Here is a 70971-nt window from a genome sequence, read left to right as displayed (position 1 = left end):
CTGTCTGCAGGAGCAAAACTAAATTCAGCTTGCAAGCAAAAGCTGCTCTTAACTTTTCTTTAGAGATAAAATGTAAACACATTGTGTCTCTAAAGAGTTATGAAGTTTAAACACATTTCTCAGCCCGTGCCCAAGATAAGGATTGTCATGTCAATATTATGAGAGGAGAAAGGATGTAGCAGAGGAAAAACACCCCGCACACCTCTAAACCAAATTCCAGTGAAAAAAAAAGGAACTTTTGACAAACAATAGTTGGGTAGTAGAAGTTCGCAAAGGAAGTAGGTTAAATAGGAGAGTTAAAAGTGCTCATTAGCTCTGTTTTGTTATCATTTGATAAATTGAGCCTTAGCTCAGTTGTATAAAGGGAAACCCTTTGTGAAAGGAAAAGGTTGGAAGGAAAATCTTCTCCTTAGGTTCTTAGCAATTCAATAAAAACTTTTAAAGAATTCTTTCTTATTTTCTTTCGCTGTTTTGTTTGTCCTTCAATGAGTTTCCTAACAAATAACTATTAAAGGATTTCATGAAGGGGTGACAAGATGTAACAGAGAAGAAAAGTGCTCTGTACTCCTCTAAGCAAACTCCAAAGAAAATATTCACTTCTTAAATTTTGAAAGCAAACATTATCCTCAGTCATAACTAATTGTGGAGGAGTACTACCTTTGGTGGGATCCACCTCCCCGCCCCCATCTAAAAGTTAATTATACATTACAAAATGTTTCTTTTTTGGTGAACTACACCATGCCACTTTATCTAATATAGGTGTCATTTTATTTTCCTATCAAGTGGATGAGTAGTAGTACAAGTATGTCATTATTATTATAAACTTCAAATATAACATGCATCAATATTATTTTCTTCAAGATTACACAAAATTCCAGATTGAAAATATTCATCGTGGAATGAAGATAAAATATAAGTTTAAGTTTTAGATGATAAGCATTGTCACAAGGCCAACAATACTTTATGGTATAGAATGCCAGGTGACTAAGTGCCAGTAAGTTAAGGTTGCAATTACAATAATTTTGTAGTGGATTAGTAGATATTACATGGAAACATTAGAAATGAATGATTGAGAACAAGATTGTAGAATCCCACTTCTTGGTTTGGTCATGTAAGAAGAATAATAGAGTCTGTAATAAGAAGAGTCAGTCATAGAGAAAACCTGATAGGAGGTAGATAGACCAAGGAAAAGTTTATGAAAACCTATTAAACATAAATAAAGACTTTCGTCTAAATGCTGTCATTTGATGTACCAGCCCACCCACTGGTAAAAAGGATTTTGACGTTGTTAGTAGAAGATGTTAATATAACCAGAATTCTATGGCTCCTCACTTCAAAGAAAGGTAGACGCAATGAGAGAACATTTAGCAACTTAAAACGAAGTCCATATGGATTGACAGGTGGAAGAGAAAAAGAGAATTTAACAATCTTTATGTTTAGTTAATGATATCGATGATAAAATATTCCTAAATAATTGAAAAAAAAAATACGTGCAAATGAATAAAATATTTCAAATTTGAAAACATCAAAAAAATGGTAGACGAAGAATACTTCTTTCAATAATTTATAAATCATAATAGAAAGAGAGTCAGTCCTACCTTTAGCCTGTTGACCAGGAATAAAGCAATGTGCGCACTTGTTATCTTACGATCTCCAACAGATGACTCCATGTTGAAATCAATGTCTGGCATTGATGAGAAACCATACCACAATTGATCAGAGGGAGGTGGCTTTATATGCAAGCGCAATGTCCCTCTAAGGGAAGCCACTCTTATTGCCAAGGACAGAGGAACCTTTTGACAAGAAATAATCAGTTACATGAGAACAAAACAATTTTTTGTTTATGAACTGGTGACTAGTTGATTACATAGATATTTGAATCTGACTGTGTGAATACGAAAATACTCAAAGACAACATTTGTTTAAACACTACACATGCAAACACTACGAAAATCCTGGACTTTTCCAGTGGCTTAGTAAATTGTCAAAAATCCAAAAAAGAGTTTAAACGCTACTCATGCAAACAGAAAAAATGAAAGCAAAGAAAACATTCAGAATCAGAGTTAAGAACATTGATCAGTGCATGAATCACATTAATCCTCAAGAAATTGAAAGACAAATCTAACAAAACTCATTATAAGCAAAAGTTAAATTTACTCAACCAAATTTCCTTCTGCATAAGATTGGTGTTTGCTGTTATCTCTCGGTATAAAGTGCCAATTGAAAATGAAAATAGAAAATGTTTTCACACATCTAACGCCCCTAGAGGTTCTACTTTGGTTTTCATTCCTTGTTTTTACTTTTTAATTACAAAACCATCACCTTGTTTTCGATCTTATTCACAAATCTTTCTAAAGGAAATACTGAAAATTAACTTTTTTAGTTTTCTCTATTTCTTGAGCAAATCTTGAAAACAAGCTGACAATTTTATAATTAAAAAGTGCAAAATGAAATGAACACAAAAGTAAACAGGCCCTTAGTGGAAAGGTACATTGGTTTCAGTTGTAACAAAGCCTTTGAAATTCTAAAATATCAAAGAACTATTAATCACATTCTTACGTTATTATAGAAGTTTAATTCTACATTTTATTACCTAAGTTTTTCCAAGCAAATTTTACCATTATGTTTTCAATTTTCGTGCATTTTACCAATCTGTTAAATATATAACAATATATTGATGTGTCCCTAAAACAACGACCTTTTGGAAAACAAAGTCAACTTGTTACCAACAAGATAGAAAATATATAAAAGTTGAAAAACCTGACCGTAAAATGTACGCGGAAAAATCTTATGTGGCAAAATATACAAAAATTGAAAAGTTGATGATAAATTGCACAAAAACAACTTGGATGGCAAAACTTGCAAAATAACAATAGTTGAATGATAAAATTTACAATTAAACAATTAAACAATATCTATAGGAGGCTATGGTCTTCAAACAAATTAGAACCATACTAGAAGATTGCTCACCAAAACATATGATAGCAAGAAATGTAACTTGGTTTAATCATTATTAAGTTAGATATGTGTATAAATCTAATTATTGGCTTGTAAAGTAAAAACTGTCAGAGCTATAAGCATATTTAGGTCATATAACCCTTGAAGTTGCAACTAAGGTCAGGCGAGGGTTGAACACAATTAACGTGGCTCTTCAACAACTAGCCAATCATACTACAAAACCAAGGAGAAGGGAAAGAGAATGCCATTTTACACATCCACACAACATTATCAAAAGAGTAAAACTTCAATAATGAAGATATAGACTGCAAAGCAGTGGAAGAAGCAATTGATGGAATAAATGAAGGAATAAGGGTACCTGTGAAACCTGCTTGGCCACGGACTTTAATATAGATTTCCATCTTGATCCATGATTCAACGAAGGCATAGTGCTCTTAAAGCTCTTAGAAACATCTGCTTAGATAAGAAAAACAAGATACACATCACAATATCAATCTAAATACTCTATAAAACACTACATAGAGATGACAATATTCTCTCCTCCACATTTTGGAAGTTTACTATTTATTATTAAGGAGACAAGCAAAAGTGGATAAATCATTAAGGTAGATCCTTACATAAAGGGAGGGGGGGAGACCTTATGAAAAGCATACAACTTCTATGCATTATTTTAATTTGAAAATCCTTAAACTCATAAAAAGCACCACAGGTGGTGAGGCATAAGATTTGGAAGCCCCAGCCCATAATCTTGATAAGTGTACCTAGTTTATAATCTGTGGAAATTACAGTAAATGAGTAAAACATGGATGTGCTAACAACCTTAGAAAGTTGATATGAACCTAAGTGGCAAATACATTGGACATCCTCTGAGGCAACCAATTAAGTTCGAGATAGATTTCAGGAAATGAGAAAATGAGGTAAATAATTACGCTTGATATGACTCAAAAGAAAAAGTTCATATATAATTGGATTATAGAAGACTCATCATATACTAACCCGAGTTCCAATCACCTTCTTCTTTGTGCTCTTGTAAATCATTCGTTCTTTCCTCAAAATTCAATTGCTCTTCAAAATATTTAAAATCTTCAAGAAGATCTGAAGGGACAGCTCCAGCATTGTTTGGCTGTGGATTTGAGTTTTCTGTCCCTGCATCAAGCTCTAGTTCACGAGGCTCAAGCCTTGTTTCAATCTCTAATAGTGCACCTCCAGAATATTCAATGTCAACTTCTACGGCCCATACTTCACTCATTTCCATAGGAAGAACCCGCATTCCTACAATGCAAGGTGGAACATTCCCAGTATTGATATTGGTACAGATGACTTCACCAATATAACCCGGAGTTCTCATGTTGGACAATGTTTTCTGCAAAAAGGAGAGAAAAAAGGCTCATTTATCTCAGAAGTTTTCAGTTTACAAACAGAAGTAATCAATATTTATCTCATACCAAAACAACTATAAAGGAATGAAGTCCCAATCATAAATATGGAGCAGAGGGGTAAATTATGTTTATAAGAATAACCCTTCCCTCTCTCTATAATACAAAAAATGTTGAAATCAACTAATACTTTCTTCCATTAATTATGTTAAGAAAAAAAACTGTGATAATGGGATAGCTTCCTTTTGAACTGCTTGATAGTTTCATATTTATTTTATGACCTTGGTACTAGAACGGAGTATTCATGACTGAAAGGAATGACAAATATGGTAAAGGACCTTGAGCACACACAATGTGGGTATTTCTCTTTCAACATGATTTATTCATTATCAAAAGTGGTATCATCAAGATTTGAGCCTTAAACCACTTGGTTAAGAGGCACAATTCGCTACTACTTGTGACAACCAATGCTGATTGATAATCTGATATTAAATCAACCATATCAGTTAAAGTGTCAAAATTACTATTTAAGTGACTTAGAAAGTACAGAATCTTATATATTCATCAACCTTTTTAAGCTTCAATTAGTCATGCTTGTACAGGTAAACTTGAGGTTTATGAAATACAAATAATGGAAAGGATTTCATTCAACAAGATAAAAATATCATCTTTCCAACACGAATAAGCCAATATTATCGATTAAAGAAATTAAAATTAATATAGATAGGTCGCTAAAAATTGATACCTAGTCAAAATGATACATTTTTTTTTGCATAACAAACTTACTTCAAACATGTCAAATGTCAAATGGGAAAAGGTTAAACCTGAATCCTTGCTTGCATGGATCTCTTTAATTTCTCATTTCCTTTGGCATCGAAAAAGAGCCGAGAAATCAACAAATTCCAACATAATGTTCCTTCATCAATACCAAACTTCTCATTGTCTACTATGGAATCATTTAGAAGCTTTGATGTTGAAGCAGTCTTAAACAAACCAGTAGCCAAAATTGCATCTTGGCAAGCCCGAAGCTTCTCAGTGGTCTTTTTCCCTTCATTACCTAATTGTGAAGATCGAGTTGATATATTTTCCATACCAACTCGGGAAGTTCTTTTAGAAACCTTTCTCCAAAATTGCTTAACCTTTGAGGAAGAACCATCAGGCTTACTAGCCCTTTCTATCACTTCAACACCTGATCCAACCGATGGTTTCATAAAAGAATGGTATACAGAGTTCAAGGATGTCAGATAACTATGAAACTCATCATCCAACTGGGTAAACCATTTGATTTTTTCTTTTTGATCACATGAAGCCAGATAGAGGGCCTTACACCATGCTTCTTTCTCCCACGAAGTGTCAAGATATATATAAATAGTTTTGTTTCCATTGTATATGACAGAGATTTTGCTTTCCACTTTGATAGGGAACTTCTTTGCCCTGCAAGATTAATCACCGATCAAATTAGAACTTTAAACATCTAGCTTCCTCCATATGTGACCAATATTTATAATAAAAAAATCTTCTTTCCAATACTATTTATTTGTCTTACTAGTTATGATATTCATAATCCAAACTATCATAATCACAAGTTACTTTTTTTATTTTAAGCAGTATGCTTGGCATAAAGGAAATGATATTTCACTATGTCAAAGCAAATACCAGGAAAGCCCTAAAAATAAACCCATCTTTAACATTGTCTAAGCTGTGAATCGTATATAAGTGGAACTGTGACTCTAGCATAATCAATTTATGATCATATTTTCTGCAACTTGTAACACTGCTAAAGAATGACAGAAGTGATTTCCATTGAAAGAAATTTTACATTAGCTTGTACCTAGGCAGTAAGTGAAGTTTAGAAATATATTCACTGTAGTCATTCTTGCCACCTGTTACAAAACTTTGGAACCGGTGATTTTCACTTTCCTACTGTTTAAGTTCATTCATACATACATGCGCAGCTAAGTAAAAAAGTAGTGGTAATAGAAATGGAAAGCACAAGGGAAGTGGTGAGAGACAAAAAAGGAAGGACAAGATGCGCACTAAATTCACCTAACAACAAAGAGCATCTTAGAAAGAGTATGATGCCAGTAGCACTTGCCACAGGGCATAATAAAAATTAGATACTCCTGCCATTTCTTGGGGACTCATGGAACGGCCTTGATAATCATAAGCATAAAAGTCAAAAGCCGGCCACTGGTTACAGCAATGATTACTGTCAATCCATACCAAATAATGCCCCCAATAGAAGATTCCTCCACACCACATTACCATTTTCTTGAAGAAAGTATTGATGCGGACACGGCTTGAACTGAACAGCCCTTGAGTTCAATCGTTGTGTGCAAACCATCAGGTTTTCTAAGAATAAGCGATTGGCCCTTGATTTGTCCATACATCTTAACAGGGGAAACCTCCAAGAGATCACTTTTCTTTTTTTGCTCCCTTGATTGTTTTGTAATTTTTCCAGATTCTAAAACCCAAACCACACCCTGAAAAAAAACTAACAAATTTAAAGTAACAGACGTAATCAATTATCAAATACATAGTTTCCCAGAAACCAATCCTTATCCATACATATAAGCACAGTTGTTCAAACAAAAGGTCATAAATGAGAAACTCCTAAACATTAGAATATAACACAAAACCATACAGATACCCTCGAAATTTCCCACACTTGGTACCAAACTTCCTTTTCCAAAGATTTCAACCATTTTCCTCAGTAATATAATTGCAAAACTAAAGCTTTTTCATTATACACAATTTTAAACATGACACTCTCCCTATGAAATAAGCTAACCTTAAAGGCATTACCATTTCCATTCTGGATTTCACGGTAATAATAAAACCAAGTGAGCGATCGCATTCATTATACTCAGGTTGGCCATTTTCCCCCTGAAGCGAGAATCAATTAATGCTAACCTGCTTTCTAAACGCAAAATCCAGAGACTGTTGGGGATCAAGCAGCTCAGTAGTTAGGGTCTTGGAGGAGAAGTAGGCTTCGTCGTTATTGCTCTTGTGGCGCAACCTTTTCATGATCCATAACAACCCCAGAGCTTCCGCAGCAACAACGGCCAACACCCCGAGACCAAACCCCACCAGAACCAAACCCAAAACAGTAGCCATTTCAGATGACTGAGAAGCAAAGAGAAAATAGGAACTTGTACGCAGAACAGTCTCTTGCAAGCGCGTTGATGTGACAGATACACGTTTACTTATTCACCAGCTATCTATTTTCAAATCTAAGTTACTTTACCTTTTTCAAAAACAAAAATTACATTACAAGAAGAAGACACGTTCCTCGTAAAGTAAAGAAATATCAGCAATTTTAGATTAGATTTAAAGTCAAATTTATACATTATTATTTATTATATTAAAATATTTGAAAATCTAATTTAGGTTACTATAAACAGAAGGTGACCATTTTTAATAATACATTGATTTGGTGGATAGAGTTTATTTATTTTTGTGGTCCTGGTGACCAACTTTAGCAAAGGCTGATTTCAAGTCAATTATTTTAGCTTTATGTCTCCAGAATTCATGGCAATTGATCCTCAATCTTCCAATGTTGGAATGAATGTAGAAGGACAAGTATTTAAAGAAAAAATTATTAAATATGTTTTTTTTTCTTTATTATAATTTGAATTAGTTTTTTTTTTTAAATGAAACTTTGGATTTTTTTAAACTTTACAACTATATTTTGATTTTGTTTTGCAGAATGTGCAAGAACATATGTAGAAATTGACACAGGGAATAAAACAAATTTTTCACGTCGGTGGCGAAGAATTATAGGAGAAAAATGTAAGAATATGGTGGTTGTATATCTCTCTTTCCATTTAAACTAGCCACTTATAAAATGCAGAAAAAAAAATTTGGTCAATCACCTCTACTAAACTTAAACCCTAAACTATTAAATAAAATTTTAATATAAAATAATAAAATATAAATATAAAACATTTTAACATTCTAATCATTTAAAATTCACTTACCATGTAAAAGAACTAACAAAAATTGACTATAATAATTTTTTACTAAAAATATGGAAAAAATTTAAAATTTAGATTTAAAAACAAAATTAAATTTTACTAAAAGTACGAGACTTAAATCCAAGAAAGAAGACTCTCCTATAAAATCCAAGAAAAAAGACTCTACTAAAAGAGATAAGAATGACTCTTTCTTCCTACACCTCAATACATAAATTTTTGTATTTCTAAAAATATTCCTATGTAATATTTGGATTACGTAATTCGAAAGTTTTTTTAAAAATTTGTAATTAATTTTCTAATTAGTTTCTGGATTATATAATCCAAAAGTCATTTTCAACTTTGAGATTATATAATTTGGAAGTCTTTTTTCAAATGTATTTTCGGATTACATAATTTAAAAGTTATTCTATAAAAATATCACACAAAAAAATAAAAATAAAAATATTTTCACGGCAAAAAAAAAAACCTATGAAGATCCAGGAAGAAACAGTTTATAAGAATTAGTTTGCCTAAAATTTGACAATCATATATGAAAGTAACCAACCAAAAAAAAAGTGGCTAAAGAAGAAAAATGACTTCACAAGAAGACCCACTAAACAAAATGTACATTTTATCATGTCTATGTGCATTTGAAACAACATTGAACACACATGAACCAATGTACTAGGTAGTAGTGGGTTGGCATGTGAAGAAGTTGAAGTCATGGTGATCAGCCTTGAGAAGCTTCAACCGCAAGTTTGCAACATTATATAGATCGGACACCAGTTTATTAGAGATGTTTGACCAAATTTTTTTCTGCATTTTATAAGTGGCTAGTCCATATGGAAAGAGAGATATACAACCACCCTCTTCTTTCTTATATTTTTCTCCTATAATTTTTCGCCAACCACCTGAAATATTAGTTTTAATCCCTCTGTCAATTTCTTCATATGTTCTTGCACATTCTGCAAAACAAAATCAATAATATAGTTGTAAAGTTGAAACTAAACACTGCTTCAGCAAAATGGGAAAAGATAATCATCAGGAATGATATCAGGGTCACCCCTTAGACATGATAAATGCATTTCATGCATATATGACACTGGTAGTGTATTGAAGATGAATAAATGTCATGTGAAGCATGTAGAAGAGTGTCATGCATATGTCACACAGATCAATCAATGTGCCAAAAGAAACATATCTAACATATTCATACATACAGAAATTTGAAAAAGATACTTTGAAAATTTATGGAGTTATATACCATTTTTATATGTAATATTCAGAGTGCAGTTGTATGAAAAATATGAATTGTTAATGTACCATCAATCAATAAATTTACTATACTAGTGAATTCAAAAGCACAAATAATATTTTTTTCTTGTGTGAAATACACAGAAAAGTGTAGAAATTAAATCAAAATTAGTTATCTGAACACGTGACAGATGCTAGACATATCTCCAAGGCTCCGTTTGTTTCTAGAAAAGAAAAGAAAATAATTACTGTGAGAAAAGGTGGGGAAATCAAAGCAAAAAATTTTAAAGAACACAGAAATTAAAACATTTTTTTGCATTCAAAACTTTTTGTTTCTAGGAAAGAAAAAGAAAATAAGTACTGTAAGGAAAAGTGGGAAAATCAAACTAACTTTTTTTAAAAACACAGAAATTAAAACATTTTTTGCATTCAAAACTTTCTTCATAGAAAGTTGTATATATATTTATTTAATTAATTAATTTTAATTTATTTTTTTATCTTTTTTATTTTAAATTTAAATTATTATTGTTTTTTATTTAAAATAGAAGTATAATTTAAATATAATCAAAATTATAAAAAAATATATATTATTAAATAACATAATTAATCATATTATATATAATAAATTATAAATATAAATAATAAAAATAAATATATTTTTTAATAATAAAAAAAATAAATTTATATAATAATTATATTAATTATAAAAGAGTAAAGATAAAAATAATAATGTGTAAGTTTTTAATTAATATACCTTGGAAAGACGACAGTGTATGAAAAGTGAGGAAGCTTGACAGGTCCTTTTTACTTTTCTGACATGGTACGGAATAAAGTGGGTACCTATTCATGACGAAACTATGTGAGATTTTCTATCATGGAATCAAATAGAAACTAGAGATTTAACTATAAGTAAATATAAACATCACAAAAAGGTTGAATAAACAAATTGAATATGAACTTTTTAGACACGTGATTATGAAAAATACAGAAGCAAATTTAAGATTTGCTTCACATTTTCCTCATTAATTCTTATTACAGTTAAAAGCAAGGCCAGTTTATCACCAGATGCCCTCCCTTTCAAGTTGTAGAGTTCATCTTCAAGAACAAGAAAAATTTCAAGACAACAAAAACAACGAAGTCTGCTCACCAAGCAACAGCCATCCAACTGATTGGAGAAATATCCGTACTCTTCAATGTCATCAATGCTGGATGGCTTCTAGCTAACTCACCTATCTGAAACAAGAAACATCATCAACAGACATGCAGCATGTTACAGAACATAAAAACACGCCCGTTTGTAGTTTATAAGAAGTTCTTAATACCATACCATACCACTTGAAGTTAGAGGATACCTTTTCAGTAAATGAAACCCTCTGCCAATATGGAGAGGTCTCATTGTACTGTAAGTAAAGTTCACTATCCGCTTGCTCAGAGTTTGAATCCAAAGAAGCAACATCCCATGCTTTGCTAGAATTGTTACTCAGTGTTCTAGATAAATTATCACTTCCACTGTCCTCACTCCAGGAATCATATTCAGCTCCTTCACTATCCTCTCTCCCAAACCTATAAAAGAATAAGATGGCTCACACCATTTTGTTAACATATTTAGTACATAAGCATAACTGTGTTGTTTCTGCATACCTGCTAGAAGCTGCTGCAACAGCTTTACTACTGTAGATTTGGATGGCAGATAAATATGGAACATGATATTGCATCTGAGTGTCGCCACCTTCAAACATCATAGGAGTACCAACACCATATGCACTCCATTCATAATAGCAGTCCCAAAGATCTTTTAGATTGAAGTATTTAACTGTGCCTTTGCCAGGAGGTAGACATTGGCCATTTGGATCACTACAACAGCCCTGAAAAATACACAATAAATGCAATGAAAATTAAGAAAACAAACTAATCAAATAATTGCAATTTCTATGTTTTACTGCAAGATTTCAAGAAATGACATTTTCACCATTTCAGTCAACATTACTAATAAAAACCATTTATACCTGAAACCACCCACCCTTACTTCTAAACAACAACACCACGATCACCACAGCTCGTTGGAGTTATCCCCTCCCTCTCCACCACCCACCTTCAACCAGCACCACCAACCCACTCTTCTATGGAGGTCTTGGTTTTGAAATAAATCTCGCAAGGACAAACTTGGTATTTCATAATTTGTAGGGGTGTATAAATTGAGGTGATCCTTTTTTTCATTGTTGGACGATCCACTTGAAGTCACATGTTCGAAAATTATTTAATGAGGAGGAGACACGTATACAAAAATATTCTAACTTTTGTTTCCTGCATCAATCAATTCTAACTTGCACATGAATTTTTAAAATTCTAGAATATCAGGATTAGAAATCCGAAATTGAAAAATATATTATGAAAAAGGGAATCCGAAATAAATTTTTGTATTCCTTAAATAAAATTCCAGAATAAAATTGGAAAATCAAAATCTGATTCCAAAAAGCAAATCTAAAATAAAATAACACATTATAAAAAAAATTCCAAGAAAAATAATAATCTAGAAACATATTTAAAAAAAAAAACAGAAAACAAAGTAGATAAACATATTCTAAACACTGTTTCAAAAATCCTATTACAAAAGGTTATTCTGAAAAACCTAATTCAAAAAAAATGTTTTGAAAATTTAAATCCATAAATATTTACAAAAATACCAAATCCAAAATATATTTTCAGGTACACCTCACTCTTATTTAAAAACTGGACATTTTTGTCATTTTGTTGGGGTTATTTTTGTCATTTAACTAACTACAATAAAAAAAATTATGTATAATGAAATTCTAAAAATTACATATTTTATAAATATATTTTTAACATATTTAATAATGTAATATTTTTAAAGAAATAGCATAAAGACATTACTCGTAGTGGTTTGGCCCACACTTGATCATGGCTATTTGTATTTTCAGATAAAATTGACCTTGACTCTGAGGGAGACATAAAATCGTTTATGGATAATTAATTTAAACATAAAATAGAATCTCAAACTGAAATTCTCAGTTACTATGATTCAGCATATCTGCATAGATTCAAACAACAACAAAAACTTGAAAAAAAATAAATCATTATCCACTCTTCAACTTTTGACCCGACCAAGAAAGAAGACATAACCAGTGGTTTGCATCCAGAATCAATCACACACACGAGAGAGTAGAGAGAGAAACAGCGTTGAATTGTAAAACTGGGTTAAAAGAATTAAAAGAAATACCTGAAGAGTGAATGAAGGAACATCTGGAGTGACGCATACCAGAAAGCGTTCAAGATTGGTCAGAGCTTTTCCAGAAAAAACCAAAGAAGATGCGGAGGACATAATTTTCCCGAGAAAATTACACGAAATTCTCAGAAACCCTTCGTGAACGAATAGCAGAAACAGAGACGAGTCAGTGGCGAAAAAATTATGAATAAAAACAAAAAGAAAGCTCATAAATTCTCAACTTTGAGTGAGTGCATTACAATGTGAGAGGTGGCATCGACGTCAATAAATGCAATAGAGAAAAAGAAACAAGAAAAGAGGGATAAAGAGACAAACTCACCTATTTTGTGAGGGCGCAAAAGAAACAGAGTGGGGGTTACAAAGAGAGAAAGAAAACAGGTTTTGAGTTTCTTTCCAACTCTTCTTATTATGAGAATCCATTTTTTTTATTCTTTCATGCTATAACTGATATTTGAATGTGGATTTATGCAAAAAGAAATAGATTTTTTTTAAAAAGTTATTAACGATATATTTGAATTTTGAATTTTGAATTTTAAAAATGAAAAAAATAGAATTTTTTTTTAAGTGTGAGTTAGAAATGAATTTTTTTTGAAAGATTATAAACTAATATATTTAATTATGTATTTCTTACTAAAGTATTTTTTTTTCTTAAATGTTAAAAAAAATGGAAGTAGTTTGTGATGAGATTGTGCGATGTCGCTTTGCCGCGTGTGATCAAGAACAGTGTCAGTATTCAGTCTACCTGTTTATAAACCTCACGCTCAATTTGTTTTTTTCAAACTTTTTTTTATTTCGAATTTTATTATTAGTTTTAATTTTGTCTTTCTACTTGGTCACGTGCTTATCACCAGTCTCCCTGTGAACAGAGGGAAAGAAAATAAATAATATATAAGGTGAGAGAACACAGTTGATAAGAAATAAAATTAAATATTTAGTGCTTTGTAATGTAAAATACATGAAAAATAAAACGTAAATATGTTAGATATTTTTTTAATTTGATTCACGTGATAAAAAGTAAGAAAGATAATGAATCATTCAATTTATGATGTTTGTGGTGGAAAGATAATGAAGATATGTTTAATAAAAAGATTATGTAGTTACAAATTTGTGTAATGTCAAATATTGAAATCTGTTTCACTTAATAAAGAATAAAAATGTTTAAATAGAAAAATGACACAACAACAGTTATTAAAAAAGCAAAATTAGTTAATGATCAAATTGTAAAAAAATGTGAATACCAAAATCATTATAAAAATTAATATTTGTTTTATGTATTAATTAATTAATACTAGTATCTCAAACACAGGCACCGCGCGTCCAATTTTTTAAATACTGTCTTCTCTTTGTCATAATATCACATTATAAATATATAATAGTTATAATTTTATTTAATTAATATATAACATAAATTTATAAATGTCATTATAATGTTTATTATATATAGTACAGAAAGACACTTTTGCGCTGTGTATTCGTATTTTTTTTTACTCAACTTTCACATGATAAAAATGAGTCAAAATAAAAAATAAAGTGCAGAAAGTGGTTGAAAAACTATAAACTAAAATAAAAATGTTATAAATAATAAAAACAAAAACAGTTACTACAAAATTAGTCCCTATAACACGAAACACGCCATAATAAGAAAAAGTAATTAATACAACAGTTACTATAATAAAAATATATAAAGATGCGTACACTATTATAATTGTAAAAAATAGTGTCATTTTCATATTTTTTATCAACAAGGGGAAACATATGTTTTATCGTGTTTATATGAGAAAAATACTGCATAAGAAATTAAAAAAGGTTATTTAATAGCTGTTTACATCTTAAATTTATGTTAGTTTTTTTTTTATAAAGTTTTTTGTATTAGATATTATTATGCAAGTTGAGATTAACTGATATTTCAAATAAAAATAATTATATATAATCATATTAATATTTATTTTATATATTAATTAATATTTATTTTTTAAATAATATACATAATGCAGTTCTTATGCAGTAAAGTTTAATGATAAAGACATTGAAGAAAATGTGTACATATAGATAGTGTACGTGATATAAAAGAAGAGTGAAAATATTTTTAATACATACCTATGGAAGAATATTATTATTCAAGTCAATTTAAATTTAAATTTGTCTAAAACTTATAATATTAATTTAAGTTAGTAATTCGGTACAAAATAAAACTTTAGTTTATTATTTTATTTGCATAACAAATACTGTTAATTGTCATATTTTCTATAGGAATCATTTTAATTAAAAAAATTGATTTAATGTTTTAGAGCAAAGTAAGTCACAGTAAGTATAAACGGATGTTTTTATTAGTTAAGTTTAAAAGCTTATAATAATAAAAAAATCACTATTCAAGTTTATTTCATAAAAGCAGTGATCGCTTTTAGTTATTTTATTTTACTTTTTAATGAAATTATGAGTTATTTGTTCATATTTTTAATGTTTGAGTAAGTTTTAGGGATGTTAGCAGAGAGAAGGTAACTAAGGATCAAAATTTTATTTAATGTGAGTTTTTTTTGTTTTTTTTTATTGAAATAATTGTTTGTTGGGTTGTTTGCAAGTCTAGAGTAAGTACTTGCATATAAAATTTAATAGACAAAAATATTATTGTAAAAATATTCTTAAACAATAGCTTTTTTAAAATTTTTAAGCACAATTTTATAATTATATTAACTTGTTTATAGTTTTAACTTATAAACGACGACTATAAACAATAATATAGAAACTAGTTATTTTAGTGATTAACACTTATTTCTTACCTAAAATAATATCATAATATTTTAAAAAAAATATAAGCGATGATTATTATAAGAATCAACCTCTATATTTTTTTGGATTTATATATTTTTTTTAATGATCTCTCTTATATACTAACCGTAGTTAAAATTGTAATTTAGGATCACTATAAACGCTAATTTATAGATAAAATTGGCATCTATAGTGATTCATAATTTCAAAAAGATTTTAAATAAAGATAAAGATTATTTTTAGAAGATATGAACTAGCTTTATAAATTTATATATTGAGATATATAAATATATATTCTATGAAATATTATTGTTGTTTCTATAAAAAGGATCCAAGAAAATCCAACACAAATTTGGAGAGCATCAACACCAAAAACGCTAGAAACTTGCAAGAAAGAACCAGTGAACCACGGAATTGTTATCCAAGAACAATTCTACATAAATCTTGACAAATCTTGACTTAGAAATAAACAAATCAAGTCTAGGTTTTTGTTTTGGATTTTTGACTTTTTTTTTTATTTTTATTAAATTGGGGTCTGTTTAAAAAAAATTACAAATTTAGGCAAGTCGTGCCAAATTGGCACGACTTCATATGCACAAATCGTTCCAATTTGAGACGACTCTTCCATGTCATACTAAAGTCGTGCCAACTTGACACGACTTCTACCATGTCATACTGAAGTCGTGCCAACTTGACACGACTTCTGTCACGTCAAAAATTTTTTTAAAAATTTTATTATTAATATATTGGGTAAAAAGTTATGTAATGTTAAAAATTAATTTGATACATAATTTGAGTGTTAATTTTAAGGAAAAAAAATTGGATATATAATTATTTTTAAATTATTTAATTATTTCAAAATAATTACAAATTATTTGACTTATTTAAAATTTATATAATTATTTTTAAATTATTTAATTATTTCAAAATAATTACAGTAGTTATACCTTTTTATATTTTAATATAAATGACATTAAAAAATAAATAAACAGTTTTAAAAAATGTATTATTTGAATGGTGATAAAAAAAATTATTACTTCAGAAGAAAAAAAAATGAATAACTGCGATACACGATTATCCAATTTTTTGTTCCTTAAAACTAACACTCTTGAAAAATTATGTATCAAATTAATTTTGGCAAATGCTCCCTACACCCGATCATTTTTAACCTGCACCCAACATATTTTTTTAATTTCCAAAAATGCCCTTAATTTTGGAAATAAAAATCTGGAATTGAAAATAATATATTTCGGAAAAATAAATCCAAAAGTGGTTATTGAGTTTTGGAAATAAAAATCCAGAAATAAAAATTAAAATTCTATTTCGGACAAAAGAATCTGGAATTAAAAATAATACATTCCAGAAAAAAATCCAGAAAAGAGATTATTTTGTTTCGGAAATAAAAATCCAGAAACAAAAATGAAAAACCCATTCCAGATAAAAAAATCCATAATATAAAATTTCGTTCTGGAAAAAAAAAATCCAGAACACATTTTGGAAAAAAATTTTAAGGACAGTTTCGTCTTTTCCGCTAGAATCGGGTGCAGTGATATGGTGCAGGAAGCAATTGCCTTAATTTTTAACATTACATAACTTACTACCCAATATATAAACAATAAAATTTATATAAAAAATTATGACATGGCAGAAGTCGTGCCAAGTTGACACGACTTCAGTATGACAGAACAGAAGTCGTGCCAAGTTGGCACGACTTCATTATGACATTGCGGAGTCGTGTCAAATTGGAATGATTTATGCATATGAAGTCGTGCCAAATTGGCACGACTTGTCTAAATTTGTATTTTTTTTAAACGGACCCCATTTTGATAAAAAAAAAATAATAATCTCTTGAAAAAAAATAATTGTGGTTGATCATGGTGCACATTTCTTGCGTTTATGATAGTGATATCTTTCTCAAGAGTAAATAATGGGTGACAAGAAGAAGAAGGCTTAAATGTTTGTAAAATTATTGTCTGATGCCGACATTGGATTCTTCTATGTTAAGAGGAAGCCCAAGCAATTTACAGATAAGTTTGAGTTTTAAAAATTTGAGTAGTGCCTAAAACTAAAACATCTACAGAACCTCGTATCTCATATAATAACATTTAAAAAGATAAATTGAGTAAATAGAAAATATTTTCATAATAAAATATGTTCTTGTTTAAATTGATGAATCTTAAAAAAGTTATTAAATAAAAAGTTTTAATTTTGTTTTGGTATACGCCCAATAGTCCTACATCGTTTAAGAGTCAATATTAATGGTAATTTAAATATATTTTTCTCCTTTTTAACCCTCCAAGACTTCCATTTAAGGACAAAATCATAATGAAGCTCTGAACTCAAAAGCAGACAATACTTAAGATGCAATGATTGACCATGGTGAGGTTACCTCAACAGACTTGTGATCGAAATATTAATGACACTGTTTGTGGAAATTGAACCCACGACCATGTGACATTGAGGAGACTCTTGCAATTTATAGGCCTTGGTAGTGACTTGATGACACAACACCTGGAAGGCTTTCAAAAAGGCCTAACTGTAAGGAGGAGGCTTTACGAAGACTCGATTGGAGGAAGAACAAGGCTTGGCTGAGACAAAGTCGATTAAGGAGTTAAAACATATGTGGAAGGAGGAGATGAACTTTCCATCTTTGCCTTATAAGTAAACACTAAGACATAATTATTTACTTCACCGAGTACCTGATGACTCTTTAATTTGGCAAGTGTACCGAGTAAGAAGTAAAAAATTGTTCCTAAGGACGGATATCGAACCCACAAGGAATAATTTTAAAATCTCAAGTATAATATTCATTAAATATAAAAAGATGTGTCAAAGTTTGCTTGAAAGGTTGTTGGTATCATGAATTTATGTAAAAAAAATTAAATAAAAACAAAGTAAATGATTTAGATGATTCAATTGAGAAAATTGGGATTGGGGTTAATCCTTCTCACTTGTCTATATTTTCAATGAATAAAAACATATAACATCCCAACTTGATTGACATTGATGCACATATAAAAGTCATTCATATCAATTGCTCGCATATAAAATTATTAAGATAGTTTCCTAAATATCGATTCCTTGCATATTTATAAAAATTTTCTTATCACTATGAACAAATGTTATAAAACAATTAACATTTCAAATCTATTCCTAACATTCAAATTTGTTAAGCATTATCATTTAAGTCAAATACTTAGAGATACTTTCCATTCAAATCTAAGGATCAAAATCATGAATAAAGATTAAAACTCTAAGAATAAAATGATAATACCAATCTCAATTAAAAACATAATATTGTAAATAAATATAACCTCAATATATAGAGATTACTTCTAATCCCAAAGGGAAGACTTAGTGATACAAACCAAGACAACAAGAAGATGACCAAGGATGCACACTATGAAAGGTCATCTCAACATTCAAGTGATGACCTCACCAGTGGGAGAAATGGACAAAGACCAGAGCATCTCAAGTTCTTCCTGATGGTCTTCTTAAGAATAAAACAAGTTGTAAATAATTTGGGCTCACTTTGGGCATTCAAATAACAAATATAGGCTAGAATAAAGTACCTTTAGCATAATAGGGGGTGTGAGTAGCATTTTATCTTGTTCTTAACCCTTTTGGGAGACATTTTGATCTAGTTTCTAGAAGGACAAGCCTGGGATGCGGGTTTGACTTAGTCAAATCCTAAGGCTGCCCATTTTTTCCCTTTTCCCATCCTACCCCTTTAGCTTGTTCTCCAAGGCTCCTTCACCTATAAATAGGAGGCCTACCTAGTGTATTTTACAAGTTGAAATTAATAAAAGAAGAGTTACTTTGCACAAATTGTGTGAGGTGTTAGCGAGTTTTGAATTCCTCTTAGCATTTAGGTTTTATCTTGTGAGTATTGAGAGCTCTCAAGTGGCGGCTATCATCACTTATCTTGGAGCCCAATCACACTCCAAGTGGCCTGTTCCACTTCTCAAATCCATCACATAAGCTTTCTCCTTCCTTCATCTATTCTTCCATTTTTACTCTTTGTATATGTTCTTGTTTGGTTTTCATTGTTTCCATTCGACAATTCTATTTGGTTTCTTTTCTTTGTTCTTTAATTCTGCACCTTCTAGCATTATTTTCACTTTATAATTGTCTTTTCCTTTTGCCTTTGTGAAATGAACCTTCACATCTACTTAATCGCTTGGTTAAGTTAATGTCCAGTGGGGATTTTCCTAGGTTTTCACTCTTAAATTCCTAAAATCCCAATCTAAGTAAAGTGTCACCATAAAATGAACAATCCTAAAATCAACTCAGATCACTTAGCGACTTATATATGTCATTACAAGCATGGAAAACAAGAAAAGAAGATCCATGGTGTTTCTCCTTGATGGCTGCCTTCTCTAGGATTTTCTATATCTGATTATCCTTCATCTATGCTTTAGAGTTCAGCCTCATGCCTTCTATTTAACCTAATTTGTTGTAGGTGATAGCTTGCTTAAGTGAGTATCACGAGAAAAAGCCCAACTTCACTGGAGTGAACTTGCTTAAGCGAGTTTGACCGAGTTTGCTCCAAAGAACAAGTTTTCTATGTAGTGACTTTATTTGAGCGAGTTTTCAATGCTCCAACTTTTTTTTCTCCTTGTATTTAACTTGTCCATTTCTCTTTTAGCCCTTTATCTCCATCTTTCCCTAGATTCCTAAAATTAGCACAAACTTAAGAATAAATCGTTCTTATTCATCTTATAATCCAAAATTATGTAAAAAAGTTCAAATTCCTAAATTAGAGGTTGAGTTATAACTCTATTAACAACTAAAGTCCATAAGTAACTATATTTTTGCATGAAATATCATTAAATTATGACACTTATCAGTACTAGGAGTATGCGGGATAAAAAATTGTTACCCTTTGTATTAATTTCTCAATAATTTTTAGGGGAGAAGTTCTATCCTAACCCTTTGATACTTGAACCTTAGGTAACCCACTAGGGATTTGATTTCGGCTGAGGCCACAATGACGATGATAGGAGCGGTTTTAACCGCGATCACCAGAGATGACTCGATCTCTAAGGAATCACCTTCACAGAGAATGATTCAGAAGGGCTCGATAAGAAACCTCCCCCAATATGGTTGAATAGTTTTATATAGGTAGACTTCTACTCGACTTTATCAGTAAAGTTCGACAATCCTTTAAAATGATATTTGTCATCACTGACAACTTGGATTCACCATCTTGAACGACTCGACGCCAAACTCAATAAAAACAAGTTTGTCTTACCTCAAGTACATTTAAAAATAAAGAAATATATTTAATATATATTTTAAAATAAAAAATTATTTCCAATAAAGGTGATTTATTAATTTTATATATCAAATTATTTTACGTAACCGATTTTGTTATCTTAATTTGTCCGGGTAATTAAAATTGTTGAATAAAATAAAATATAACTGATTTAACAACATAAAAAATTAAAATATATACGAAAAAGAGATTAAATTAAGAAAATTAAAAAATGTGGTTTTATTTAACTTGAGAATATTTCAAAAAATATATTAAATAATTTTTTTAAATTTGTTTTATCTTAAACATATGTAAAAATAAATGTACAGTAAAATAATATTTGTAGTTTAAAATAGAAAATCTTTAATAATAAACATAAAAAATTACACAACCTCCAAGGATCCACCCTCTCCTACCTTCTTTTTTCTTCTCGTAGCCCCCACTTTCTCCAACACTCCCTACACGTACCCCCAACCCTTTATTTTAGGGGTGTTTCTCCTTGCACCCCGAACAAATGGCTTCCTGCACACCATCATCTTTTAGAAAAATCATTTTACTTCTTTTAAAAGTGCCTTCCAGATTACTTTTCTCTGGAATATACTTTCCAGAATACATTTTACAAATTTCAAATTTATCATTATGGAAATTAAAAAAATGTGTTTCGGAAAGGATACTCTGAAATAATTTTTTTTCTTATGAATATCTTATTCTAGAAACATATTGTGCTTACGGAATCTATTCCAAAAATACTTTTTGTTTACAGAATCCCTATTTCGGAATCACTCAAAATTATCAAGGATAATTCTGGTATTTCAAAAGTGTAGGGGTCCAGGAAGAAAAATGTAGGTGCAGGAAAAAATACCATTTTTATAGTTTTTGAGTTTGGATTTTTCTCCGTGCACCCCAACAAATGGCTTCCTGCACCCATCATTACTGGAAAAGATCATTTTACCTCTTTTAAAAATGATTTTTGGATTACTCTTTTTGAAATATTTCCAAAACATACTTTCCGTAACATATTTGATAAATTCTAGATTTATCATTCTGAAAATTAGAAAAATGTGTTCTGGAATTTTTTTTAGAATAGTTTTCTGCCTTCCAAATTTCTTAGTTTAGAAACAGACTTTGCTTATGAAACCCCTATTTTAGAAACACCTTTTCTTACGGAACCCTTATTTCATAATCACTCAAAATTATCAAAGATAATTCGAGTATTTCAAAGAATGTAGGAGTGCAGAAAGAAAAAATTGTAGGGGTGTAGGAAGAAATACTCTTTGAGGTTTCTCACTCTCCCTGTATAAAGGGCTGACCCAAGAATAATAGGGCACTGATTGACAAAAAAGAAAAACAATTGGGGAGAAAACAGGAGCAACGGAGAAAAAGGAATAGTGAAGGAGAAAAAGAAAGAAAGATGATCACTGGGAAGGTCAGTTTTTCTTAACATTTATTTTTTTGTTTCTGTTCTGATCAACAAAGTATTGATTTTAGCTGATTGTCAATGCTTTTATATGAATTGGTTCTTTGGGGTAAAATGTAGAACTTTATTTTAATGAAAAAAAACTGTGGTTGATCATGGCGCACATTTCTTGCGTTTATGACAGTGATATCTTCTTCAAGAGTAAATAATGGGTGACAAGAAGAAGAAGGCTCAGATGTTTGTAAAACTAGTGTCTGCTGCCGGCACTGGATTCTTCTATGTTAAGAGGAAGCCAAGGCAGTTCACAGAGAAGCTTGAATTTCGAAAATTTGATCCCAGGGTTAATCGTCATGTTCTGTTTACAGAGGCTAAGATGAAGTGATTGGGTACCTTTCATGGCTTCATTTTCCTTGTAACTGGATCAATCTTTTGCTTCTCTTTGAAATGATTTTCTTATCTGTGTTAATTTTGAATAATTTCAATATTTTCGCCGTCTCTGTATGTTGTATTTTCTGAGTTTGTAAAGGCCAATCATACATTCACCACTACCCTAATCTTAAAGCAATTCAAAGAAACAGTTTGTGCTTGTCATCTCCATATTGGGAAGCCACCAAATCATTCAAGGTCCATGCAACAGCGCAAATCCAATAGTACCACTTCCACCATATAGGTATTCTCTGTAATTGAGTTCATTTTCAATGTTAGTTCACGTCATTCACACTACACAATAGAAGAAGTCACTTACAAAAGAAAAAAAAAGAGAAATGTCAACTACTCACATTTCTCTTCATACGTAATCTCTTGTTGAAATTTATCAGAAATCACAAAAACGCATGGATTTTACATGTTTTTTAAATGACTCTAGGTAATTTTGTAGTTTTTAATAAATTTTAACTGAGTAAATAGTGTATCAAGAAGAGTGCTTGCTATGGCATTAGATTTTGTATATCAATGAAATTGCATGTTAATATGCCTCAAACGCTTTAAATTCACAACTTCTATGCTAACAAGGGTGTAGATAAAGGTTATACCAAAGAAAGCGAACCCATGTAACCATTAGGATGTGGCATTTTATTTTACATAAGAAAAAACATGTAAACAAGGTTGTGTATAAGGAAATGATGAAACCTGAGATAAGGCTCCATATTGCAAAGAATGCACTGGAGCCATCATACCATGTAAGGTTTAGTATAAGAAAGTGAAATACATGAAGAAAAGATATCACACGTGGTCCAATCAAATCCCACCATGCCATATACTTTAATCCCATACAGCGAGATGTGGAGAAGTTCAATAATAACCTGCAAATACAAAACAATTGTTAGAGTTCAACTTTTACAATTCAATGATCAATCTATTTTTGTTCTTGTTTTGAAGTTTGGAGTATCGTGATGCATCTTAGTTCGCAGAAATAATGTTGTTGTCGTGATAGCTAAATGTACGAGCTGAATACAAGTATTAAGACATAAAAGTTGAAGCAGTCTATTTTGTGCTTGATTCTAGTTTCAAATCAGATAATATGAACAAAATTAGTGATTGAATGTTTCTTAATTGAGTGGCTTTGAATATGTAGACAAACGAATTTCTCTTCATAAGCAAAAATTCTCTGCTAGCACAAGCCCCTCAGCAGCTCCTGTTTTGTTAGCACTATACTTCTTTGTGGTCAATGCATTTGGATGGCATTTAGACTTGTCAAATGGAGTGGCTAGATCCTCTCTTCGTTCCCGACCTATGTGAAATAATTGGAATGCTTCCGCGATATCGTTGACAGTGACAAAGCTGTAAGGTTCATCTTTGCGTGCCCAATATTACGATTGATCCTTTTTTTATGTAACCTGTTGCACCCCACAAGAACAAAATTAACCTTCAATCCATAAAATACAAACAAGAAAAGCTTTAAACCAACACCAAGTGAATCACACTCATACTTCTTGTAGGAAGTCAGCAACTCCTTTCCTTTCAGAAGACTTGAAACCCATAGATTCGAAAAACTCAAGTACATTTCTCTTGGTCCTTGATACACAATTTGCCCATTGTTAACAGTATTATAAGGTCAAATAGTTCATAAGTTTCTGGTGCTGGCTGCAGCAGAGAAACAAGGGCAGTTCCGTTCAGAATATGGATAGATTGTTGGATAGAGTTGACTATCTGAACAGTTGTGGAACTGTCCAAACCAGTAGATATCTTATCCATGAACAACACCTTTATAGGTCCAACCAGCATCTCTCCTTCATTGCTACGCAGAAACTTTCAGTCATCAAACTCTTTATAGGTTCCCAAGTCTCGTTTTAAGTTGTTTTTCATGCTGTTATTGATAAACAGAAACTACCTGTTGTGCTCTCTTTTTCTGCCCTCTTGAGATACCACTTATCATTCCATCTCCTGCCATAATGTCAGCACACACTTCAAGTCCCAAAATCTACATCATTTGAAAAGGGAAAATATGAAAAATATTATGTTGTTTCTTCACAAGCCATCAACATTTTCTTGATTTGATGAATGTGGACTCTTACCTTAAGAATTGAATCAGTGACTACGCTCGTTCTCTGTCTTCCTAATGCTGCAGCCTACACAATGAATTCCTCATGACCCTATGTGTTCAGAATTTCAAACAAAGTTCTTCATCAAATATCTTTTTCTCACCTTCATATAAGCATCAATATCAGGATATGGTTTAATCTGTGCTTTCTCTCTTCTTAGTAGCTCAGCCAACATCTCTTTAAAGAAGTTAATTTCAAAACTCTGATTAAGACAATTTAAGATGGTTGACATTTAAAAGGTATTTTTTATTGTTTTCTTTTTAACTTTTGCTTTTATTACTGAAAATGAAGCAACAAACCATAATTCTGTTCAACCCCTTGACATCTAGCTGAGAAAGCCAGTGTTTCTCTCAGTCATTTCTCCAATGTGGTTATCATGTTAACTTATATAAGCAGATGTCCTCTGTGGCACAAACTCTTCAAGCCCATGTCCGTTGTACGTGACTTTCCCATAATGCTGAGGTTTCATCATCAATTATATTAGTTACTCAAATGCATGCTATAGTTATAATAATTAGTGAATTATGTTAGTTATTCTTTCATAGTTATGATTAAAGTTGGTTTTCTCACTTTCAAATCTAATGGAATGCAGATCAAATAACAGAGACAATCCGCAAGAAAAATAAGGAAATAACAATCTAACAGTAATTGGTAGCAAGCTACCAATCCAGAGCCACAGGGCCTCTACAATTCACGTTTACAGTGAATCCACTTTTAACAGAATCCTCGATACTCTCTCTCTCCTCTAACCACCTATATATATTACTAATGCTTATACCCCTTATATCCTCCATACATATCAAGCCTGATTCAGGGCCACGTCATTCCTCTTGACCCCTCTCTTATTCTTCCTCACATACACTCTCCAAATCTTGGGCTTAGGACCATATTCCTGGCCCAGTTGTACCTCAGCATTTCTATCAATGCCACCCGCATCAGGAATGACCTTGTCCTCAAGGTTAAATTCTGGAAATTGACCCCTCAACACAGCATTGTCCTCCCATGTGACATCATCAATAGATTTATTCTTCCATTGGATCAAACTTTGAGGAATGGAAACTCCTTCCTGAACTGTTACTCTGAAGCCCAAAACCTTTACTGGATATACCTCTTCTTCAGCAACAACCTCTAATTCTTTAGGCAATTCTCCCAGGATATGGTAGTTCCCAACTGCCTTCTTTAATAAAGATATGTGAAAAACAGGATGGATTTTGGAGTAGTCAGGTAGTTGAAGCTTATAAGCAACTTCTCCAACCTTCTCAATGATCTTGAAAGGACCATAAAAACGTGCTGCAAGTTTCTGATTTATCCTTCGGACAACTGATTGTTGCCTATGGGGCCTCAATTTTAAAAACACCCATTCACCAATCTCGAACTGCAAATCCCTCCTCTTCTTATTGGCATACATTGTCATTTGCTGCTGGGCTTTGAACAAGTGCTTCTTAAGTTGATCCAAAGCCTCATCTCTGTCTTTTAACTCCAAAGCAACTGCAGCTACCTTTGTTTCATTGCTCAAGTATCGCAGCAATTTAGGAGGTTGTCTCCCGTACACAACTTCAAAAGGGGACTTACCTATAGACACATGATAAGTAGTGTTGTACCAATATTCAGCCCATGGCACCCAATAGGCCCAAGTCTTGGGTTGATCAGCCGCAAAACACCGAAGATAGCTTTCAAGACACCTATTGATAACCTCGGTTTGCCCATCTGTTTCGGGATGATAGGCGGAGCTCATTTTGAGTGTCGTACCCTGCAATTTGAACAATTCCCTCCAGAAATGGCTCACAAATAAGGGATCTCTATCACTTACAATGGAACTAGGAATTCCATGAAGTCGCACCACCTCCTTAACAAAGACTTCTGCCACAGACTTGGCAGTATAAGGATGCTTCAATAAGATAAAATGACTATACTTGGATAGTCTGTCTACCACCACAAAAAGCGCTTCAAAACCTCTGGATTTAGGCAAGCCAGTCACAAAGTCCATGGAAATATCCTCCCATACAGCATTGGGAATAGGTAGAGGTTGTAAAAAACCCCCTGGAGTAGTTGCATCATATTTCTGTCTTTGGCACACATCACATGCTCGTACATAATCCCGGATGGATTTCTGCATTCCCACCCAGTAAAGATTCTCTGCAATGCGCCTATAAGTCCTCAAAAATCCAGAATGGCCGCCCATAGGAGTTTCATGAAATTCTTTCAACAATGAAGGAATAGAGGGAGATTTAGCACCCAATACCAAATGGCCCTGGTACAATAAAACCCCTTGCTGCACACTATAACCCGGTTTAGCCATAGGATCTTTTATCACCTCCGCCATTACCTTCTGAACAGATTCATCATTCCTCACTTCTTGTAGTAGCTGATTACTCCCTAACCATATAGGAGTGTGCACCAGTGCAGAAAATGCACCCTCATCATAGCAACGAGACAAGGCATCAGCAACTTTGTTTTCGAAACCCGGTTTATAACGCACTTCAAATTGATAGCCTAACAACTTTGCCAACCAGCACTGTTGGTCAGGAGAGGAAATTCGCTGCTGTAAAAAATGCTTCAAACTCCTATGATCAGTGTACACAACAAACTCCTTGCCCAATAAATAATGCCTCCAATGTTGAATGGCAAGGACTAAAGCCATCAACTCCTTTTCATAAGTAGTTTTCATCAAGTTGTTGTCAGACAAAGCTTTGCTAAAATAAGCAATTGGTTGTCTGTTTTGCATCAACACAGCACCTACTCCTCTCCCTGCAGCATCGCATTCAATTTCAAAGGGCACAGAGAAATTAGGCAGCAAAAGAACAGGAGATGTTGTCATAATTTTCTTTAACCTCTCAAAAGCTTCCTTAGCAGCCATACCCCAATTGAAACCATCTTTCTTTGTCAATTCGGTCAGAGGTTTGGCAATCTTGCCATAATCCTTGACGAACTTCCTGTAGTATCCAGTCAAACCCAAAAACCCACGCACTCCTTTAACATTCTTAGGTTCAGGCCACTCCAAGATGCATCTAACCTTTTCTGGATTCACAGAAACCCCTGCACCAGAAATTATATGACCCAAGTAATCTACTTGCAAACATCCAAATTTACACTTAGCCATGTTAGCAACAAAACACTGATCCACTAACACCTGTAGCACTTGTTGAAGTTGCTGTATGTGCTCCTTTTCATCCTTGCTGTACACCAATATGTCATCGAAAAATACCAACACAAACTTTCTAAGAAATGGCCTAAAAATGTCGTTCATTGTGGCCTGAAAAGTGGCTGGTGCGTTCATCAATCCGAAAGGCATCACAAGATATTCGTAATGACCATTGTGAGTCCTAAACGCAGTTTTGTGCACATCATTCTCATGCACACGTATCTGATGATACCCTGATTTTAAATCAATCTTCGAAAAAATTGTTGACCCATGTAATTCATCCACAATGGGTATAGGGTATTTATCCGGGATAATTACTTTATTGAGAGCTCTATAATCCTCACACATCCGCCATGTTTGATCCTTCTTCTTGACCAAAATGACGGGGCTAGAGAATGCGCTCATACTGGGCTGAACAACCCCTGCCTGCAACAGTTCCGCTACTTGTCTCTCAATTTCAGATTTTTGGTGGTGAGGGTATTTGTATGGCCGCACATTGACTGGACCACAATTAGGTAACAAATTGATTCTATGCACCTGATCTCTTACTGGAGGTAGTGTTAACTTGTCTGTAAACACTGCAGGAAACCGCTCCAATACTTCCCGCACACTGTTTTGACCCAATTCCATTACATGCTGCTTCTCTTCCAATTGAGTCCACCACCCTTCACCATTCCAGTCCCGCTCTTGGCCTGTCAAGAAGGAATTGAGACAGCCATGTCGAACCTGTCCTTTTCCTTGACCCTGTAATGTTACCAGCTCCCCATTATGCCAAAACTGCATAGATAAATTTTTCCAGTCCATTACCACTTTCCCCAATGTGCTCAACCATGATATACCGAGAACCACATCTAACCCTCATAATTCCAACACCAGAGCATCTATTACAAAGAGCCTAGACCCCAGAAAAAGCTTAATTCCTTTACACGTGCCTTCGGACATAACCCGATGGCCATCCCCAAGCTTGATTCTCTTAACAGTAGTAGGGCTTACTGGTAGTCCCAAGGCGGAGGTCAATTCAGGTGAAATAAAATTGTGGCTAGCTCCACTATCGACCAACACCTCCACAACCACATCAGCTAATTGTGCCTCCAACTTCATGGTATTATATTCTCCCATCTTTCCCAAAACCCCAATAATTTTGCACTCCGCCTCTGGTTCTTCCTCCTCCTCGGCATCTTCTACCTCCAACGCTACTATTTCTCCGTCTTCATTCACTGTTTCTCCTTCCCCCAATATCAACACACGTAGGGAGCGTTCAGGACATTTGTGCAAGGTTGGGTGATACTTACCACCGCACTTAAAACAAAGCCCCTTTGCTCGCCGTTCCTCCATCTCCTCACTTCGCACTCCCCGCCACCGTTCCGAAGCTCTACCGCGGCGGTCGCCGTCGCTCTTCCGTCCCGTCGAGCTCAGCGATGAAGTAGGGTTCGCGTTCGACCCAAAAGAGCTCCCTGTTTTTGCCGGGTTGGGCCAACTTAAGTTTCCGGGTCTATTCATGTCCTTCTGGGTCGGGTTAAACCCACTACTGAACTTAAGCCCACTTTCTTCTCTTCGGCCCACAAACCTTTTCCCCACAGCTTTTTCACCCTCGGCATCGTCTTCCTTAATCTCCTCCTCAACATCCTTAGCCATCCTCATCATCTGCATCCGATTAGAAGGATTCAGAGTTCTCACCCTTCGCCGGATCGGAGGTTTCGACCCACTCATGAAGTATCCTAAGTATTGCTCCTCCGGCAATCGACCCACCTGCGAGGAAAGCAATTCAAATGCTTCAACAAACTCTTCAACTCTTCCAGTTTGACGGAGCGTGGATAATTCTTCAAACGGGTTTTCCAATCTCCGGCCACCGTAACGTGCGATCAATGCCCTTTTGAGTTTTTCCCATGATAGCTGATCTTCCGTCTCCATCAGTAAATTGAACCAATGGATCGTGGGACCTTCCATGCTCAAACGTGAAAGCTTCACCCGCATATCCTCCGGTGTGTTCTGGACATCGAAATATATTTCCGCACGAGTTATCCAAGCCACTGGATCTTCGCCATCGAACAGTGGAAGCTTCACCTTCTTCCCGGCGAGTAGAGACTCACTCGAAGGCGAATCACCACTCGAGTTTCCACTCGATGCCTCTCCTTCTCTATTTCCCTCCTTCAGTTTGCTTAGTTTCGCGAGAACTAGACTCTGCTGTTGCATCTGTTCGGACTGGAGCTGCATCTGTCGAACCAATGAGTCGAGCGTGGAGGTAACATGTCCCACTTGGGTCTCCAAAGCGTCAATCCGATCACCCATCTTAGGCGTAGGTGGCTTCCTTGGCATCGACGGTCTTCTCCGGGCTGGGTCTTTATCCGGCAGGTCAGACCAATTTAATGGAATGCAGATCAAATAACAGAGACAATCCGCAAGAAAAATAAGGAAATAACAATCTAACAGTAATTGGTAGCAAGCTACCAATCCAGAGCCACAGGGCCTCTACAATTCACGTTTACAGTGAATCCACTTTTAACAGAATCCTCGATACTCTCTCTCTCCTCTAACCACCTATATATATTACTAATGCTTATACCCCTTATATCCTCCATACATATCAAGCCTGATTCAGGGCCACGTCATTCCTCTTGACCCCTCTCTTATTCTTCCTCACATACACTCTCCAAATCTTGGGCTTAGGACCATATTCCTGGCCCAGTTGTACCTCAGCATTTCTATCAAAATCTTTACCAAGTTTTCCAACCAATGCCAACAGCAAAGTGGTCTTTCCAGAACCTGGTGGTCCCAAAAGCAACGTCATTCTGCCAAAGGTTCATCATCAGAACACCAAAACATCTGGTTGATCAAAAGTGCCATTTTAGTAAAATCAGTACATTATCATACAAAAAAAAAAACAATGAGTGTTGAATTCACCTTCGATGCTTTATGATTCCACTGATGTTCTGAAGTATATGTAACGGTTTCTCTGGACTTGAATATGAAGTCTTTTTTTAATTTCGTAATTAGTTTTTGTATTACATAATTTGAAAGTCTTTTTTCAGATGTATGATTAGTTTTTGAATAATCTGGAATTTTTTTTTAGTTTTGGGATTATGTAATCAAATTTTTTCCAAATGCATGTCTGGATTATATAATTCGAAAACTACTATGAAGGTGGCAAAAAAAGATAAAAGATATTTTCTCGTTTTGTATGAGAGTGAATGAGGTGTTAGAAGAATTTACAGAGGTGCAGGAAGAAATAGTCTGCATCACGAAGGATGAACGGAAACTAAATTTGGTTACGAGAATAAATCCAATGTAGAAATAATTTGTAGACAGAATTGAGCCTCAAAACATTATTTAAAATAATAACTGAAATAAGTAATTTAAATCCAAACCTAAATGTACTGATCAAATGCTAAATCTCAAACATGAAAAAATATTTAAAATTAATAATGAAAGAAATGAAATAAAATAAGTATATTGAGCCATGTCGTTAAAAGCAATAAAATCGAAAATATCAATAATGATAGACACATATAAAATTGAATAAAATAGATAAGTGTAAGTCTTTTTAAAATTAAACAAAATAGAACGCGAGAGATTAAACCTGAGTTAAATAATAGTTATTGTAACCTATAAGTACAAAAAATTTATCTTAATTAAAGACATTGAACTACAAAAATCGTTTTAAAATGTTAAAAAATGTAAAATATAATTTAACCAACTATTAAAGGATAAACAGAGGCGGCGGCGCCGTTTTGAACCGAAGTTTGCTTGCGAGGTGCGAACCCTCTTCCCCCACTCTCCGTAGCCCTTCTTCTACCTTCAACGCCGTGGAAGACGAAAAGACAGTGTCACTCCGCCATGTTCCGCAGAATCCTCTCCCACCATCGCGCACTCTCGGCATGCACGCGCTCTCTCGCCACTCGCCACGCCCCCAGTGTCCCTTCCCCCTCCTTCCCAATCACAGGATCAAGGTCCATTGCTTCCAAAACATCCCAATCCAACGAACACGGGGAATCTAGCAATAAGGTCAGAGAGTCAATGAATGCGTCATTTACTGCTTCCAAACCTAATTTCGATCTGTTTGATTTGTAGGCCAAAAAGGATATAGCCAGTGTTGAGGATCCCTTTAATGCCCCAACGTATAACATTCCGGAGAAGCCTGTCACCTTCGTGGAGGGAGCGTCCTACAGTGTTGTCATTCTTGCGGGGCTTGGAATCGCAGCTGCGGCCGGATATGCTGTTTTCAAGGAGCTTATTTTTCAACCTAAAGAGTAATCACCTTCTTCTTCCTTCTTTCTTCAATGAAAATGTTGCATATTATCTAATATAATATTCAAACATGTGTTTATTTAATTGCTGGGACCTGGTGGCAGGTACAAGATCTATAGCAAGGCTCTCAAAAGAATTCAAGATGACGGCCAGGTCAGTCACGTTTTTCTCACATTTCCACTTTCATGAGCTTGCAAAAAAAAAATAAAAAAATCTAAAATAAAGCATTTCCATTTGCTGAAGAACTTGGTGTTCGAAAGCTTCAGGCTAAAATTAGACACGCATTTGAACAATGTTGTATTTACTGCAAAGGATGAATTGTAATTAAAATTTGTGCATGCCAAACCAAACCTCTGCATCAAACAATTGTAAGTTAATGTTGGTACTCACAATCAGTAGCTGGTTCTATACTGGTTGGCGTTGTAAGTTCACTTGTGCTTGCTGGATTTGTTTTTGTACCAGGTACGTGTGAGGATTGGATCTCCAATTACTGGTTATGGTCAGGAGAGTAGAAATCGAGCTGCTCGCCAAAGAATCCCTCACAGGGTATGGACCGATGAAGAAGGTGTTGAGCATGTAGAGGTAAACATATGAGTATTTACTCAATTTTTGTTGTTGATGTATTCGCATTTCGTTTTATGGGAACTATTTTGATAAACCCATGGGATGTAAAAGAAAAACTTAAAAGAAAGGTTGGGAAGGGAGGAAACAAAAATGAAGAAGAAAGGAGAAAAGAGGCAAGGTATGGAGGAGGATTTCATTCGATATATTGCTGTATTTTACCCCTGTGTCAGGTAACCCCCTTAATAATTGATTACAATAGGTTAGTTCGCTATTTGTCTGTTAGTTATATTATTGAGGTATCTGGGGCTGGGATAATTAGAGAAATAAGGCATGTTGTCTATAAATAAGAAACGGAGTTGAGAGGAGAGGTATCTTATGAAGTTGGAAAGACTGGGATTCTTAGAATGGGGGAGATGTCAGGGTCTCTTGAATTCTGGTTCTGGTATCAGAGAATTGTATTAGATTATAAAAGACATTTCTCTCTCTTTCCATATATTTTATTCTCTGTCCTTATCAGGTTCTATCAATCTGCCCTTTCAAATTCTTAAAATTTTGTCTATGGTGGGAGATGATTATTGTTTACTAGCTGTGTCATTTATATTGATAATATGATTCACACTCAAATATGTTATTTTGGCTTACAGGTTAATTTTTACATCAGGGGCCCCCATGGACATGGAAAGGTATTCTCTGAGATGTTCAAAGGTCCAGCTGACAATGAATGGAAGTTTACTTACTTGATTGTTGAGATTAGAGCACCTTCTACAGCACAGCTAATTCTGGAGTCATACATTCCATCTTACAGTGCAACCAAGTAGGCCAGACGAGACAAGGTTTTGTTCAGTACCTTTTTCTGGTTATTCTCTGTAGTCACTAGATTGTCATTTGTGTTTCTGTTTGATATTGAGGTCCTACTTTTCACAACTCTAAATTATACGTGATAACCCTGTGCATTATACATCCAAAGTTCCCAGATAAAGAAAATGGAGAGCCGGAGCTTCAAAATGTTATAAACTTCGTTGTTTTCTATTCTGCACATTCCATTAACTTGTTAACCTGTTGCAGATGTTAGACATGCAATATGTGTGTGTCTGTGTTTCTGTGTTACCTTGAACGCAGTCCTTTTCCTTCACTAATGTCCCCTTATCTCACTTAAGCTCTTGATTACATTGACTTGTTTGTGAATATCAGGCTATATGCACTTTGCAATACTTTTTCTTTTGTTCTTCTGACTGCATATATACTCCAAATTACTAGAAGGAAAAATTCCTGTTACCTGTTGCTATTTTAATGCTTTAGTATGCAATTCATATGCAAATGAAAACTTAAGAATCATAAGAAATCTGATTTCTGATTGTATGCTAGAAGGGAAAATTATCCTTTCACCTGTTGGTATTACAGTCCAGTTTGTGTGCATTCATATTTCCGTGCATTCCATAAAACTTGAAGAATCATAAGAATTCTGACATACTAAATGCAGGTATTTATTATTTGGTCCATTACTGGAGGCAGCATTTTTCAGCTATTAGCATTGACCACCTTAGCCAGTCTATGTTTCATAAGAGGACCGAATGAAAGTTGAAAGAAGGAAAAAAAAATTAAAGAAAGTCAAATAATGTGAGAAACTGAATCCCGAAGTCTCAGGTTCAGTATTTTTGTTTTTCCATTTAGAACCTGCAGATTTGAGGAAAAGTTTTGGGCCAGGATCTTAGTAACGGTGACCATAGCAATTACTTTGTCCTTGACAGTTGAGAATTCCGCCAATCAATTTGTTGTTATTGTTGACAATTCCCACATGGCTTGGTCTGTGTAGTACATTGAGTTTCTTGTTGTATTGTACAATGCAACATTTTTAAGGACGAATATATAAAGGGAGTGTAACCAAAAATGAAAATTGATATGGGTCATATATGATTGTTAGCGTGGAGACAGCAAGGATGTTTACACTGATTTCAATTACTTTGATTCATTAACAAGACTCAGGATGTGCTATAAAACTAATCCGAAAATAATGAAATCTGCTAGCATGCATCATCACTTGCTGTGATAATATATTTGTTTGTGGACGTTGATCTTGGAGATAATTGGGTGAACATTATGCGGAACTAACATGAACTGTAACTTAGAAATAATAGAACCTTACAAGTTAAAGGTTTGAGTGTAATATAACGCACAGACGGAGAAATAAATGGACAAGTTATTCTAAAATAACTATGTCTTCATCTCTATCTTTCAATATGTCATCGTTATAGATTAGTAAAAATGAAAAGTAAGGATTATATATGGTAATAATAATGATGATTTTTTTAAAGTTTTGCTTCTCGTTTGATAGAGAGGTAAGTGAGCGAGGGAGGTAGTTAATTTATTTGTTTTTAAAAGAAATAGTAGAATTCGGCGAAATAATATTTTTTGTTTGTTTGTTTTATTTTATTTTTATAAAATCAATCAAATAATATAATTTTATAAATTTTTTTTCTACTTTTCAGTTCTTTCTATTATATGAAATAATTAAACATTTCTTTCTATTATATTAAATAATTAGACATTCAATTATTAATTAACTCCTCAACTTATTTCATTTTTTTTTATCTTTTGTCTCAAAACCAAGATAATAGGCTAATTTCATATGTCAGCAACATAGGAGTTTCTTATCTTTGATGTCATTAACAAAAAATTACATTCCAGGAAATCGAGAGTCATTTGATCTAAGTGGTTTAAATGTGATAGCGTTTCAATATTTTATTATTTAAGTTAATAAATTTATAAATAGAAAAAAAATAATTTTTAATTTTATTTTATAAAAAATATTGTTTTCTTTAAAATTATTTTTTATTTTTTTAAATTTTTTTTTGAGTCAACCGTTCATCATTTTCAAGGTCTAAGTTTGTCCTAGAAATCTATCAAAGAAGAAGAGATCATTTAGCGAACATTACTTCATTTGGAGCAAGTTTTTTTTTCTTTGTTGAGATGATGTTTTGTTGAGTTGTTTACACGCTTACGCTTAGGAATATGTGTTTGTATGAGAAGTTTGATGGTTAAAGATGAATATCTCCTAGTATGAGGTTACAATGATATCATTAGTTTGATGATTAGGGTTTTCTACAAGCATATTTGAGCTTTTTGAGGTCAAATGGGACTTGGTGGACTTCGACTTGTAGTAATTGAATTTTCAAAGTAAGAGAAGCTAGTATGTATGATCTTTTTTGATATATTTGATATAAAGTTCGTTTGTTGTGAAAGTTCCAGTGGAATAATGTTGTGTTTCAAGTTTGAGCTTGAATTCTTTGGTCGAGGATGCGTTTGAGGTCCCTCTGCTGTATGTGAAGTTTTTGTTGCACGTGCATATAAGTATAGTGTTTCTTAGATGCTTGTTTAGTCTAAAGTTCGTCTGTTGCATGTGAGTCTGGGTCATTTGTTGCATGTGAGTTTGACGTTCTTCAGCTGCATGTTAATTCTAAAACTCTTCAACTGATTGTTAAATCTAGATTTTATTGTTTAGCTTGATGTAGTAATGTTTTCTTTATTAGCCTATGGTCTTCATCTTTGTTATTATAAAAAGTAAAGTAGATTCATTACTATGCCCAAAAAGAAGAATTTTAGGAAGTGAGATAGAAAGGTATTTTAAAGTTTAAGGAGAATAACCATATTTTTATAAGTGTTTATGTGTTGGTAAAAGGAAGTCTCCCTTTGAGTCACTCGAGTGAGTGCTTTATCCGATATCCTTATTGAGCAAAAGTAGACTTGTTAAAGCGAAAGTTTCATCTAAGTCGATAAGTGAGAGTATCATTTGAGTCACTATAGTAAGTATTTTATCTAATATCTTCACTCGCCAAAGGCGAACATGATTATCTAATATTAAATGAATTATCTAGATCGTTGTATTATGGTGTTTTTTCTTTACTACTAGCTTACTCTTATAATGTTGTCTATGTGGTGATATTGTTAGAAAATTATGTAAATTAATTTTATAATGTGACTCATACGAAATAAATGTTGGGCTTTGGGTCTGAATATGCTTTAATAAAATAAAAGGCACATTGGTTAATTTGAGAAGTTATATATATTATATTACCTAATGAAAACCTAATCTGATGGAGATTGGGAAAGAAAAAAAATAGGGTCTTTGCAAAGAAGGTTTCTCACTATTGACCATCAATAAAGAGTGTGACGAGAACATAATTGCTAAGAGGTAGACTAGGAAAAGGAGATTAAAGAAATTGCTCACATAGAAACTCTCCCGGATCAAGTAAGTGCCTATCTCTATTATAATGAATGTATGAAATGTGAGAATCATAGTTTGTAAGATCCTTATGATGATGTGCATTATTGTTTATTATTATACGCTTTTGATTTTACATGTGGTATCAGAACATGGTTGCTCAAATTTGTGATTCTCCATATGAATGATGTTTTTCCCAATTTTATGAACCCTAATTTTAAAATTATGAATACTGTAAAGAAAATAATATCATTTGAAGATAATTTTGACGGTTTAATTTATTCCTTTATTCCTGCTACATTATGAATTGATTTCAAATTAAAATAATGAAAAATCTCAAGTCTTTTACTACATTCTAAATCATGAATTCTTGTTTTATTTTAAATAAGATGAAAAGATTATGATAAATAAAAGTAAGGACATAAATATATATTTGTATATATTTTTTATAAATGATATTATTTTTGGAATTATTTATATGATAGATTTGTAATCACCAATGTGATCAAATCTTTATATTTTATTTAATTCCAAATTACTGATGAATTTTATTTCAATTAATGATATTATTTATGGAATTATTTGTATGATAAAATTGTTGTACCGCCCTGGTGGTCGGGTGCGATGACGTGGCACCCTGCTACAGTGTAGGCGTGTTGACAAGGCGCCAGGTTGGCAGATGGGAAGGGAGTCGGGAGGCGCGTGTGGTCGCCGATTGTTAAGATGGCGTGTTCCGAGTTCCAGCTTACCAGAATAGGCGATCGCCAGGTTAAAGATGAAGTCGCAAGATGTAGACTCAGGCGACCAGGCAATCGGAGATCGCCAGGATAAGCACATCGCCGAAAGACGAAGGAGAAGCAGATTATGAAGGCGGCCGGCGAGACCACAGGGAAGGTGTATGAAGGCCCTAACTCGCCCGTTTCAGTAGAGATCGCACTCCTAAGTTAGCCATGCACTGGGCCGTACCATGCATAGGTAACTTAGCCGAAATAAGAGTAGAAGCAGCACCAAGTCAGGGATCCTCCAGATGATGGCACGTGTACGGTAGGATACGAGCCACGTGTTCAAGTCTGTAACTGCCAGGAGAGAGAAAATCACCAGGTATATAAGAGTTCTTAACAGATTTCCTAAGGTACGCGCGTTCAGTTCATACACTTTACGCTTGCGAGTGACAGAGCTGTTTGTGAGAGAGAGTTTGCACGGTTCCAGTTCTTAGTATTTGGTGATACCGTCACTGACTTGAGCGTCGGAGTGCGATCGGCCGCAGCGGCGCCGTGTCGTTTCTTTGCAGGTTCTTGAGATAGATCCAGAGGAGGAACGGAAGTGAGAAGCGGCGCGCACGTCTGTACGGTAGGATACGAGCCACGTGTTCAAGTCTGTAACTGCCAGGAGAGAGAAAATCACCAGGTATATAAGAGTTCTTAACAGATTTCCTAAGGTACGCGCGTTCAGTTCATACACTTTACGCTTGCGAGTGACAGAGCTGTTTGTGAGAGAGAGTTTGCACGGTTCCAGTTCTTAGTATTTGGTGATACCGTCACTGACTTGAGCGTCGGAGTGCGATCGGCCGCAGCGGCGCCGTGTCGTTTCTTTGCAGGTTCTTGAGATAGATCCAGAGGAGGAACGGAAGTGAGAAGCGGCGCGCACGTCGATCCTTTGACGAGGCATTCTCCAGCGCTCCGGTTAACAGGCAGGATCATCAGGCGCCCACCGTGGTGCCGTGTAAAACGTGCTCCCATCCACAGCGTGAGTTCGTGGAAGTTTTCGAGGTTTTCTGCGCGGTTGTGTGCTGGTGCAACCGTCGTTTGCAGTTTCTTTGAGTTTCGTTCGGTGAGTTTGTGTTTTGTGCCGTTTGTTTGTCTTTCAATCGGTGGGGTGAGGTTTTTGTTGCTTGCGCGCAATCTGTCTGGTGGAAGTTTGAAGTTCTTTGGTGGTTTTCTGCGAAGGTTTGCGGTGTTCTTGTACGGTTTCTTGAATCTTCTCCGATCGATCGCTGTTATTTGCTGTATTTCTGGGGTTCGCTGAAGTTAATGAGAAAGACGAGAAGCAATCGTTCTAGTCCCGTGGCTCCCGTCGCGGCTGAAGGCGACGCCGCCATGACCATGGCGCAGATGGCAGAGATGATGCGCTCGTTGCAGGCGACTGTAGAAGCCTCGCGCGTCGAGCAGGCAAGGATACATGAAGACCTGGTCGCCTCTCGCGCCAGGAACGAGGAGCTCAGCAAGGTAGCTGAGGAGCTGCGTCGAGCTCTGCAGGAGCAGCAGGGTCGTTCTTCAGCTGAAGAGGTGGCACCGTCGACGCCACCTCGTGTTTTCCCGATGCCTTTCATTCAGGCGATTACCGACACGCCAATTCCCACGAGCGTGGTTCCGGTTAAGGCTGTTTTTACTGGCATGGAGGACCCAGAGGCTCATCTGACCACGTTCCACACGCAGATGATGCTGTCGGGAGGGTCGGACGCCGTCTACTGTAAGATGTTCGTGAGCACGCTCCAGGGAACGGCGATGGAGTGGTTTGTGAGCCTGCCTAATGGCCACATAACTAATTTTCAACAATTCTCGAAAATCTTTGTCGAGCAGTATATTGTAAACAAGGCACCGCCCAGGGTGTCCTATGATCTGTTTGATATAAGGCAGTACCACGGGGAGTCCCTCAGAGACTACCTCAATCGCTTCGGAGCGCAGATGGTCAGATCGCCGGCCAAGGATGAAGAAATGCTGGTCTATGCCTTCAAGAAGGGCGTGCAGCCAGCGCCATTCTGCGAGGCCTTGATCAGGGCTCATCCAGCGACGTTTGCTGAAGTCAGGCGACTTGCGGTGGCCCACATCGCCGATGAGAGCGAAGTCGCCGAGAATAGAGGCAGCGTGGCTCCCGTCCGGCCACGCGCCCAGACTAGGATCCAGCCACAGAGGGTGCTGGAAACGGCAGCGGCGGCCAGGAAAGATCAAAGGACTCGCTATCCTTACGATAGGAGAAATAAGGGAAGAAGCCAAGCGCGCCAACCGCCAGCACGCCAACAACCAGCACGCCGAGAGTACAATCGCCCGCCTAAGCACAAATTCGTCATGGGACTAGCGGACCTGATCGCTATCCCTAACATATCTGCTAGGTTGAAGGCGCCCGAGAAGGTGGGCGACAAGGTGCTGGGGTCAAAGCCGGACGTTTGGTGCGAGTTTCACCAGTGCTTTGGCCACAACCTGGACTCGTGTTTGTCTTTAGGATACCAGCTCGACGATCTGGTTAAGAGCGGGTTCCTAAACGACTATCTGCTGGACAGAAGGACTGGAGGAGCGTCGAGTTCCCAGCCGGCAGGTGGAGAAGCCCAGCAACACGAGATGCCTATCCATGGGGAGATCCACACCATTGCAGGGGGTTTCTCAGGTGGTGGATGCACCGCATCGCAGAGGAAAAAGTACGCGCGATCGGTGATGTCAGTGGACATGTTTGAAGATCACTCGCCGGAAGTGGACATTACGTTCACCAAGCAGGATCTTCGGGACGTTGTGCCTCATGACAACGATCCCATTGTTATTTCATTGATCACGGCGGGAAGGAAGGTTCATAGAGTTCTGGTGGACCAAGGAAGCTCGGCAGACGTAATGTTCTGGCCGACTTTCACGCAGCTGGAATTGCCCCTTGACCAGCTAAGACCCTATGGAGGGTGCTTGTATGGGTTCGCTGGCGACCAGGTGGAGGTCAGGGGGTACATTGAGCTGAGAACCACGTTTACCGATGAGGCTGGGTCGAGGACGGAGAAAATCAAGTACCTCATCGTAAACGCCCCTTCAGCATATAACATCCTGTTGGGAAGGCCCACTCTTAACAGGATAGGCGCAATTCCATCGACTCGGCACATGAAGGTGAAGCTGCCGTCCATGGAAGGGGTGGTGATCACGATAAAGTCTGATCAGAAAGAAGCGAAAAAGTGCTATGAAAATAGCCTGAAAAATAAAAGATCAGTGAGCTATGTAACGACCACCCCGCCTCCCGGTGTGAAGCCCAGACCGCCGGTAATAGAGGAGGCCGCCGGAAGGGATGTAGAGATGATAGATGCTGAACTGGGGGAGAGGGATGCTGGCCTGGAGGAGGAAGAGGCGCGGAATCGCCCTGAGGAAGCAAGGGAACTGGGGATCGCCAAGGCGGTGATCGCCAGAGAATCCAGGCCCAAACCTGTTGAGCAGTGGCTCGAAAAGGAGATCGGAGGGAAAATCTTCAAGCTAGGAAGATCTCTGGAAGTCGATCTCCAAGACCAGATCGCCAAGGTGATTGAGCGGCATCTGGACGCGTTTGCTTGGTCCGCTTCGGACATGCCCGGGATCGATCCTGACTTTTTGTGCCATCATCTGGCGATGAACAACATGGTGAGACCGGTGCGACAAAGAAGAAGGAAATTTAATGAAGAGAGGAGGCAGGCAATCAAGGACGAGACCCAGAAACTCCTCGCTGCAGGCCACATCAGGGAAGTCCAGTACCCTGAGTGGTTGGCAAATGTCGTGCTGGTAAAGAAGAGTAACGGGAAATGGCGCATGTGCGTCGATTTCACCGATCTGAACAAAGCTTGCCCAAAGGATTCGTATCCTTTGCCAAGCATTGACGCCCTGGTCGATAGTGCTGCAGGGTGCAAGCTGCTGAGTTTCCTGGACGCCTTCTCGGGCTATAATCAAATCAAGATGCATCCCATGGATGAAGAAAAAACAGCCTTCATGACGGAGAGGTCGTGCTACAGCTATAAGGTGATGCCGTTCGGGCTGAAGAACGCGGGGGCCATGTACCAGAGGTTGATGGATCGAGTACTTGCACCGATGCTGGGAAGGAACGTGCAAGCCTACGTCGATGACATGGTCGTGACCTCGCAGGAGAAGAGCAAGCACGTAGCAGACTTGGAAGAATTGTTCACGACGATCGCCAAATTTAAGTTGAAGCTCAACCCGGAGAAATGCATTTTTGGCGTGGAGGCTGGAAAATTTTTGGGTTTTCTCTTGACTGAAAGAGGAATAGAGGCCAACTCGGACAAGTGTGCCGCCATCTTGGCGATGAGAAGCCCGGCTACAGTGAAAGAAGTCCAGCAGCTGACAGGTCGGATGGCAGCCCTATCTCGCTTCGTGTCAGCAAGCGGAGAAAAGGGACATCCCTATTTCCAGTGTCTGCGGCGCAATAACAAGTTCGTTTGGACGAAAGAGTGCGAGGAAGCTTTCGTCAAGCTGAAGGAATATCTGGCGAGCCCGCCGGTTCTGTGCAAACCACTGGCGGGAATCCCTCTCAGGTTGTATTTCGCTGTGACTGAGAGGGCGGTAAGTGCGGTGCTCGCCCAGGATCAGGATCAGGCTCAGAAGCTTATTTATTTCGTGAGTAAAGTGTTGCAGGGCCCGGAAACGAGATATCAGGCCCTGGAGAAGGCTGCGTTGGCTGTGGTGTTTTCGGCGAGGAGGTTGCGCCACTACTTCCACAGTTTCACAATACTGGTGATGACTGACCTGCCCATCCAGAAGGTCTTGAAGAAACCTGACGTTGCAGGAAGAATGGTGAAGTGGGCAGTGGAATTGTCAGAGTTTGACATTAAATATGAGCCTCGAGGCCGGATCAAGGGGCAAATCTTTGCAGATTTTGTAGTCGAGCTCTCATCCGAGGCAACGCGGGTTGAAGGTGACGACTTCCGTTGGGTACTCTCGGTGGATGGATCGTCGAACCAGCAGGGTAGCGGTGCTGGAGTCATATTGGAAGGACCCAACGGTGTGCTGATTGAACAATCTTTGAGGTTTGCCTTTAAAGCCAGGAATAATCAAGCAGAGTATGAGGCGCTGATCGCCGGGATTTTGCTGGCCAAAGAAATGGGGGCTAGGGTGCTGATGGCTAAGAGTGACTCGCTGCTAGTCACAGGGCAAGTAACAGGCGAGTTCCAGGCTAAAGATCCACAAATGGCGGCTTACTTGGCGTATGTGCAGGAATTGAAGAGTTCCTTTGCCTCTTTTGAAGTAGTGCATGTGCCCCGAGAGCAGAATGCCCGAGCTGACTTGCTTGCTAAGCTCGCCAGTTCAGGCAAGGGGGGTAGGCAGAGGACGGTGATTCAAGAAACTCTGAAGACGCCGAGGGCATTTGTAGCAGATCACCTGGTCCTTCAGATAAGCAAGTTGACGGAGAGGGCAGCGAGAAGCCATAAGTCTTTAACGCAAGAAACTCTGAGATCGCCAAGAATTAGAGCATGTCGAGGAGAGAAGGTGGACGTGATGCAGGTCTGCGCCACCCATGAGCCAGACACTTGGATAACACAGTACAAGCGGTGCCTGGCGGATGGCCTCCTCCCGCTAGATCCAACAGAAGCTAGGAAGGTAAAGAAAAATTCCAGCAAGTATACATTGATTGATGGCGATCTGTACAGGTTTGGATTCACTCACCCACTCCTGGAGTGTATACACGGCGAGAAGTGCACGAGAATTATGGCAGAGCTCCACGAAGGAATATGCGGAAGTCACGTCGGGGGTCGAGCTCTGGCCGCAAGGACTCTCCGCGCAGGCTACTATTGGCCATCCATGAGAGAAGATTGCAAGAAGTATGCCCAGTGCTGCAAACAATGCCAGCAGCACGCCGATTGGCACAAGGCACCTCCCGAGGAGTTGAAGTCGATCTATAGCCCTTGGCCGTTTCATACCTGGGGAATCGACATCCTGGGACCTTTTCCACTGGCGATCAGGCAGATGAAGTACTTGGTGGTGGCGATCGAGTACTTCACCAAGTGGATTGAAGCAGAACCAGTGGCCTAGATCACCGCGCACAAGATCGAAGGTTTTGTATGGAAGAACATCGTGTGCCGGTTTGGAGTGCCTAAGCGCCTGGTATCAGATAATGGGACTCAGTTTGCAAGCCACCTGTTGAAGAAGCTTTGTGAAGGGGTTGGAATTCAGCAAGTGTTTGCATCCGTCGAGCACCCTCAAACTAATGGCCAGGTGGAATCGGCTAATCGGGTGTTGCTGAGAGGTTTGAAGAGAAGGCTCGAGAAAGCCAAGGGAAGTTGGGCTGAGGAGGTGCCCCGTATAGTCTGGGCGTACCACACCACCGAGCAGTCCGGAACCCATGAGACCCCGTTTAGCTTGGTCTATGGGTGTGACGCCATGATTCCAGTGGAGATCCAGGAAAGCTCGCCGAGATTCCAGAACTTCGTAGAGGAAGACTCGAATGAAGAGAGAAGGCTGAACCTGGACCTGCTGGATGAGGTCAGGGAGGAAGCAAGGCTGAAGGCTGAGGCGGTGAAGAGAAGGGTCGAGCGAAGGTACAATTCTAAGGTGATGCCAAGGCAGTTTAGAGAAGGCGATCTGGTGATGAGGAAGGCCCACCAGTACGAGATGGAGAATAAACTATCACCCAAGTGGACTGGACCGTTCAGAATAACCGAGGCACTCGGGAACGGAGCCTACCGCTTAGAGACGCTGGAGGGAGGGGCGATCCCTCGTACCTGGAACGCCACACACCTGAAGTTGTACTATAGCTAAGAGCTTTGTAAGTAAAGACAAACACAAATGTTATATTGCAATGTCTCTGTTAAAACAGTTTCAAGGGGGCACTCTTTTTTCCCTAAGGAGGGTTTTTAATGAGGCCACCCAATAAAAGAAGAGTTTTCGAAGTATAAGGTGTTTTCAGATTGCATATATGTTATTTCCAAAAGTTTCGAAGAAAGACCTTGTCATTCGTACATGATTTAAGGCACGAAAAGATATGTCGCGTGTTTTCTAAAGTTTTAAAGTCCTCATCGTTTTTCGGCGATTGGAGGCACCAGTTAAGTTTTTAAGTCCTCATCGTCTTTCGGCGATCGGAGGCACCAGATGGAAGACCTCAACGCCCTCGCGCGTTTTGAGGCAAGTCAAAAAGACCTCCTCGCCGTTGAGCGAGTGCAGGCGAGAAGGAGAAAAAGTCCTCCGTGTTTCTGGGAGCGAGAAGATGTAACTCCTGGGGCAATGTTGAGGCAAGGTAAAGACCTCCTCGCCGTTGAGCGAGTGCAGGCGAGAAAGAGAAAAAGTCCTCCGTGTTTCTGGGAGCGAGAAGATGTAACTCCTGGGGCAATGTTGAGGCAGGGTAAAGACCTCCTCGCCGTTGAGCGAGTGCAGGCGAGAAAAGAAAAGGTCCTCAGTGCATCCGGGGGGGAGGAGATGTACACCCTGGGCAAGTTGAGGCACCAGACAAAGTCCTTCTCGCCGTCGAGCGAGTTAAGGCCATTTAAAGTCCTTCTCGCCGATGAGCGAGTTCAGGCGAGTAAAAGTCCTTCTCGCCGATGAGCGAGTTCAGGCGAGTTAAAAAACCTTCCCGCTTGTGTGCGGGTATAGGCGAGATAAAATCCTTCTCGTCTTGGACGAGTTCGGGTATGGCGAAGAGGGTGGAAGAAGCTTGAGAGGTGGCTAAGGTGGGTTCGAAGAGAACGCCTCGCCAGCCAGTCTTTAGCTCTGAAGTTCAGGGGGGTGAAGGAAGATCCCAAAGGGCATTTCTGCCCCAGATAAAGAAATGACTGCCAAAGCCTGAGGCTAAGAAACGCTGGTGTTACCGAGGGGCATTGGTGATCGCGAAAATTTCAAACACGGCGAGAAGGTTGAAAGGCCTGTTTGATAAAGCAGGTCGAGTGGGACGTTGTTTGAGCCAATGATTAAGTTACAGTTCGTTGCTTGGAAGCTTTCTTATAATCAGGTTAGTGCTTCAAGAGTACACGTTGTTTAAAGCGATTATTGCTTAAGTTTGAATTGGCTCGAGGCAGTTACGCCAAAGATTGTGTTTGCATAATCGCTAAGTCAAACTCGACAAAGTTAAACATACAAAGAGATTGAAAGCGCTCAAAAGGAGTCAGAAAGAAGAGTATCCAAGTTTCGCTATTTGAAATAAGTAGCCGTTCAAAGCACATACGCAAGAGTTTTTACAAGGTAAATACAAGTGAATTTATAAAGAAGCAGATGGGGTGGAATTGGTTGAGCCTTCGGCGGGGACGACCTTTCCATCTACTACTTCATTGTTTAACGACACCATGCTGAGGTCAAGATCCGGGAATAGGCATGCGAATTGTTCCCGAGCGGCATCAAACCCAGCAACCAGAATCTGAGCGGAGCTTAGCTTGAGTTCTTCAATTTGCCTTTGATATTCTTCAACCTGTTGCTTAAGCTCCTTGTTTTGCTGCTCCAGCTCTTCGACTTGTTTTCGCAGTTGTTTGTTAGTCTCTTGAGCGTGGAGAAGGTCGTCAGTAACCTTCTTGGATTCAGTTTGAGCTTGGGCCAACTCGGCAGCCATCTTCCCCTTCTCCTTGTTTGCCTCGGCGAGATCAGCCATGGCGTCGTCTCTCGCTTTCTCTACTTGCCCATGTAGCTTTTCGCGGTCGATTGACCTTTGCTCCAGTTTTTGTACCTTATCGGCATTAGCTTGAATTTGAGCCTCCAGGTCGCTCGCCTTGGTGCGTAGAGGCACGATTCTGCTTTCAAGTTCAACTTTTTCTTGGGCAAGTTCATGGACTTTGCGGCGAAGGTCAGCAGCTTCCTTGCGCGCAAGCCTAAGCTCGGTACTTAGAGCATCCTCTACTCGGGAATGTTCCATTTCCGTGAGCGTTAGGTTGAAGGCCACCTTCTCCACCTCGACCTTCATTGTGCTGTTCTCGGTCTTGAGGTTGTAGATATCATCCTGTAGCCGCCTGGTGGAGCTCTCCACAGCTCTCGTTATGATCGATGGGATATCCTCTGCAATGGTTTTGAGTTTAGCAGTCAGAGGTTCCCACATCCTCGTGACCTCGAGGGAAAGATTTGCAGCTTGGAGAGGCGCCAGGGGGGCTTGTTGAGGGTTCTCGTCGCCACCTTCCTTAGCAATATTTTCGGTGGTTGCTTCTTGGCGTGGCGACGCAATCGGGGACTCGGTGATTAGGATTGGAGAGGTGTGAGCGACCTCATCCCCGATTGGAACGATTCCTGCAGCTGAAGTGTTGGAAGGAGGGCCCCCTCCTGCTGATATATGTGGTGTAGAGGCGCTCGGGGGGTCCTCCAAGAAGTTTGGCTCTGGGGCCTCAGTTGCAGGTGGCGCAGTGGCCAATGGAACTGCTTGGACTGGTGGTGAAGGGGCTCGTGGTGTTGGCGATGAGGGAGGAGGGGTAGGTGTTGATGGTGGTGTTGAAGCTGGAAGAGGGGGTGGGGCAGGTGGAGAAGGTGGTGCCACCCTCTTCCTCTTTGTAACGAGGCCATCCTCAGTGACCTCGTCGTCCTCTTCCTCATCCTCTTGGACAACTTGGGGGGCTTTTCGCTTTGGCCTCTTCAGGACCAGTTTCTTTCGTTGGGCGGGCTCCTTCGGCGGTGATCGCCCGTGAATGATGGCCTTCTCGACCGCCGAGTTGGGCACCGTCTGGGAACCACTCGCCAACCCGTGGTTGCGGGCGAGCGCCTTCAAGTCAGCGAGCATGTTCTTACCCAACATAGTGTCTGCATAAAATGAAAGTGCATAAGTTAGCTCAAAGGGGAAAGAGGTAAGTGTACAAGGCAATGAAACAGCAAAAGCAGGCATATGCAGAAAAGATAAAACCAAAGTCTTGTGTGTGTCGCACAAGACGCCCAGAAACAATATCAGAAGCAATGTTAAGACAAGGGTGTAGCGTCCTAACCTATTTGGAATTCCAACTGGTCCTCAAAAAACTCGAAGGAAATCAGGGTGGGGGTCAAGAATGTTATGTGGGCATCTGCCACCCTCTTCCAGAATAGGCAGAGGTCTCGATCCAAAGCTCCCATGCTATCAGGACTTCTGGGCCTCCTGAAGCAGCTCTTGGACTCCTTTTTCCCCTTGTCCACCCAGTACAAGGGGAAACCGTCGAGAAGGGAAGTGTCTTTGTCATTTGCGCGAACCTGGATGAACTTTCCCTTCCAATCTTTGTACGACTGCTGGAAGATGGTGAAAATGGATCTCCCAGCAATGGCATTCAGGCTGACCCACAGGCGGTCTCCTGGGTGTTTAGCCTCAAACAGGAACAGGAACACGTCCACCGACGCGGGCAACCCCAGGTGGGCGCATGTTATCTCGAAGGCTCGGACAAACGCCCAGCTGTTGGGGTGAAGCTGGGCGGCAGCGATGTTGAGCTCGGTTAAGAGCTCCCTCTCAAATCGGGTAAGAGGGAACCTGAGTTTGACCTTCTTGAAGAAGGTGGTGTAGACGAAGCAGAAGGGCCCGTCGGCGCTCACTTTGTCATCGGCGCACACTGGCAGAGCGGCGGGGCAAGGCAGCACCATCATTCTCTCATCATGCTCCTTGTGAAACGATTGGTGGACCTCGTCCCCGTTGGTCAATCGCAGAACCGCACCCGCAGTGTTTACCGACGAGGTTTCCTTCAAGAGAGTTGGGCTAGCCCATGGGTATAAAGCATTGAAGTCTGGCAGAGGGATGGGGGCTCCTCCAGCGTTTGGTGGAGTCGCCTGGGCCAGAGCGGTTTGAGAAGACGCAGGCCTCACAGCCTGCGAAGAGGGAGCACCACGAACTTGCACTGAGTCGTGTGCTTGTGAAGGAGGGTTTCGCGCTGATGGAGGGGGGTTCGGGGTGATCTTCGTGCGAGTCATGATAGCAACTGCAAACGAAGAAGAAAGAAAAAAATAATCAGGAGGGTTACAAAGGCTGACTCGATCATAGAGGGAGGGTGAAAGACGAACGAATGTAAGTTCGTTGCGACGATCGACAAAGCCCTAAGTTACGCAGAAGGAGAAATGGAAAAACAGCCCACAGCGTATGCACCAGGCAGTTACAGGATGATGCAAATCGGTGAAAATGTAAGGAAACCCACTAGATGAAGGAAAGTAGTTACCTTTCGATGATCAGGAGAACGTTGAAGGGAGGTGGTGATCTGGAGCGTCGAGGAACGTCGAGAGTTTTTGCAGAAGGAAATAAGAGCGTATGCAAGTGTGAAAAAAGTGATGGAACAGTAGGAGCGTAAGGGGTTAAGGGGTTTTCGAAATAAGTTTGGAAGCGCTAACGGCAGATGAAGAGAGCCGTTGATGAAGCCACGTGTCGAACGATGCGCGGAGGGTTTGGTGGAGCGTCAGAGCAGCAGAAAGTACTATCGCTTGGAATTCTGCGTCCATGCCACGTAGACCGGTGTTGACGGAGGCTTCTTCAGTCTTTTCGCTAGACAAGTCTTCGCTTAAGACTGGGGGGCTTGTGTACCGCCCTGGTGGTCGGGTGCGATGACGTGGCACCCTGCTACAGTGTAGGCGTGTTGACAAGGCGCCAGGTTGGCAGATGGGAAGGGAGTCGGGAGGCGCGTGTGGTCGCCGATTGTTAAGATGGCGTGTTCCGAGTTCCAGCTTACCAGAATAGGCGATCGCCAGGTTAAAGATGAAGTCGCCAGATGTAGACTCAGGCGACCAGGCAATCGGAGATCGCCAGGATAAGCACATCGCCGAAAGACGAAGGAGAAGCAGATTATGAAGGCGGCCGGCGAGACCACAGGGAAGGTGTATGAAGGCCCTAACTCGCCCGTTTCAGTAGAGATCGCACTCCTAAGTTAGCCATGCACTGGGCCGTACCATGCATAGGTAACTTAGCCGAAATAAGAGTAGAAGCAGCGCCAAGTCAGGGATCCTCCAGATGATGGCACGTGTACGGTAGGATACGAGCCACGTGTTCAAGTCTGTAACTGCCAGGAGAGAGAAAATCACCAGGTATATAAGAGTTCTTAACAGATTTCCTAAGGTACGCGCGTTCAGTTCATACACTTTACGCTTGCGAGTGACAGAGCTGTTTGTGAGAGAGAGTTTGCACGGTTCCAGTTCTTAGTATTTGGTGATACCGTCACTGACTTGAGCGTCGGAGTGCGATCGGCCGCAGCGGCGCCGTGTCGTTTCTTTGCAGGTTCTTGAGATAGATCCAGAGGAGGAACGGAAGTGAGAAGCGGCGCGCACGTCGATCCTTTGACGAGGCATTCTCCAGCGCTCCGGTTAACAGGCAGGATCAATTGTAATCACCAAAATGATCAAATCTTTATGTTTTATTTAATTCCAAATTACTGATGAATTTTATTTCAATTAATGATTTTATTTATGGAATTATTTGTATGATAGATTTGTAATCACCAAAGTGATCAAATCTTTATGTTTTATTTAATTCCAAATTACTGATGAATTTTATTTCAATTAATGATATTATTTTTAGAATTATTTGTATGATAAATTTGTTAATCACCAAAGTAATAAAATCTTTATGCTTTATTTAATTCCAAATTACTCATGATTTTTTTTTCAATTACCTATATAATGGATGATAAATTATTTATTTATGGGTAAATTGAAATTCATTATTATAAGGCATTTTGTGGATCACCCAAATGTTGATTACTTATCCTTGTAACTAATGAATATGATTGTTGGTAGTGAGTATGTGTTATTAGTTTTGTTTGTATATCCAAAGATAACAAGTATTTCTAGTTAATGCATGTCTTGCCGAATAATGTTAATATTATTAGCATCATTATGTTTTGTGTATTAATGTAGGCTGATTCTTCTCGCACCTAATCAATTTGTGTTGAACCAAGTGGTGTTCAATGTTTTGAAGAATCCAAATGTTTTGAAGAATCCAAATCCTTTGAAGGATGATGAAGCCTCTGCTTTACTTGATGCTGCTGTCCTGGTTTTAGCTTTGTTTTGGGGTAGTTAAATGTTGTAATCAACCCTTAGATTAAATCTCAAAGCAATTAGCATCTCAATTTTATCAAAGCAAAATGTTTTTCAAACTAAGTTGAAACAACCGATTGTTTTGTCGAAACAACCGATTGTTTACACTTAGGTGTTTTGAGAAAGTTTTAAAACTGTTTTTGAATGGTGTATTTTGTTAAGTAACAAAACAACCGATTGATTCGAGGAAACAATCGATTGTTTGTTTTAAAACCATAACAAAAAAACTGTTTTCTTTGACTGAGCTTTAAATGCTTTAACTGAATACGCTCCAGTCGTTAAATGCTTTGACCAATCAACTTTAAATGCTTTTAAGAGTTTGTTAAGATTTGATAACAAACTATATTCTTAGATATATTCTGAAAAACTGTTTTAATGTTTTAAGGATCTTGAAACATAGTGATCTAAGAGTTTTTCAAAGAGTTCTGAGATTGCTAAAGAGTTGAGAGATTGATCAAGGTGCTGAATAGGATTTTACTTGTATTGATTTCAGATATTCATCTGTAACAAGTGTAATCTTTGTAAACTGTTGAACAATTTGTTTGTGTGTGTTGCTGAGATTGGCTGTGTGTTCTTGAGGTGTTCAAGATCAGCAATCTTAGTGTTGGCCAAGGAGAGTGTGTTTCTTGAGGTGTTCAAGGTCATTCTCTTGGTTGTGGTGTAAGTAATCAAGTGGTGATTGCTTAGTGGATATCCTCAGGGTTTCTGAGAAGACTGGATGTAGCTCTGGATTGGAGTGAACCAGTATAAACAACCGTGTAAAATTTCTCTATCCCTATCTCTTTAATTCAGTTTTGTTATTTTGGAACTGGTATAAACAACCGATTGTTTCGCTAAAACAACCGATTGTTTTTCCAGCTTTGCGCTTTTGCTGTTTGTTTTGGAAAAACTGAATCCTTAATCAAAGTTCTTTCAAAGTATTTTCATTCTAAGGTTAAAAGTCTGCGAAAATCTTTCTTAAACAATTCACCCCCCTCTCGTTTAAGGCCATATATTCTAACAATTGGCATCAAGAGCTTGGTTCTTGAAAGTTATTCAAGTTGATCTAAATTTTTTTTCTATGGCTGGAAAACTATCTTTTGAGGAGGGTGCTTCAATCTACAAACCACCTTTATTCTGTGGATTGAATTACAAATTTTGGGAAGCAAGAATGAAAATCTTTATTGAATCTATTGATCAAAGAATTTGGGACTCAATTGAGAATGGTCCTTACATTCCAAAGTTCAGGAAAATGCTTTCTTTACAAAACCTTTGTCCAAATGGACAAATGATGAATGTAAGATGGCTTAGCTTGATAAGTCTGCTCAAAATATTATAGCTTCTGCACTTGAAACTAATGAATTTTTCAGAATATCAAAGTGCAAAACTGCTAAGGAAATGTGGGAGACACTCAAGGCTGCTCATGAACCAAAGGAAGCAACGACAAAGAGTCAAGCAAGAAGAAAGAAAAGGCAAAACAAGAAAAGCCTCAATCTTTGCTTAATGACCAGAAGGGAGGATGACTCATGTAGTGTAAGTTCATCAAACTCTTCAAACTCTGAAAATTATGGTCAATTGCTTCAAGCCTTTCAAGAAACTCATGAAGAAGCCAACCGATTTGCTCTCTTGAACAATCGATTGAAGGAAAAGAATGGCTGGCTTGAAAACAGAGTAAAGGCACTGGAAGAGGATTTAGAAAATTCAAAAATGGATTTTGAAAATCTGGAAATCATTTACAAAAACTCCTCTTGCAAGTGTGATACTCTAGCTTGTGAAAATTGCGAAAATCTTGAAAAGAAGGTCCACTATCTTGTTAAAACAGTGGATAAGCTTTCTAAAGACCAATCTAACTTTGAGAGTGTGCTAGCATCTCAAAATTGTGTTTTTGGAAAATCTGGATTGGGTTTTAATCCACAAAACAAGCAAGATAGATTTTCAAAATCTTTTTCGAAAATGCCAGAAAAATAATCGATTGGACCATCGAAACAATCGATTGTTACATGCTTCTATTGCATGAAAAGAGGCCATTCTGTGCGATTCTGTAAAATCAGAAAGCATGCTGTTCCTAAAGGGCTTATGAAGTGGATTCCCAAGAAAAATAAAGTTTGTATTGATGAGTATAAACCAGTTGGACCCACATTCATAAGGGGACCAAACCTATGTACTTGAAAATCTTTTTTGTAGGACATCTTGGAGGAAAGAAACCATCTTTGGTACTTGGACAGTGGATGCTCCAAGCATATGACAGGGGACAAATCAAAGTTCCTGAGAATATCCTTCAAGCAAGAGGGTCATGTCACCTATGGAGACAACAACAAAGGAAGAATCCTTGGGAGAGGATCCATAGGAGATGAAAACATCTTGGTTATTCATGATGTGCTCTTTGTTGAAGGCCTAAAGCACAATCTTCTGAGTATTAGCCAACTTTGTGACAAGGGGTATCAAGTGATGTTCAAGACAAACACATGTGAAATCTGTCTACCCAACACCAAAGAGGTAATGTTGGTAGGTAAGAGAGTTAATAATGTGTATCTTCTTGATATCTCTTCACCATGTTCAATTGGATGTCTTTTATCCAAGCAAGATGAATCTTGGCTTTGGCATAGAAGAATTGCTCATATTCACATGAATCATTTGAACAAGCTAATATCAAAAGATCTTGTGATTGGGCTGCCAAAACTCAAGTTTGAAAGGGATCACATTTGTGAAGCTTGCCAAAAAGGGAAACAAGTGAAGAGTTCTTTTAAAACCAAAAATATTGTCTCTTCATTGAGACCTCTTGAACTCCTTCACATGGATCTCTTTGGACCCTCTAGAACTATGAGTCTCGGTGGAAATTATTATGCTCTTGTTATTGTTGATGATTTCTCTAGGTACACTTGGACTTTGTTCTTGGAATCAAAGAGTGATGCCTTTGTTGCATTAAAAAAGCTAGCAAGAAGGCTTCAAAGCACAAAGAACAGCAACATAGGTTCCATAAGGAGTGACCATGGAGGAGAATTCCAAAATGAGAAGTTTGCAAAGTTCTGTGAGAAGTTGGGGATTCTACACAATTTCTCTGCTCCAAGAACACCACAGCAAAATGGAGTTGTAGAGAGGAAGAACAAATCTCTTAAAGAGCTTGCAAGGACAATGCTTAGTGAAGCATCACTTCCTAAGTATTATTGGGCAGATGCAGTGAGCACCTCTTGTTATGTGATGAATAGGGTGCTTATAAGGCCCATCTTGAAGAAAACTCTATATGAGCTGTTCAATGGAAGGAAGCCCAACATCAGTCACCTCAAAGTCTTTGGCTGTATCTACTTTGTTCTCAACAATGGAAAGGAAAGCTTGGGAAAGTTTGATGAAAAAGCTGACCTTGGCATTTTCATTGGCTATTCTCTTACAAGCTATGCTTATAGAGTCTACAACAAAAGGTTGATGACGGTAGAAGAATCAGTTCATGTAGTCTTTGATGAGGTAGATCACAGAACCAGTGAGAACCCAAAGATCAGTGCTGAGGAAGAGGAACAGAGCATCAGTTTGGAGAAGTTAGACATCTGTGCAGAAAAACAACCGGTTGATTCGCAGAAACAACCGATTGAAATTCTGCAACAGAGTGAGCTCCCCAAAGAGTGGAGGATTCCTAGAGATCTGTCAGTGGATAACATAACAGGGCAGATAAAGGAAGGTGTCTCCACACGTAGCTCTATCTCAAACTACTGCAGGCACACAACTTTTGTTTCTCAAATTGAACCAAAGTTAATTGAAGAAGCTCTCAAGGATGAGAAGTGGGTTGAAGCTATGCGTGAAGAGCTAAACCAATTTGAAAGAAATGAGGTATGGTTTCTTGTCCCTAAAACTAATGAAATGAATGTTATTGGTTCAAAATGAGTTTTAGGAACAAGCTAGATGAGGATGGAGTGATCACTAGAAACAAGGCAAGGCTAGTTGCCAAAGGCTACAATCAAGAAGAGGGCATAGACTATGGTGAAACCTTTGCTCCTGTGGCTAGATTGGAGGCTGTGAGGCTGCTGCTGGCTTTTGCATGTATGAGTGGTTTTAAACTCTTCCAAATGGATGTAAAGAGTGCCTTCTTGAATGGCTACATCAATGAGGAAGTGTTTGTAGATCAACCACCGGGTTTTGAAGATCGCAAGTATCCCAATCATGTCTTCAAATTGAAGAAAGCTTTGTATGGTTTGTGTACCGCCCTGGTAGTCGGAAGTGATGACGTGGCACCAAGCTACAGTGTAGGCGTGTTGACAAGGCGCCAGGTTGACAGAAGGGGAGGAAGTCGGGGGGCTCGTGAAGTCGTCAGTGATTAAGTTGGCGTGTTCCGATCATTAAGCATACCAGGCGATCGCCCAGTAGAAGGTGAAGTCGCCAGATGTAAACTCAGGCGACCAAGCGATTGGAGATCGCCAGAGCAAGCACATCGCCAGAGATGAAAGTGGTGCAGATTATGAAGGCGGCCGGCGAGACCACAGGGAAGGTGTACGAGGGCACCCTAACTCGCCAGTTCCAGTAGAGATCGCGCTCCCAAGTTAGCTATGCACTGGGCAGTACCTTGCATAGATAACTTAGCCAAAAAGAGGGTCAGAAGCAGCGCCCAAGTCAAGGAGGCTCCAGATGATGGCACATGTACGACTGGATGTGAGCCACGTGTCCAGGTCTGTAACTGCCAGGAGAGAGAGAGTAACCAGGTATATAAGAGTTCTCAACGAACTTTCTGACGTACGCACGTTCAGATTACACTCTTTACGCTTGCGAGTTCTAGAGCTTACTGTGAGAGAGAACATTGCACGGTTCCTTGAGATTTCCTGAGTGTTTTTTCTCTTAGTATTTGGTGGTTCGGTCACTGACTTGGGCGTTGGAGTGCGATCGGCCGCAGCGGCGCCGCTCTGTTCTTTTGCAGGTTCTTGAGGTGGATCTCGAAGAAGGACGGAGGTTCGAAGCGGTGCACGAGTCGATCCTTTGACGAGGCAAGTTCCAACGTTCTGGTCAACAGGTAGGATCATCAGGCGCCCACCGTGGGCCGTGTAAAACCTGTTCCCATCCACAACGTGAGTTCTTGGAGGTTTTCGTGATTTTCTGTGTGGTTGTGTGCTGGTGCAACCGTAGTTTGTTGTTCGCTTGAGATTTGTTCGGTGTTTTCGCATTTTCCACCGTTCGTTTGGATTTTTGTTCGGTGAAGTGAAGCTTTCGGCTGTTTACGTGCGATCTGTTCGGTGGAATTTGAGTTCCCTCGCTCGTTTGGTTATCTGTGGGAGAAGCGGTGGTTTCTGGTGGAGTTGAAGGTTTCTTTGAAGGTTCGCGGTGTTCTCGAGTTTTTGCAGAGTTACGCGCAGTTTTCTCGATTGATCGCTGAATCGATCGTAGCTGAAGTAGGTGTTGTTCGCTGCATTCTGTGAGTCGCTAAGTTTCATGAGAAAAATGAGAAGCAATCGTTCAAGTCCGGTTGCGCCCGTCGCTGCTGAAGGCGCCGCCGCCATGACCATGGCGCAGATGGCAGAGATGATGCGTTCGTTGCAGGCAACTGTGGAAGCCTCGCGCATAGAACAGGCGAGAATGCATGAGGACCTGGTCGCCTCTCGCGCCAGGAATGAGGAGCTTAGCAAGGTGACTGAGGAGCTGCGTCAAGCTCTTCTGGAGCAGCAAGGGCGTTCTTCTGCTGAGGAGGTTGCTCCGTCGTCGCCACCTCGTGTTTTTCCTATGCCTTTTGTTCAGGTGATTACTGACACGCCTATTCCTGCGAGTGTGGTTCCTGTTAAGGCTGTTTTCACCGGCGTGGAGGATCCTGAGGCTCATCTCACCACGTTCCATACGCAGATGATGCTGTCAGGGGGATCAGACGCCGTGTATTGCAAGATGTTCGTGAGCACGCTCCAGGGAACGGCGCTGGAATGGTTTGTGAGCCTGCCTAACGGTCACATAACCAGTTTTCAACAGTTCTCGAAGATTTTCGTCGAGCAGTACATTGTGAATAAGGCACCGCCCAGGGTGTCTTATGATTTGTTTGATATAAGGCAATATCAGGGAGAGTCCCTCAGAGACTACCTGAATCGCTTTGGGGTGCAGATGGTCAGATCGCCGGCCAAAGATGAAGAAATGCTGGTCTATGCATTCAAGAAGGGCGTGTTGCCGGGACCATTCTGCGAGGCGTTGATCAGGGCGCACCCCGCCACGTTTGCTGAGGTTAGGCGACTTGCGGTGGCCCACATCGCCGACGAGAGTGAAGTCGCCGAGAAGAGAGGAAGCGTGGCTCCTGCTAGGCCACGCGCCCAGACGAGGATCCAGCCACAGAGGGTGCTGGAGACAGCGACGGCCAGGAGGGATCAGAGGACTCTTCATCCTTATGATCCAAGGAAGAACAAGGGTAGGGGCCAAGGACGCCAGCAGCCAGCACGCCGGGAATACAATCGCCCGCCTAAGCACAAGTTTGTCATGGGATTGGCGGATCTGATCGCCATTCCCAACATATCCGCTAGGTTGAAGGCGCCAGAAAAGGTGGGCGACAAGGTGCTGGGACCAAAGCCAGACGCTTGGTGTGAGTTTCACCAGGGTTTTGGCCATATAGTGGACTCGTGTTTAGCATTAGGATACCAGCTCGACGATCTGGTAAAGAGCGGGTTCCTAAATGATTATTTGCTGGACAGGAGGACGGGGGGCGCGTCGAGCTCCCAACCAGCAGGTGCTGAAGCTCAGCAGCACGAGATGCCCACGCATGGAGAAATCCACACCATTGTAGGGGGTTTCTCAGGCGGTGGATGCACCGCATCACAGAGGAAGAAGTACGCGAGGTTTGTGATGACGGTGGATATGTTTGAAGACCACTCGCCAGAAGTGGATATTACATTCACCAAGCAAGATCTCCGGGATGTTGTGCCTCATGACAACGATCCCATAGTAATTTTGTTGATAACAGCAGGAAGAAAGGTCCACAGGGTGCTGGTGGACCAAGGAAGCTCGGCAGATGTGATGTTCTGGCCGACTTTCACGCAGTTGGAGCTGCCCCTTGACCAGCTGAGGCCCTATGGAGGGTGTTTGTATGGGTTCGCTGGTGACCAAGTGGAGGTCAGAGGGTACATAGAGTTAAGGACAACGTTTACAGACGTGGCGGGTTCAAGAACGGAAAAAATCAAGTATCTGGTTGTAAACGCTCCTTCAGCGTACAACATCCTGTAGGGAAGACCCACGCTCAACAGGATAGGTGCCATACCATCAACCCGGCACATGAAGGTGAAGTTGCCGTCCATGGAGGGGGTGGTCATCACCATCAAATCCGATCAGAAGGAAGCAAAGAAGTGCTATGAGAATAGCCTGAAAAACAAGAGATCATGAGTTACGTAACAATCACCCCGCCTCCCGGTGTGAAGCCCAGATTGACGGTAACAGAAGAGGTCGCCGGGAGGGACGTGGAGATGGTAGACGCTGAGCTGGGGGAGGGGAATGCTGGTCTGGAGGAGGAAGAGGCAAGGAATCGCCCTGAGGAAGCGAGAGAACTGGGAATCGCCAGGGCGGTGATCGCCAGAGAAACCAGACCAAAAACCTGTCGAGCAGTGGCTCGAGAGAGAAATCGGGGGAAAGATCTTCAAGCTGGGAAGATCCTTGGAGGTTGAGCTCCAGGACCAGATCGCCAAGGTGATTGAGCGGCATCTGGACGCGTTTGCATGGTCCGCTTCGGACATGCCCGGGATCGATCCCGACTTTTTGTGCCATCATCTGGCGATGGACAACTTGGTAAGACCAGTGCGACAGAGAAGAAGAAAGTTCAACGAAGAAAGGAGGCAGGCGATCAGGGACGAAACACAGAAACTCCTCGCTGCAGGCCACATCAGGGAAGTTCAGTACCCTGAATGGTTGGCAAATGTCGTGCTGGTGAAGAAGAGTAACGGGAAATGGCGCATGTGCGTCGATTTCACTGACCTGAACAAGGCTTGCCCAAAGGATTCGTATCCTTTACCAAGCATAGACGCCCTGGTGGATAGTGCTGCAGGGTGTAAGCTGTTGAGCTTCCTGGATGCCTTCTCGGGGTATAATCAGATTAAGATGCATCCCATGGATGAAGAGAAGACAGCCTTCATGACGGAGAGATCGTGCTACTGCTACAAGGTGATGCCGTTTGGGCTGAAGAACGCGGGGGCCACGTACCAGAGGCTGATGGATCGAGTACTTGCACCGATGCTGGGAAGGAACGTGCAAGCGTACGTCGATGACATGGTCATGACCTTGTCGGAAAAGAGCAAGCACGTTGCAGACTTGGAAGAATTGTTCACGACGATCGCCAAGTTCAGATTAAAGCTTAATCCAGAGAAATGCATTTTCGGTGTGGAGGCTGGAAAGTTTTTGGGCTTCCTCTTGACTGAAAGAGGCATAGAGGCCAACCCTGATAAGTGTGCCGCCATCCTGGCGATGAGGAGCCCAGCTACGGTGAAGGAGGTTCAACAGCTAACAGGTCGGATGGCAGCCCTGTCTCGCTTTGTGTTAGCTAGCGGAGAAAAGGGCCATCCCTATTTTCAGTGCTTGAGGCGCAATAACAAGTTTGCGTGGACGAAAGAGTGCGAGGAAGCCTTCGTCAAGCTGAAGGAATATCTGGCGAGCCCGTCGGTCTTGTGCAAACCGCTGGTGGGAACCCCTCTCAGGTTGTATTTTGCTGTAACTGAGAGGGCGGTGAGTGCGGTGCTCGCCCAGGATCAAGATCAGGCTCAAAAGCATATTTATTTTGTGAGTAAGGTGTTGCAGGGCCCCGAAACGAGATATCAGGCCCTGGAAAAGGCTGCGCTGGCTGTGGTATTTTCGGCGAGGAGGTTGCGCCACTATTTCCATAGCTTCACCATTCTGGCGATGACTGACCTGCCCATCCAGAAGGTCTTGAAGAAGCCTGACGTTGCAGGAAGGATGGTGAAATGGGCAGTGGAATTGTCAGAGTTTGATATTAAATATGAGCCTCGAGGCCCGTTCAAGGGGCAAATCTTTGCAGATTTCGTGGTTGAGCTCTCATCTGAGGCGACGCGAGTTGAAGGGGACGACTTCCGTTGGGTACTCTCGGTGGATGGATCGTCGAACCAGCAGGGCTGCGGTGCTGGAGTCATTTTGGAAGGACCCAACGACGTGCTGATCGAACAATCTTTGAGATTTGCCTTCAAAGCCAGTAACAATCAAGCAGAATATGAGGCGCTGATCGCCGGGATTTTGCTGGCCAAGGAAATGGGAGCCAGGGTGTTAATGGCTAAGAGCGACTCGCTGCTAGTCACAGGGCAAGTAACAGGCGAGTTCCAGGCTAAAGATCCACAAATGGCGGCCTATTTGGAGTATGTGCAGGAATTGAAGAGTTCCTTTGCCTCCTTTGAAGTAGTGCATGTGCCCAGAGAGCAGAATGCCCGAGTTGACTTGCTAGCTAAGCTCGCCAGCTCAGGCAAGGGGGGTAGGCAGAGGACGGTGATTCAAGAAACTCTGAAGACGCCGAGAGCATTTGTGGCAGATCACCTGGTTCTCCAGATAAGCAAGTCGACGGAGAAAGCAACGAGAAGTCATAAGTCCCTGACGCAAGAGACTTTGAGATCACCGAGAATTAGAGCATTTCGAGGAGAGAAGGTGAGCAGGACGCAGGTCTGCGCGATCCATGAGCCAGACACCTGGATAACACTGTACAAGCGATGCCTGGCAGATGGCCTTCTCCCACTGGATCCGACAGAGGCTAGGAAGGTAAAGAAAAATTCTAGCAAGTACACATTGATTGATGGCGATCTGTATAGGTTTGGGTTCACTCACCCACTCCTGGAATGCGTACATGTACGACTGGATGTGAGCCACGTGTCCAGGTCTGTAACTGCCAGGAGAGAGAGAGTAACCAGGTATATAAGAGTTCTCAACGAACTTTCTGACGTACGCACGTTCAGATTACACTCTTTACGCTTGCGAGTTCTAGAGCTTACTGTGAGAGAGAACATTGCACGGTTCCTTGAGATTTCCTGAGTGTTTTTGCTCTTAGTATTTGGTGGTTCGGTCACTGACTTGGGCGTTGGAGTGCGATCGGCCGCAGCGACGCCGCTCTGTTCTTTTGCAGGTTCTTGAGGTGGATCTCGAAGAAGGACGGAGGTTCGAAGCGGTGCACGAGTCGATCCTTTGACGAGGCAGGTTCCAACGTTCTGGTCAACAGGCAGGATCAGTTTGAAACAAGCTCCAAGGCTTAGCAACTTTCTGCTATCACATGGTTATGAAAGAGGAATGGTAGACAAGACTCTCTTCATCAAGAAGTCAAATGCAGAAATAATTCTTCTGCAAATCTATGTTGATGACATCATTTTTGGTGCTACTCAAGATAGGTTGTGTGAAGAGTTTGTGGCTGCAATGAAAGGTGAGTTTGAAATGTCTATGATGGGAGAACTATCTTTCTTTCTTGGATTGTAGGTTAAACAAACAAAGGATGGGATCTTCCTAAGTCAATCAAAGGAAATTCTCAAAAAGTTTGAAATGGAGAGTTGCAAAGAGGCAAGCACTCCAATGCCATCAAGCTGCTACATGGATGCAGATGCTGCTGGAAAGAGTATAGATCAAACAAAATACAGAGGTTTGATTGGATCATTGCTCTATCTAACAACACGTAGACCGGACATCATGTTTGCGGTGTGTCTATGTGCAAGATATCAAGCAAATCCTAAAGAGTCACACTTCAAAGCTGCAAAAAGGATTCTGAAATATCTCAAAGGAACATCATCTGTAGGACTATGGTATCCTTCTCATTCTCCAATACACTTAATTGGTTATTCAGATTCTGACTTTGCAGGTTGCAAGCTAGATAGAAAGAGCACAAGTGACACTTGTCACCTTCTTGGCTCAAGCCTAATCTCATGGCATAGCAAGAAGCAAGCGTGTGTTGCTCTTTCTACTGCTGAGGCAGAATATATAGCTGCTGGTAGTTGCTGTGCACAGATCCTATGGCTTAAACAACAACTTGCAGATTTTGGTTTACAAATCAGCAAGGTTCCCTTGATGTGTGATAACACAAGTGCAATAAACCTTACCAAAAATCAAATTCAGCACTCAAGGACCAAACATATTGAAATAAGACATCATTTCATCAGAGATCATGTGCAAAATGGGAACTGTGAAGTGAAGTTTGTGGAAACCAAACTGCAACTAGCTGACATCTTCACCAAGCCTTTGCCAAAAGAGAGGTTTTTCTTCTTGAGAAATGAGTTAGGTATTCTTGATCTTAATAATCTCTCTTAAATCTATTTTTGATACATGTTAAAGTCTATTTGTGAAGACAAATAGGGGGAGAATTATTGGTTCTTGTATATCTATGTCTATTTTTCATAAAATGTTTAAATCTTGAATATAAAATTGCTTTCTGCTGCTGCTGATATAAACAACCGATTGTTTATTGTGTTTAAAGAGTTATAATCTAACTTGTTGCTGTAAGAAGCTTTGGATAGTATGAATGCTTTCTCTGCAGGAACTGCTTTAGATTTAATCAGTACAACACAAGCACCAGGGATTTGTCTTCATCAAATAGGGGGAGATTGTTGAACCAAGTGGTGTTCAATGTTTTGAAGAATCCAAATCCTTTGGAGGATGATGAAGCCTTTGCTTTGCTTGATGCTGTTGTGCTGGTTTTAGCTTTGTTCTGGGGTAGTTAAATGTTGTAATCAACCTTTAGATTAAATCTCAAAGCAATTAGCATCTCAATTTTATCAAAGCAAAATGTTTTTTAAACTAAGTTGAAACAACCGATTGTTTTGTCGAAACAACCGATTGTTTACACTTAGGTGTTTTGAGAAAGTTCGAAAACTATTTTTGAATTGTGTATTTTGTTAAGTAACAAAACAACCGATTGATTCAAGGAAACAATCGATTGTTTGTTTTAAAACCATAACAGAAAAACTGTTTTCTTTGACTGAGCTTTAAATGCTTTAACTGAATACGCTCAAATCATTAAATGCTTTGACCAATCAACTTTAAATGCTTTTAAGAGTTTGTTAAGATTTGATAACAAACTATATTCTTAGATATATTCTGAAAAACTATTTTAATGTTTTAAGGATCTTGAAACATAGTTTTGATCTAAGAGTTTTTCAAAGAGTTCTGAGATTGCTAAAGAGTTGAGAGATTGATCAAGGTGCTGAATAGGATTTTACTTGTATTGATTTTAGATATTCATCTGTAACAAGTGTAATCTTTGTAAACTGCTGAACAATTTGTTTGTGTGTGTTGCTGAGATTGGCTGTGTGTTCTTGAGGTGTTCAAGATCAGCAATCTTAGTGTTGGCCAAGGAGAGTGTGTTTCTTGAGGTGTTCAAGGTCATTCTCTTGGTTGTGGTGTAAGTAATCAAGTGGTGATTGCTTAGTGGATATCCTCAGGGTTTCTGAGAAGACTGGATGTAGCTTTGGATTGTAGTGAACCAGTATAAACAACTGTGTAAAATTTCTCTATCCCTATCTCTTTAATTCAGTTTTGTTATTTTGGAACTGGTATAAACAACCGATTGTTTTTCCAGCTTTGTGCTTTTGCTGTTTGTTTTGGAAAAACTGAATCCTTAATCAAAGTTCTTTCAAAGTATTTTCATTCTAAGGTTAAAAGTCTGCGAAAATCTTTCTTAAACAATTCACCCCCCTCTCGTTTAAGGCCATATATTCTAACAATTTGTATTGACACCCAATCATGTTTGCAAAAATACCAAAATGTCCTTAATGAAATTTTTGAAAATACGAAAATGTCCTTAATGAAATTGAAATTATGTTAAGGGAGAGATCTACACCCAATCACAACACCCCTTAGTTTTCGCGTAGCAGCCGCCACGACCACCTTTGTTTTCGCACTGAACGCAGCGGTCAACGTCGTCTTGCCATTCTTCTGTTCGCATTTCTCCTTTAAGGTGAGGTAACTGTACCATTGAGAATGCTGAAAAAAAAATATCACTTAGCTTCCGGATATAGAATTCCATAAGTCAAAAAATATACTTTCGCATGCCCACATCCGGAACTCAGTTAACTATTCTGGATATGTACATTCGGAATTCAAAACCCAATTTTGGATATGTACATCCGGAATACAAAACCCAATTCCAGATAATGATATCACCAAAAGGAGAACATTAGTATGCATAGAATGTTTGTTTGTTATCTGAATCTGTATTGTATGTTTAGTTTATGACTTAAAATATTAATGTTAAACATGTGTTAATTGAAGTATTTGTTCCTGTGTCTTTACATTCGTATGCTAAGTCTGTTGCAGTCTTTAATGGATTAAAATTTCTTGATTGGAAACATGTTGTTATTGATGCTAGCAACATTGAAGTGAAAGCTCATTATAGGGCTTAGAAAAGGTCAAATAGACTTAACGTTATGTTTATGTTAATGAGCATAGCAAGTAATATTAAGTTTGTTCTTCCCAAAACTGATAATGCAAAAGAATTTATGAAATTTGTGGAAGAACACTCCGAAAGTGCTGATAAGTCTCTTGCTGAGACTTTAATGACTACCCTAACCATCATGATATTTGATGATTATTGTACTATGCATAAACATGTCATTGAAATGACAAATATTGCAGCAAGACTTAAGTCATTTGGAATGGCAGTGGATGAGAATTTTCTTGTGCATTTCATCTTTAACTCATTACCGTTTGAGTATGGTCCTTTCCAAATGAACTATAATACCATGAAAGACAAATGGAATGTGCATGAATTGCATAGTATTTTAGTTCAGGAAGATACTGTTAGAATGTATGACTTTAAACTAGAGGGGGGGAGTGAATGGTTTTAAGAGGGTTTTCACAAACTTTTTAGTCTAGAATGAAATTCCTTTGAGAAAACTTGATTCAGAACTTAGTTTGCCAAAAACACAAAGGAATTTAGTACAACACTAGAAAAACAATCGGTTGTTTCGCAGAAACAATCGGTTGTTTATACCAGTTAAAATATACAAACTGAAATTAAAGAGTTTAAGGGATAGAGAGATTGCACACATAGTTTATACTGGTTCACTCTTAAACCAAGAGCTACATCCAGTCTTCCCAAAAATCACTGGGGGAATTCACTAAGCAATCAAACCTAGATTACTTACACACACCACCAAAGAAGTGACCTTGATCCCCTCAAGACACACACTTCCTTTGGCTAAGCACATACACCACCAAGAATGCTGATCTTGACAACCTCAAGAGCACACAACACTTCTTGGCTTATCACACTAGAGTTTACAAAAAGTATAGAAGGATTACACTTGTTACAGAATGATCTGAAATCAATACAAGATAAAAATCCTATTCCACTTTCTCTTGATCAAAGCAATCTCAAAGCAATCTTTAACTCTTGAAAAGCAAAATCAGTGAAAAACTCAAATATGTTTTTCTATGATTAAACTCAGTTCTTGTTTGTTACAAAAGCTGAACAAACTATTTATTGCTTTAAAAGATTGGTCAAAGCATTTAAAACAAGAGTGGATTCAGCTATAAAATCATTTAAAGCTCAGTCAAAGCACAAAACAGTTTTTTGTTATGGTTTCAAAACAATCAATCAATTGAATGCTTGAATCAATCAGTTATTTTGGTTTGACAGCAAGTCAACCACCAAAAACAGTTTTTAACCTCTTTTAAAACACCTAAGTATAAAACAATCGGTTGTTTCGACAAAACAACAAGTTGTTTTTCACTTAGTTTGAAAAACACTTTCAATTAAAAAGGTTTGAGAATACTTAAGCTTTGGATTCTGATCCGATCGGTCATCGGTAGTCGATGACGTCAGCATCAGAGAACCACGTGGACCACTCGCAGGGTGACACGTGGACCAGGTGGCAGAGAGGTAGGGGACGATCGCGAAGAGAGGTGATCGGTGGTCAGTAACCAAGTTACCACCGACAGATCAGGCGGCAGAGAGGTCGGGGGATAGATCACCCAGAATGGTGATCGGTGGTCAGTAGCCAAGTGACCACCAGCAGACCAGTTCCCAGACTCGTGGCTGGAGGCAGAACGCGAGTAACGAGTAAACACTGATCAGTCATTGGGTGTATTGTCATCGGGGTCTCGTGTTACACGCAGTTAAACTGGGACTAAGGTTCCCAACGAGAGCGTTACGCATGGACCTCGCATGAGCACACCTCAAGGAATCATGCACGAGAGTGGCCTGAGGGAACTAGTAAGCCAGTCGGTGATTGGTGATTCCCACAATCCATTACGTGCGTGTCATCCTGAAGGGTAAGTCGCCTACGCAGAGAGTAACGTTTGGTGAGTGCGCCTAGACCAGCCACACCCGACGTTCTCCTAAGAGTATGCAATTTACCCAGATAAGAGAAGCATCCTAAGTTACTCCGCAAGGGCGTAACTTGGGCAGACAGAGAAAGGCGCTAGAGCCCTTCCAGTAAGTGATACGTGTGTGGTTAGATGTGAGTTGCAGGCCTCCACGTGTCATCATCTGAGAGGGGTGCGGTCCAGACAAAAGAGCACTCCGTACCGCTAAAGGTACAGACAGGCGCAGCCAAGCGCAGACATGCGCAGACCCTCACGCTCCCCATTGCTGATTCTGAAGGTACGCTTTCTCTGAAAAGCATGACAGGGTTCTGACACATGTCATAAAAGCATAATAGAATTCTGTTATGCCCAGAAGCAGGGAAAGGGAGATAAAAGGCAGAATCAGAGTGAGAGTGGGGAGGGGAGGAAAAAGATAGAGGAAAAGCAGAGTGCAAGTTTTTCTCACACACACATTTTTACTAGTTTCCAGTTTCTGGTGGTTCTGTTGAACTAACTTGATCGTCGGAGTGCAAACGGCCGCTAGAGGCGCCGTCTGTGTATTTTGCAGGTCACATTTTGAAGACATCTGAGAGAAAGTTCAGAAGGTGATTCTTCAGGAGACACAGTCGCGAAGACAGGGCAGAAAGTGTTACGAAGCGATTCACCCACGTTCAAGTTGCCGGCAGGATCATTTGGCGCCCACCGTGGGGTCCGAGTGAATCGTTGTCCCATATATACCACAGTTTTAAAGCTCACCAGAGTTTTATCAGTTTCTTTGATAGAGAAGATGCCTAGAAACAGACAACCATCACCTGCGCCATCCGCTGATGAAGGAGCTGTGACAATGGCACAGGTCCTGGAAATGGTGCGCACGTTGCAGGATAACGCTGCAACGTCGAAAGTCGAACAAGAAAGGATGCAGACGGAGTTGGCTGCGTCGCAAAGCAGGAACGACGAACTGAATCGTGTCAACGAAGAGTTGAGAAGAACGCTGCAGGCGCAGAGGGAGCACGTTGTTGACGAAAGGGTGTCTAGGCAGCCCTCACCTCCAAGGGCATTTCCCATGCCATTCTCCCCTGAGATCATGGGAACCATGGTGCCTCCCAACCTGGTGGGGGTAAAAGCGTCGTTCAAGGGGGTAGAAGACCCGGAGGCGCATCTGACGGCATTCCACACCCAGATGATGTTGTCTGGGGGCTCAGACGCTGTATACTGCAAGATGTTCATGAGCACATTGAGCGGAATCGCCATGGAGTGGTTCGTGAGTTTACCAGAAGGGCATATCACGTCTTTCTCTCAATTCTCGAAGCTCTTCACTGAACAATACATCGTCAACAAGGCACCTGCAGTGGTGTCCTACGACCTGTTTGACGTGCGCCAATACCAGGGGGAGTCGCTGAAGGACTACCTCAACCGATTTGGAGCACAAGTGGTTAGACTACCCAGCAAAGATGAAGATATGCTTGTGCACGCGTTTAAGAAGGGAGTGCTGCCTGGCCCTTTCAGTGAGTCTCTCATCAGGAGCCATCCCAGCACCTTTGCAGAGATCCGACGACGTGCGGTGACGCACATAGTGGCAGAAACAGAGGTTTTTGAGAAGAGGGGAAGTGCTGCACCACCCAGACCGCGTGGAGGGCAAGGAAAACCACAGCAAGCAAGGGTGCATGAGGCCAAAGAGGGGAAGAAGGTGCGGGAAAAACCTCGTCCCTATGCACCAGGGAAAGACCAGAGTAAGGGGCGTGCAAGGGAGAATAACGCACCCCCGAGATACAACTTCATGGTGGGGTTGGCGGATCTCATCGCCCTTCCTGCCGTAGCAGCAAGACTACGAGTACCAGAGAAGACAGACAAGGTACTCGGAAGGAAGAAGAAGGAATGGTGTGAGTTTCATCAGGCCTTTGGCCATACACTTCATTCCTGTTTGGCGCTGGGACACCAACTGGCAGAGTTGGTGAAGTCTGGTTTTCTAGCAGATTACCTGCGTGAGCCACAGGGTGATCGCGCGTCAGGATCCCAAACTGGAGAGCAACAGCATGAAGTCCCTGTGCATGGGGAAGTGCAGACGATCGCTGGAGGCTTCTCTGGTGGGGGATGCACAGCTTCACAAAGAAGGAGATACACTCGATCTGTGATGGCGGTAGATGCAGTGAATGAGAGTCATTACCCTGAGGTGGACATTGTCTTTAGGAAAGCTGACCTACGAGACGTTGTCCCGCACGACAACGACCCTGTGGTCATTTCTCTCATCACAGCAGGAAGACGGGTGCATAGAGTACTCGTAGATCAAGGAAGCTCGGCGGATGTCATGTTCTGGCCAACATTCAACAAACTACAGTTGTCCCCTGATCAGTTGAGACCGTATACTGGTTGTCTCTACGGTTTTGCAGGGGATCAGGTAGAAGTGCGGGGATACATCGAGCTGAGGACAACGTTCACTGACGGAACGACAGCCCGCACGGAAAAGATAAAGTACCTGGTGGTGAACGCCCCTTCTGCGTATAATGTCCTGTTGGGGAGGCCAACGCTCAATAGACTGGGCGCAATACCATCGACAAGGCATATGAAGTTGAAGCTGCCGTCGATGGAAGGGGCCGTGATAACCATCAAGTCGGATCAGGCTGAGGCAAGACGCTGTTATGAGAACAACTTGAAGCAAAAAAGAAGTGTGTGCCATGTCACCACAAAACCACCACCAGGCGTGCGCGAAGAGCGATTGGCGGTCAGGGAGACACAAGGCGCTCAGCGGATGGAGAGCGCTGCGGTGGGGGGCTCCCAGGTGGCCCAAGTCGAGGAAGAGGAGGAAGGCACGATCACTCCTCGCGAGTCAGGGATCGCGAGAGCGGTCATTGCCAGTGAGAGGAGGCCCCACCCAGCTGAAGGATGGGTCGAGGTGGACATCAGGGGAAGAAAATTCAAGTTGGGGGAATCCCTCATTGAAGAAGAGCGAAGGCTGATCATGGGTGTGATTGAGAAGCACATGAATGCCTTTGCATGGTCATCATCCGACATGCCAGGAATCGACCCCGATTTCCTCTGCCATCGTCTATCAATGGACCCCATGGTTCGACCGGTGCGGCAGAGAAGAAGGAAATTCAACGAGGAGAAGAGGAAGGTGATCCACGACGAAGCGCAGAAGCTCCTTGTCGCAGGGCATATCAGAGAAATCCAGTACCCCGAGTGGCTAGCGAATGTGGTACTGGTGCGGAAGGCAAGCGGCAAGTGGAGAATGTGCGTGGACTTCACTGACCTCAATAAGGCGTGCCCCAAGGATTCTTACCCCTTACCCAGTATAGATGCTCTAGTCGATAGCGCCTCGGGGGGAAAGCTACTCAGCTTCTTGGACGCTTTCTCAGGGTATAACCAGATCAGGATGCACCCAATGGACGAATGCAAGACCGCGTTTATGACGGAACGGTCTTGCTATTGCTACAAGGTCATGCCATTTGGGTTGAAGAATGCGGGGGCTACCTACCAGCGGCTCATGGATAGGGTGCTCTCGCCCATGCTGGGAAGGAACGTACACGCCTATGTAGATGACATGGTGGTTACGTCCCAAGAGAAGAAACATCATGCAGCTGATCTGGAAGAGCTATTCACCACCATTGCCAAGTATAGGCTGAAGCTCAACCCTGAGAAATGCATATTCGGTGTGGAGGCTGGGAAGTTCTTGGGTTTCCTCTTGACAGAGCGAGGAATCGAAGCTAACCCGGAGAAGTGTGCGGCGATCGTGGCAATGAGGAGCCCAACGACGGTGAAGGAGGTGCAGCAGCTCACCGGTCGCTTGGCAGCACTGTCCCGATTTATGTCTGCTGGTGGGGAGAAAGGTCACCCATACTTCCAGTGTCTCAAGCGCAACAGCAGATTTCTCTGGACGCAGGAGTGCGAGGAGGCCTTCATTAAGTTGAAGGGGTATCTGGCAAGCCCACCAGTCTTGCGAAAGCCCCAGGTAGGCATCCCTCTTCGTCTATACTTTGCTGTTACGGAGAGGGCAGTCAGTTCAGTCCTGGTGCAAGAGCAGGACCAGGCCCAGAGGCCTGTTTACTTCGTAAGTAAGGTGCTGCAAGGCCCTGAAACCAGGTACCAGGCCCTCGAGAAGGCTGCTCTAGCGGTGGTATTCTCAGCCAGAAGACTCAGGCATTATTTCCACAGCTTCACAGTGGTGGTGATGACTGATCTGCCTATCCAGAATGTATTGAAGAAACCTGATGTGGCAGGAAGGATGGTCAAGTGGGCAGTGGAATTGTCGGAATTCGATATTCAGTACGAGCCCCGAGGACCGATGAAGGGGCAAGTGTTCGCGGACTTCGTAGTCGAGCTATCATCCATCGCGACACCTGCAGAAGGGCTAGATTTCCGATGGGTGTTATCGGTGGATGGCTCCTCTAATCAGCAGGGAAGCGGCGCTGGAGTCATCCTGGAAGGGCCAAACGGGGTACTGATCGAGCAGTCCCTCCGTTTCGCCTTCAAAGCTAGCAACAATCAGGCGGAGTACGAGGCCCTGATCGCAGGAATGTTGCTAGCAAGGGAAATGGGAGCAAGAAGTCTGCTGGCCAAGAGCGATTCGTTACCAGTCACCGGGCAGGTTACCGGGGAGTTCCAAGCAAAGGACCCCCAGATGGCAGCCTACCTGGAGTATGTGCAGCTCCTGAAGACGTCTTTCGCCGAGTTTGAGTTAGTGCATGTGCCAAGAGAGCAAAACGCCTGAGCAGACCTGCTTGCCAAGCTGGCCAGCTCAGGCAAAGGGGGGAAGCAGAGGACTGTCATTCAGGAGACCCTGAAGGTGCCGCGCGCGTTTGTGTCAGACAACCAGGTGCTTCATGTATACAAGTCAATGGAGCATCTAACGATCGGTCATCGGTCGTTGACTCAAGAGACGCTAAGAGCGCCGAGGGTGAGATCGCGACCCTCAAAGATTGGTGAGTCGATGGAGGTCCACGCGGAGAAGGAGCCCCACACCTGGATGACGCCATACCGGCTATACTTAGAAGATGGTGTACTCCCGCTCGATCTGGCAGAGGCAAAAAGAATAAAGAGGGGTTCAAGTAAGTTTACTCTCATAGATGGAAGCCTATTTAGATTTGGATTTTCTCACCCTGTGCAGATCTGTGTACACGGCGAGCAATGCACCAGACTCATGTCTGAGCTGCACGAGGGGGTGTGCGGAAGCCGTGTAGGTGGTCGCGCTTTGG

At 39.9% G+C, this 70971-nt stretch overlaps 5 protein-coding genes across 12 annotated transcripts in view; 2 read left to right on the top strand and 3 right to left on the bottom strand.

Moving 5' to 3' along the window:
* The window catches only part of LOC137816944 (uncharacterized), an 8510-nt gene extending 861 nt beyond the window's left edge, over positions 1-7649 (bottom strand). Inside the window, exons 1-7 of one of the 7 annotated variants that reach the window (XM_068620126.1) lie at positions 7248-7649; positions 6600-6817; positions 5159-5768; positions 3955-4321; positions 3317-3411; positions 1599-1793; positions 1-4 (exon numbers count right to left, since the gene is read on the bottom strand). The exon at positions 1-4 is cut by the window's left edge and continues 861 nt beyond it. In XM_068620126.1, the coding sequence (XP_068476227.1) occupies positions 1-4; positions 1599-1793; positions 3317-3411; positions 3955-4321; positions 5159-5768; positions 6600-6817; positions 7248-7451 (1693 nt within the window). In that variant the 5' untranslated portion in view covers positions 7452-7649. Of the gene's footprint in view, positions 5-796; positions 1131-1598; positions 1794-3316; positions 3412-3954; positions 4322-5158; positions 5769-6380; positions 6818-7139 lie in introns of those variants that run through there. The other 6 variants (XM_068620127.1, XM_068620128.1, XM_090304642.1 and 3 more) reach the window with 6 other exon arrangements.
* A 1166-nt stretch (positions 7650-8815) lies between these two features.
* On the bottom strand, positions 8816-13195 carry LOC137816952 (uncharacterized). 2 transcript variants are annotated; one of them, XM_068620143.2, is made up of 7 exons: positions 13108-13195; positions 12783-12922; positions 11186-11409; positions 10897-11107; positions 10692-10777; positions 10299-10384; positions 8816-9255 (listed from the first exon to the last, which is right to left on the bottom strand). In XM_068620143.2, the coding sequence occupies exons 2-7, from the start codon at positions 12882-12884 to the stop codon at positions 8975-8977; spliced, it is 990 nt and encodes a 329-aa protein (XP_068476244.2). In that variant the 5' UTR covers positions 12885-12922; positions 13108-13195; the 3' UTR covers positions 8816-8974. The 2 variants fall into 2 exon arrangements, with proteins under 2 accessions (XP_068476244.2, XP_090161272.1); XM_090305146.1 differs by lacking the exon at positions 8816-9255 and adding an exon at positions 9266-9768.
* An 8938-nt stretch (positions 13196-22133) lies between these two features.
* LOC137816957 (uncharacterized) lies at positions 22134-22825 on the top strand. The gene is made up of 2 exons (XM_068620150.2): positions 22134-22237; positions 22413-22825. The coding sequence occupies exon 2, from the start codon at positions 22437-22439 to the stop codon at positions 22608-22610; it is 174 nt and encodes a 57-aa protein (XP_068476251.1). The 5' UTR covers positions 22134-22237; positions 22413-22436; the 3' UTR covers positions 22611-22825.
* Positions 22826-28768: 5943 nt separating this feature from the next.
* Positions 28769-30723, bottom strand: LOC150025821 (uncharacterized). The gene has a single exon (XM_090304756.1). It carries the CDS (start codon positions 30224-30226, stop codon positions 28769-28771), a length of 1458 nt encoding a protein of 485 aa, XP_090160882.1. The 5' UTR covers positions 30227-30723.
* Positions 30724-31544: 821 nt separating this feature from the next.
* SD3 (import inner membrane translocase subunit) lies at positions 31545-34626 on the top strand. The gene is made up of 6 exons (XM_068620135.2): positions 31545-31912; positions 31979-32157; positions 32260-32308; positions 32618-32737; positions 33364-33552; positions 34200-34626. The coding sequence occupies exons 1-5, from the start codon at positions 31745-31747 to the stop codon at positions 33535-33537; spliced, it is 690 nt and encodes a 229-aa protein (XP_068476236.1). The 5' UTR covers positions 31545-31744; the 3' UTR covers positions 33538-33552; positions 34200-34626.
* Positions 34627-70971: the final 36345 nt, after the last annotated feature.

This window comes from Phaseolus vulgaris, chromosome 7, assembly GCF_051622355.1.
Source record: "Phaseolus vulgaris cultivar YP4 chromosome 7, ASM5162235v1, whole genome shotgun sequence".
Taxonomy (NCBI): Eukaryota; Viridiplantae; Streptophyta; class Magnoliopsida; order Fabales; family Fabaceae; genus Phaseolus; species Phaseolus vulgaris.
The sequence above is the reverse complement of the archived record's forward strand: the minus strand, read 5'-3'. Positions and strand labels throughout refer to the sequence as shown.

Bases quoted from the DNA above. Each gene is read 5' to 3' on its own strand.
- LOC137816957 (XM_068620150.2), top strand. From the start codon at position 22,437: ATGGGTGACAAGAAGAAGAAGGCTCAGATGTTTGTAAAACTAGTGTCT.
- LOC137816952 (XM_068620143.2), bottom strand. From the start codon at position 12,884: ATGTCCTCCGCATCTTCTTTGGTTTTTTCTGGAAAAGCTCTGACCAAT. The intron at 11,108-11,185 runs GTATGCAGAAAC...ATTCTTTTATAG, and splicing joins GTTGCAGCAGCTTCTAGCAG to GTTTGGGAGAGAGGATAGTG. The intron at 10,778-10,896 runs GTATCCTCTAAC...TTCTTGTTTCAG, and splicing joins GGGTTTCATTTACTGAAAAG to ATAGGTGAGTTAGCTAGAAG.
- LOC150025821 (XM_090304756.1), bottom strand. From the start codon at position 30,226: ATGCCAAGGAAGCCACCTACGCCTAAGATGGGTGATCGGATTGACGCT.
- SD3 (XM_068620135.2), top strand. From the start codon at position 31,745: ATGTTCCGCAGAATCCTCTCCCACCATCGCGCACTCTCGGCATGCACG. The intron at 32,309-32,617 runs GTCAGTCACGTT...TTTTTGTACCAG, and splicing joins GAATTCAAGATGACGGCCAG to GTACGTGTGAGGATTGGATC. The intron at 32,738-33,363 runs GTAAACATATGA...TTTGGCTTACAG, and splicing joins AAGGTGTTGAGCATGTAGAG to GTTAATTTTTACATCAGGGG.